The sequence below is a fragment of the Manis javanica genome, chromosome 2 (genome assembly GCF_040802235.1).
Source record: "Manis javanica isolate MJ-LG chromosome 2, MJ_LKY, whole genome shotgun sequence".
NCBI classification, from domain to species: domain Eukaryota; kingdom Metazoa; phylum Chordata; class Mammalia; order Pholidota; family Manidae; genus Manis; species Manis javanica.
Genome location: NC_133157.1, coordinates 77,044,890 through 77,116,978, shown reverse-complemented (window position 1 = coordinate 77,116,978; position 72,089 = coordinate 77,044,890).

Below are 72,089 nucleotides of genomic sequence, written 5' to 3'. Positions count from 1 at the left end.
ATTAGACGAGCCATTAGAAAATGTTGTTTTGAAGAAGTGGTATCAATTTTGGAAGTAAATAGAATTTCTTTTTAGGGTTTGGAACTGAATTACCTTTGGAAATACTTATCTAAATAATTTTTAATTATTTAAAATACTATGTTTGTTACTGTTTAAAATATTGTTGCTCATTTTTATTTCACTGCTCGTTTTTATTTCACTGTTTAAATTAGATAACGTAGTCTATACATAGTCTGTAAAACTTTATACTATGAAGTTTTTATTATGATATTTGGTTTTTTTTGCTGCATTTGACAGCTGCTTCAAAAAAGTTTACTCTGTGATGTATTATTCAAATCTTTATTATTTTTACTTTTCCATAATCTATATACTCTTCTTAGTTTATTGTTCTGTAAGAACTATGGTTCTATTAGTATTTTCTTATATCTCTTAATTTTTGGATCATTTCTTAAAATACTATAAGCACATAAATGTTACTAAGTTTTATACCTTCAAGGGGGTTTTTACCTATTAATATCCATTGTAATATCTATTAATTTACCATAAATATCAAATGGCCTTATTTCACTCTATAACTTTTTTCCTTAAATTTCTCTTTGCCTTTAATTAATTTCCTTACTTTTATTGGCCTATTGACCTTTGCTCAATCTTTTTCTGTCTTTTCAGCTTATTTGTAGTTTTTCAAAGTGTTGAGAGGGTTCAGGGCAAATCATTCCAAAATGTGCAGCTTTGGCATGTGGACTATTTTGATCTGAAAACACTTGAGACCCTGTGCATCAAGAGAAACGTTTCTCTCTCCCTTAATTACCTGGAAGAATCTAAATTGTGGGTCTTTCCCATAATAAGAGTCATTACAATAGATTATCTGAATAATGACCCAGCTGCAGGGCAGGGCAGACATTTAATTACTAAACATCTGGTCTTTTACTTCTTGCTGTAAGCATTGCCCTCAGCATTGCCTTCTCCTCCTTTGAAGCCCCAGGCTCCTATCCCATTTCTTAGCTCAAGATGGCATATACACTTCATTTTATCTTTCTATCTTTGAACCTTTCATGTATGTGGGGTTCCTCTGCTACTATGAATTTAAATTTGATTCTCTCCTCCGTTAAGCAGCCTGTCAATTTAATTCTTAGACTAGCTGGAAGAACTTTTGAAGGGTAGAGGAAAATTTTTCCTCTTCTACAATAGTTCATAGCTTTTTAATATTTTTTTGGTAACAGCTGTATTTGAGATATAATTCATAAAACTTGCAATTCACTCATCCAAAGTATAAAATTTAATAGTTTTTAGTATATTCACAGAGTTGTGCAATCATCACCATAATTTTAGAATCATTTTATTTCCTCAAAAAAAAAATTCTGTGCCTAGTAATCATCATCTCCCAACTAACCCCATTCCTTGCCAATCCTAGGCAATTACTAATCTACTTTCTGTCTCTATAGACTTGCCTATTCTGGACATTTCTTATGAATGAGTCATGAAATATGTAACCTTCAGAGTCTGGCTTATTTTCATTTAACATAATGTTCTCAAGGTTCATACACACTGTAACATCTATTAGTGTTTCATTCTTTTTTATGATTGAATAATATTCCATTGTATGTACATATCATTTTTTTAATCCATTCACATTTGGTGGACAACTGTATGATTTCCACTTTTGAGCTTTTATGAATATTGCTGTTGTGAATATTCACATACAAGTTTTTGTGAGGACATTTGTCTTGTGTGTATGTCTTGGAGTGGGATTATTGGGTCAAATGGTAAATCTGTGTTCAGGTGTTTGAGGAACAGACTGTTTTCCAAAGTGGATGTACCATTTTACATCCCATCAGCAGTATGCAAGAGTTCTCATTTCTCTACACTCTTGTTGACACTTGTTATTGCCTATGTTTTTTGTTATAGACATCCTAGTGGGTGTGAAGTGGTATCTCACTGTGGTTTTGATTTGCATTTCCCTGAAGATGAAGGATGTTGGGCACTTTTCATATGCTTCTTGGCTCATGCATGTATATCACCGGTAATGTGATTTGGGTTTTTCTTTTAATACAATATGAGGCTCATTACCTGCTAAGATAGAAGATAGAGCTATTTACATTCACTGACTAAACCAATACTTGTTTAGTCATTTTATGTTTTATGTTATTTTATCATTTTATGCTTTCTATTTTTCGATATTTTACTGTGCCAACTTTATTTCTTTTAATTTTCCCAAGTGATTTGATGGTTATGAATACTATTTTTTACCATTCTGATGGTTCTATTTAAAATTTGTGAAATCTTTTCTTTGCACATCTCTGGTTATTAAAACACAATGAAAATTCAAAAATATCTTGAGTTCTACTCAGGTAAAATGAGGCATTTACTAAACTTTTCACTTCCATTTTCATTCCTTTCTTAGATTGTGTGTATAGAAGATTGAATATGTCAGCCAGATTATTGTTACTAGATTATCAAATAATCATGTTAAAAAATCTTATTTTTAGGATTGTTTTACATTCAGTTCACATTTATTAAGACTCAGTTTTATTTTTAGTTGGTTTCATTATGTATTTGAATTAAAAAATTTTTTTTTCTCCTTTATTATGCTATCATTTTTGATTTATCACTTGACCAATTATTGTGTATTGCATAATTTTCTCAAGAAAGACATAAATTGGTATATATGTATACTGGGATAGCTGGAAAAAATTTGTTGCTTTCATACATAAATGAGATAGCAGTAAAGGTTTGGATTTATAATCTTTTATTAAAAAACACAGTATTAACATACTGTATATTGGTATTTGAGTCTATAAAATAAGATTGAAAATAAAATAATTTTTTTCATTTTTGATTTCTTTTTTCTTCCCATATGTTTAAGGATATTTTTATTATTTATATATCCAATATTTTCCAGAGCATGTTTAAATATACATATCTTATTTTGTTGTTTTGACTCTTCTTTTCATGACGTTTCTCTGTTCTCTATTTTTACAGTTCCTAAAAATATTTTTAATTGAATCGGTTTGTTTTTATGTCAGAATTGCTTTTTCCCTTAAAGTAATTATTATGCTTTAAACTAGCTTTTTGTCATCTTTGAATTCAATCTCATTCAGTTTTATTAAATTATATTCTGCCAATATCTGCTGATCATCAATGTCATATTCTGAGCTGTGCTGAGGATAGATTATGGACACAAATCTTCATTCGTGGAACTTAGAGGGTAGTTGACAAAATCTTCAGAGCTGATACAGGCACTGGAAGGGGAAGTACGTGCTTCTAAATAGGCATGAAATGAGGAATCTTATTTTAACAATGAGGTAAGGGAAGGCCTCCCAAAGATAGTAAAAAGTAAGGTGAAACTTTAGAATGGGTGTTGTTAAATGAGTTCAGGTCCTGGTTGTATTTGTAGCACTGGTGGCTGGGGAGTGCTGAGGGACAGAGTTTACTCAGGCCACCTGAAAAGCACAGTGAACAAGATCCAGATTTGCCATTGAGCAGGAGCCAGCAAACTATAAGCTGTCAGCTGAGTTTGTAAATACAGTTTTATTGGATTATGGTCTTGCCCATTTTTTAAATATATTATCCATGGCTACTTCCATGTGATGATGGCAGAGTTGATTGGTTGCAGAAGAGCTTTACGGCCCATGAAACCTAAAATTTTATTATCTGTCTCTAGATAGAAACATTTGTCAGCTCCTGCTACAAAGGGACAAAAATCCAGTTTTTAATCTGTCTGTATGTCTGTCTGTCTGTCTGTCTATTTATAACAGTACAAACACACCCCAGAAAGAAGGCAAATTCATATTGTTACTATCTTTGAGCCACATGTGCAAAACATAGGTAAAACTCCTATTTTCCTCCTAACCAATATTATCCATGGATTTATAGTTTATTGAAATCCTCAGATCTTATCAAAAACTAGTCTATGAGCTTTTGTTTTTTTTTATATATATTGGTATTTTGGAGAGAGATTATGAGACCACAGGAAAATCTACACAGATGTAATTGTAAAATTGAATTATGTGTGTCATTTGAGATCTTAATAATAGACTTAATCTGTTTTTGTTGGGTTAGGAATTGATGACATGGCTTAACTTTTACCTTTTGGGCTGCTCTAATCTAGTTACTAATACCATTATTCCTTCAATTTACTGGTCTTAAAATTCTCCAGTTAATCTTGACATGCTTCTCATTCTATCCATATCTCCTTTCTTTCTACTTGGAATAAAATAGTCCAAGCCCATATGCCGCACATGGGTGTGTTCCTTGTTTTCCTTTTCTCCAGCTGCCCTTCTGCAAATATCTATCTGTGCACTTTGGCAGGTCAAAGCACAGAACACTTTACACTGGTACTTCACTCTGTACTCTATTCAGAAAACTCCCAGGTTGTCCGTTCCATATAGTAGGATTTGGCAAACCATGACCTGTGTGCTAAATCTGACCCTTTGTCTGCTTTTGTATTGCCTGTGAGCCAAGAATGATTTTCATATTTTTAATAATTGCAAAAAAAATCAAAATAATAATATATATTTATATGAAATTCAATTTTTACTATCCATAATTGCAATTTGATTAGGACACAGACATGTTCATTCATTGATATGTCACCTATGGCCACTTTCACCTACAATGACAGAGTTGAGTAGTTACAACAGAGATGATGTGACTCACAAAATCTAGAACATTTACTGTCATGTCCTTTACAGTAAAAGTTTGTCCATCTCTGGCCTACAGTATTAGTTCTAACTTCTATCACATGTTTTATATAATCTGATGCTAGCTATTTTCTAGCCCCATCTCTCCCCATGCAAATCTTCAATTAAGGTGATTTTTTTATCCTTAGAAAAATGTGACTATTTCCATTTTAACTTTGCTCATATCATGGCTCCTGCCTGTAATTTCTGGTTCCTTGTTTCTACTTAAGTACTGCTTTTCCTTGGTGACTGATTAGCATTTAACCTCACTGATAAAGTCCTTCCTGATTTGTTCCCCTTTCAGTGTTTGACACATAATAGCTGATTCTTTAGTCAAGATAATTAGTTCTCTAATATGAGTGGTTTAATTCCATAGTGATATATTTGTCAATTATGTCATAGTTTGGGTGTTTGGTAGGCAGCCATCCATGTTAATGTCTCTTTCATCTCATAGCACTATTAGTTTTTATACCTTCAGTGAAGTATTTTGCTGGAACCCGTGCATTCAAAAACAAAAAAATAAGAATGATTGGAAAGGCTAATTTATGGCTGGCCTAGGAGCATACCTGATTTCCACTTACATTGCTTTGAGCAGCATCTAACTACATGACATCTAACTAATTGCAAGGAAAGCTGGGAAATGTAGCCTTTCTGGGTACCCTGGAAGAGGAAATGGAAGTGGTGGGCATTTAGCTGGGTTCTACCACATTACCAAATAGATGTTAACTGATCTGTGACTCTTTGAGGAAAGGAATTATGCTCCTATTTTTATTCCCAGTTATATAACACAGTGTCTTGTGCATTGTAGGAGTTAAGTAACTATACCATAATTATATTTATACTGACTCCCTATAAATTTTGAGTATGCAAAGTTCTCTTTTAAAAAAATTATTGGCTCATTTGAGATGTCAGACTAATTTCAGCCACCTTTCCATACACCGAATACACAGTGTATCCAGTTGCATACACTGAAGCAATTTTAGTGACTTGAAAAACTATCATTTTAGGTTATACCTACTAACAGAAATACCTTAGGATGGTTCTTGCCCCAGAGCTTCAATCTTCACTGTAGGATCACATAATTATCCAGTGGCTAGATTTGTACTCTTTTTCAGCCAAGTGTCTCATAGATCCTAAGATGTGATTAACATTGTAATGGAGAGAATTATGGAAGATGGCAGAATAAGAAGTACCAGGGATCTGTCTTCCTACCTAGACAACAAATGCATTGGCAGAATCTGTCTGATGTAATTATTTTGGAAACCTGGAGTCTATTGAGGGCTTGCAACTATTAGGGGGAGTCTTGGACAGTAAACTGTGGATCAATTTCTGTTAATTTTAGCTCATAGCTTAGTAGGAGCTACTCATAATCTACATTTCTGAACCATGGCAAGCAGCAGCAGTTGTATCCCTGGAGCAGCATGCACGCAGTTTGTGGGAACTCAAGTTGGCAGTAAGGATCCTGTCCTCCAAATAGCACAGATCTATGCTCTGATTGCTGAGTGCTGCTTCTGATCACAGAGATGCAGACATTGAAGCCTCGCCTGATTGTTGCAAGCACCTCCCCCTCCAGCTGAAGTGAATTACAGGAGATTTAAAGGGTTACCCAACATCCCCCCACCCTTATTTTTCCCTTTTTACCTATTGTGGAGCCAGACATTAAAGACTAAAATATTCTAAAGGAACTGCACATATGGCAAAAATTAGACAGTGACAATACATGCCCATGGAAAGATGAAGACTTAGAAAAGAACTGAGAAGACCTGAGCTTACACCTCAGGCTGATCCACAACACAAAGACAGCATATAATAATCATAAAACCCAAACCTATAGGCAAAATAACAAAAAACAACAAGATTAGGGAAGAGAAAACATTATAATTTCCAAAATCACCACATTATTAAATTTAAAGGTCCAGCTTTTAACAACAACAACAAAAAATTACAAAGAGTACAGAGAAACAGGAAAGTTCTAAGCCATTCAAGGAAAGAAAATAAATAAACAGAAACTTCTCTTGAAAAAGATCTGATTGCAGATCAATTAGACGAGGATTTTAAAAGCAATTGTCTTAAAGATGCTCAAATAACTAAAGGAAGATGTGGAGAAAGTCAAGAAAATTATGTATGGAAAAAATGGAAATATCAACAAATAGATATGAAACCTTAGAAAAAAACCAAAAAGAAATTCTGAAGCCTAAAATTTTAAAAACTGAAAAAATAATTCATAACAGGTGATAACAGGTAGATTTGAGCAGGCTGAAGAAAGACTCAGCAGATGTGAAGATAAGACAATTGAAATTATGTAGTCAAAAGAAGAGAAATAAGAAAGATTGAAGAAAAGTGAACAGAGCCTAAGGGACCTGTAGGACACTATCAAGCAGACCAGTATATATATATATTGTGGGGTCCTAGTAGAAGGAAAAATAGAGAAAAGAGCAGAGAATATTTGAAGAAATAGTGGTTGAAACCTTCCCACTCAAATTTGGTAAAAGACATGAGTATAAATATCCAAGAAATTCAAAGAACCCCAAGTAAGATTAACTCACAGAGCCCTGATGAGACACATTATAATCAAACTTTTAAAGGCCAGACAACAGAGAATATTGAAAGTAGCAAGAGGGAAGTGACCTGTCACATAAAACGCATCTTCAATAAGATTAATAATAGATTTTTCCTTAGGAATTTGGATGCTAGAAGGTAGTGAACTTATATATTCAAAGCACTAAAAGAAGAAAACTGTCAACCCAAAATCCTATATCCAGCAAAACTGTCTTTCAAAAAGTGAGGAATAAGAAGACATTCCCATATGAACAAGTTCTGAGGGAGTTCATTATGAAAGTAAAAGGGTGGAGAAAGAAATTCCATGCAAATTGTAACTAAAGTAGAGAAGATGTGGTTGTATGAATATCTAACAAAATGGATTTTTAAACAAAATGTTTACATAGTACAAAGATAGACAGTATATATGAATAAAAGTTCCACGATGGCAAGAAGACATAACATTATAAACATTTACACATCTACTGACCATTACAATATATGAAGAAAAACTGACAGAATTGAAGGGAGAAATGGACACTTTGACAATAATATTTGGGGACATCAATACACCACTTTCAATAATGCATAGAATAACCAAACAGAAGAGAAGTAAGGAAGTAGAGAACTTAAGCAATATAATAAACAAAGTAGATATAACATATAAAACACCCTACCCAGCAACAATGTATACATTCTTCTCAAGTGCACGTGCAGCATTTTCCAGGATAGACCATATATTGAGCTACAAATGAAGTCTCAATAGATTAAAAGATGAATACCATACAAAGTATTTTGTCCAACCACAGTGTGCTGAAAGCAAGAATAGAATTAAAATGATAAAATTCAATTTGTGGAAATCAACACACTTTAAATGATCAATGAATTAAAGAAGAAATCATGGGAAATTGGAAAATGCTTATAGATTAATGAAAATAACAATATAAACCTATAAAATTCTTGAAGAAAATAATAGGGCCAAAGCTTCACAATACTGGATTGGCAATGATTTCCTGCATATGACACTAAAGGTACAGGCAACAAAAGAAAAAAATGGACAAATTAGACTTCATGAAAAATTTTGAAAATTATGCATCAAAAGACAATAAAGAGCAATGTACAGAATGGGAGAAAATATTTTCAAATTACATATCTTATAAGGCATTAATACCTAGAATATATATAAGACTTCAAAAAACTCAACAACAAATAAAAAGAAATAACCAGGTTCAAAAACAACAAAGGACTTGAGTAGACACTTCTGCAAGGAAGATATACAAAAGGTCAATAAGCACATGAAAAGATGTTCAACATCCCTCATTACTAGAGAAATGCAAGTCAAAACAATAATGAGATACTATTTTGATGGTTACATCAAAAATTAGAAAAGAATAAATATTGGTGAAGATCTAAAGAACTTGAAACCCTTATGCACTGCTGGTGGGAATGTAATGTACAGCTGTTGTAGGTTATCATAAGTGCGTCTCCAAAAAATTAAAAATGGAATTACCATATGATCCAGCAATTCCATTTCCAGGCATGCATCCAAAAAACTTGAAATCAGAGTCTTGAAGAGATATTTGTACACCCATGTTCATAGCAGCATTACTCACAGTAACTAAAATATGGGAACAACTTAAGTGTCCATCAGTGGGATAAATGGATATGCAAACATGGTATATACATATCACAGAATATTATTCTGCCTTAAAAAGCATGGAAATTCTGTCATATGTTACAACATGGTTGAACTTGGAGGATATTGTGCTAAGTGAAATAAGCCAGTCACAAAGAGACAAATTAAAAATTGTATAAGTATGAATCCACTTATATGAGGTACTCAGAGAATTTAAACTCACAGAGAGAAAAGAATATGGGCCAGGGATTGGGGGAGGGGTAAATGCAGAGTTATTATTTAATGGTACAGAGTTTCAGTTTTATAAGATGAAAAGAGTTATGGAAATGATGGTGCAATGTTTGCTGCACATTACGAGTGTATTTAATATCACTGAAGTGACACTTAAAAATGGGTAGGGTGGTAAATTTTGTTATGTGTATTTTACCACAATAAAAAAATTGGGTAGTGAGGAAAGAGTTTTCAGAAGGCATCTATTCATTCCACACTGTTGAGGAACATGGCACAGATAACAGAAGAAGTTTACACCTGCCGGCTGTTTCTGTTTTATTTCACAAATGTTTAAGTATCACTGGATCTTAAAATTTCTTAAAAAATGCAATTGCCTAAAAGTTATAAAGATATAGAAATGAACTGACAATAATCAAATGGTAGATACATGAGTTCAAAAGGATAAAATATTATTTTTATATTTATATTTTTATATTTATAAAGTTGTGAAACTTGATAAAAACCAAAATATTTATTATGTAACTCTAAGAGAAAATAGAATTATCATGCACATTGTGATAATAATGATGTAAAAATATATATAACATGCAAAAATAAAATTGTAGTTAGATTAAATCATGTATCATTAATAAGAGTTTCTCATTTATTCTTGTTACGTTTTCTCTTATGTTTCAAATAAGGAAAATACAATCCCTGTAAGAAGCCAAACTGTCTACAGTCTCAGGAAGACTCTGCTTACCAAATTGTTAACTCACCCTGTTGAAAGTTTATCCTTATAATTTAGTACTCCCCTAATGCTCTTACATACATAATTTAATTTGAACTGCCTATTTGTTCCTTCTGTCAAACCTTTGTCTTTGAACAAAGTCAGTTGCTGGGTTCTTCATTTAGAGACACATGAGACTCTAGTTAGTTCTTTGTGTCAAATTGTCCACCTCACCCTGTTCATTACTCACCTACTGGGTATTGCAATAAAGAGGGCAGAAGCCATTAAAAAAGATTGTATTAGCAAGTCTTCAAGTTAGGCAACAAATCCAGTGATAAGAACAAATTCTAAATTTGCTTTGGATGTAAGATTTTTCCAGCAATGACAAGTCTGAACTGTAATAACAAATGTCTATCTTACTCAGATGAACCCTGTGTGGCATTTTCCTTGCACCTCAGAGCAACTGCATTCTCCCTGCGCTCAAGATTGACTCATCATTATTGTTCAGCTCCTAATGAACACTAATAAAATATTCAGGGTGCCTGAAATTTTTATCTTAAAGGAGTTTTGAAATGATGCTCCTGAGTGTATGACTAAAGGTATCTGATAATAAAAGTACATAAAAACGGGTCAACAAAATGAAAGTGTCCATAAAAATAGTCTCCATGCATGATGATTTCTAGAGGATTCTTGCTGCTGACCTGGCTGTTATTTCTTCTTTAAATATTAATTGTTGATTTGCTGTTTGGAAAGCTTAGCTTTAAGTACAGATAGGTCTAAAGCTACAAATTTCTGGGGTTTTTTTCTTTGAAAGATAAAACTGGATGCTACTGCTCCCATGAGGAGTATTGGAGTTTGTGTGCTAGGTCCACCTGTATGTAATATGTTGTTACCATGCTTGCTCAATCTCTGTGTCTCGTTTTAGTACGTCGTCGTGTTAGGGTGCTGGTGAGGAAATTTGCCCATGAAAAATAGCAGAGCCATAAAAAGGCAAAAATGAAGAGCAAAGGTAGCACTTTCTATTTTAAAATGTGTTTCTTCCTAATCCTATCACAACTCCTCACACATCCCAAGGAGGTAGGTAGTTCGATATAATAGAAATGATAAACTTTGGTCTATAATCAATTTTGGCTCTGCAATTTAAAAATGACATGCTTTTCAGGAATATTCTTTATCTATAAAATTGAGGATAATATCTATTTTGCAAGGAGTTTGTGCGAAATAAGTTCAATAACGTGTGCAAAACAGGTACCAGCTATTACAGCATGTATTTTGTGTATTAATAAGACCTCTGGCTTCACCTTAGTTTTCTTCCCTTATGTATTTCTGATGATTCACCTATGTATTTGTTTGTTTGTTTTATATTGCTGAAGGATAGGCTCTTTTGAAAGCTGCCTTAAATACTTTTGGGAAAAGTTGGACTGTGCCAGTTATTTATTACTTATCAGCACCAAACCCACCCTGTGTCCTACTTTGTGCTACTGGAGCTGGACTCCACAAACAGCATTTATTCTCTGCCAGTGGTTCAGTGTTAACCTCTGCGAATGGCAGGCATAGAGGGAGGTTGCAAGGCTGGAGGAAGAAGAAGGGATTTGTTCCTTCCTGGGTTTTGCTTCTCACATGGTGTTGAGTGGCTCAGTTTGTGGCGGACTCTGCAGGTTTCACTATAGAGGTGGGCGAGCAGTCCTTACACTGCCATGACATCTCTTTAGAGGTCTGAATCTAACTCTCATAGCTTTGCTGCTTCTTACTTTTCTTTCAGTTTAAGGTCTGGGGAGGGGAAAAGGGGGACTTAGCAACTCCCTGCAACTGCCACTTCTGCTCACCTTAGAATTCTCTTCTCTACTGTCAGTTGTTAACCACATTTTGCTACTATGAACCACCATAGCTAAGAGTTCTTTATTCTCTGTGCAAATTACTTGTGTGGCTATCCATCCTGACCAGACCCTGATGGATATATGGAAGGTTAGTATGGTTGGCAATTGATTAAATTCAGAATGACTTTTATTCAATAAAATTGAGCTAGTTATTCCCCTGGGAACATAAACATGAGTAAGACAAAGTCCAGTCTCTCAAATAACTTTACAGGATAGTTGGTTGTGGAAAGAATGTTTAAGATCAGTTTTTTAGTTTTCCAACTTATTTCCAAATTGCTTCTATAACAACTATGCTAAGTCACCTTTCAGCCTGCGTTCTAACACTTTCATGAAAGACAACTGCCTTTTTGCCTGCAAAAACTATTATTCTGCTCTCCCTCATATTGAAATAAAACCTGCTGCCTTGTAATTTCCTTTATTGAACAACTTCTACCTTCTTGCGTCATTAATTAATCCAATAAATATTTACTGGGCACCTTCTACTTGCCAAACACTGTTCTAGATCTTATGGTTGCACTTGTGAATAAAAATAGAGATTCTTTGCAGTCATTGAATATGCATTTTAGTGCAGATGCAAACAAGAAATGAGTCAGTAAAGAAATGAGATGATGCTGAGAGGGAAGGAAATAAACCAGGCAGTGCATAGAAAGTTTCTGAGGGAGATCAAATACTCCTTTAGAGAAAGTGTTGATCAAAGTCCTCTTTAAAAAGAATGTCATAAGAAATGGTTTGGCATGTCAGAGATCCAATGGAAGCCAATGTATCCTTAAAACAGAAGATGGGAAGGCAGGTGGGGCAAGGTGAGGCTACAGTGGTTGTTGGGCTGGGAGATCTTAGGGATGGTATACAATGGGAAACCAATGAAGACTGTAATCAGGGAGGACCATCATTTGCTTAAAAAAAAAAGAGTCGTTTTTCTCATGAATATTTTGTTTCTAGTTATCTACCCTGTACCGTATCCCCTATCCTCCCCTATTCTCCCAACCCAGTGTTATCCATCCCCATATTAAACATTCTCAGCTCTTCCAATAGTCATAGCTCTCTTATATGCCATGGCTCCCAGACCCCAATTATCTTGACTATTTTCTAGAATTGTTCTATTTATTTGTCCAGATTCAAGAATTAAACTTTATTTTGCATTCTAAATGTGCTCTAACGAATACAGATAAATAGAGTCTGACAGCTGATTTTTTGGGTACTATGTGAATACCAGATGATTTAATATTTTTTTTAGAAGAAAACTCTATGATGTTCTGGACTTTGGCTAAGTTGGTTAATTTGTAATGTAGTGAAGCCAGATTGCTTTTACCTTATATTTGCTCTTATGGAATTAAGTTTTTGAATGAATATAGGAGCCTGCATCTTTTTTCATTTTAAATCTTGTCTTGTTGGTGTCATCAAACGTTTTTACCCTGATTTTATCTTTCTTTGAGAGTGTCTAGGTATATACGAATTGCCTTTCAAACGTTGCCACAATTAAAAATCAGATGTGAATGATTATGAAATCTCTAACTTTAGAACTCAACACTGAATTCTGGCACTGTTGAAGTGGCCCCTGTAATTTTAGTTTCTAAGAATTCCTCAAAATTCTTTCATGCTTTTCCATATCAGATACTCTAGAAGGAGGAAGGGAAAGAGGCAAAAAGGAAGGAAAGAATTGCCTTGATTTTGTGGTAAACTGCATAAGCAATCCCTTTGTCACCTTGTGTTAACAGCAACAACATGTAGAGCGTAGAGCTGAGAAATAAGTTTGGAATCAAGAGAAAGTCTACAAGAAATATTTTCTATCTATACTGAGAAAAATAATTATATTTGCATTAGAAGGTATCTAAAATAGGATAAATGAGTGTAGCTGAAAAACATTTCTCAAAAATTATAATACACATGAGAGCTAGCTTCTGAATAAATTAGTTAAAGGCTACCCACTCTAAATAAAAAGTGAAAAAGTCTAGGATGTCACACTGATCACGACTGTGTGGAACCCAGACTTTTTACAAGTCTTTGAAATGCAGCAGTATTATCAGAGACAATGAACACATTTGTGCCATGTAGAATATTACATTGTGCTCTATTAGACTTTGTTTTCTACTGTATTATATACAACCATAGAAGGACTTGATTGCTCTAGAGAACTGTTTCCTATCTGAAAGAATAGTTCTTTGTTTTTGCCAAAGTACCCAGACAAGAAAACAACTATTCCTGAAGTGTCATTGTCTTCAAAACGGTGAAGATGCCAGGAATACTGTAAGAAAGTGAAAATGAGAATAAAGAGGCTAGTGGGGTTTTAAGTGGAAAGAGTGGTGTAAATCTGGCTCAGTACTACCCAACAAACATTCTTCCCTAGATATTATTATGACTAACTTTGCTAGGGTAAGCAGTGCGCGTATTAGATAAAGCTAAGTTTGCGTTGCCTTGCAGCTGTGAGTAGTCATGTGACGCCTGACCTCAGTCAGCACAAAGGTAATTGGATCGGGAATCTGGAGATGCTACTGCTGTCCTGTTTAAAAAGTTTTAAAGGGACAGCTTAAGCTGGCATGTCTTTTTATGTGCCTTTGTCTTTTTTTTCTTAGAATGTGAATTTGAGACTGAAACACCTTTTTGTAACCACAAGTCAACAAGTAGGAAGAGGAAAGCCACATAATATGGAGGGTGGAGCAGACAGAGGTTATGTGGGTGTGCCTGGTGTAATGAAACTCCCCGACAACTTGGGGCCACTACCTGTGGACTTCTTGTTCTGTGAGCAAAATTAAACTGTGTTATCATAGGGTTTTCTTTACATGTAGATGAATGTAGTCCTCACTGGTTATGAAATCTGACCACAAAAATGAATACATTTGACTTGATGTTTTACAGGCAATTTCTTCTATGAAGTCAGTAATGTTGGATTAAACTGAGACAAGTAAATGTCTAAGCTGGTTTATTTGATCATTTGAACAAAACTTTCAAATAAATGTCATCAAGGAAAATGTATCATATTTCTTTTTCTATGGATTCCTCATAGTAGGCCAAAAACACTGGGTGAATTTAAATCTCTTCTTACTGATATCACATACTTCATACTGAGTGAAAAGTAGGGGCATATATAGACTTTAACTATGGCTTTCTTTTAACTTTGCATGTATGCAAAAACGTACATACACACACACACACACACACACACACACACACACACACGCACACACACAGAAAAAATACATTAAACATTTCCTACAAACCAATACCCTAAAACAAAATGTCTCTTCTTTCTTTCTTCCAAGTCCTTCAAATGCAAGTAACATTAAGGGAGTTTGGCTGTTTGCCTACCTTTAAGTGCAAATTACCTTTAAGATGAGGGCTCTTAATCTTAATGGATTTAGCCTGCCTTACTATACAATGTTGACAACCTATGTCTTATTAATGAATATTTCAAGCATCTATTTCTATATATCTTATCTTATATGACAGGAAAACATACCAATAAATCTTTTCTCCTCTGTTCATCACAGGTTTTGACAACAGGAGTGTGAGCGAAGACAAAGAGACAAGGAGCTTAAGCAGACATTGCTGCCTCCCCACATCTTGCATTACAGGTCTACATTAAAATCACTGGTAAATCTGTCCTGAAATTAGTGTCAGTCTTACCATTGCTAAATGGCAATGCTGATTTTTAACAATTGCCAATGTAGTCAACATTGATTAACTCTACTGTACTCAGCATGAGTAGGACACGTCCAAGTCCATGTTTCCTAAGAACTGACTACAAAGGCAAATGGCTTCGACACTGTTCTGTATTAGGACTTCCATCATCAAGGATAGAATATTAAGTCTCTAGCCTTTGAAATTCCATAGAAAACTTTAAAATACATCCTATTACTTTTAGTGAGATTACTAACAATGTTTAATGATTCTTAGCAAGATGAACATCTGTAATACCCATGGAGATTGCTTCCTAGCACAGTAGTGGTGTGTTGATGGTTGCTGAAGATTCGTTTGGGTGAACAGTATCTTGGGGAATCAACTTGCATCCTTTTATCTGCCTTTCCACCCACCCTTGCTCTCCTTCCCTCTTTCTGTTCCCCTTCTCACAGTATTTTGCATTTTCCAATTTCACTCCAATCTCATCACTCTTTATTCCAAATCACCATTGTTATTCTCGTAGCAGTTTTCTAATTGATCTCCTTGCCTTTATTCTTGATGGCTGTCCAACATTTTCTCCCCACTCATCACAAGCTAACCTTGTCTTCTTTATTAATAGACTATTTTTAGTACAGTTTTAAATTTACAGAACAAGCAAGCAAATGCAGAATTCCCATGTAGCTTCCCCAAAATTCTTTCCATCAATTATGTGTATTGGCTTTAATGAGCATACTACAGTTTTACAATTAATGCAACAATATGGGAACATTCTTATTAATTGAAGTCAGTAGTTTACATTAAGGCTCACTTTTTGTGTTGTATGGTTCTATGGGTTTTCACAAATGCCTGATGTTATGTGTTCACCATTACAGTATCGGAAAGGAGGGTTTTACCACCCCAGGTGCTCCCAAGTGCTTTCTTACTCATCCACCAGCAACCACAATCTTTTTATTGTCTCTATTTTATCATTTGCCTGTTGTAGAATGTCATATAGTTGGAATCAGATAGTATATTGCCTTTTCAGACTGTTTGCCTCCATTTAGTAATATGCATATAAGGTAGCTCTATGTCATTTAGTGGTATGAAAACTCATTTCCTTTTATCACTGAATAATATTCCATTGTATGCATGTTTGACAGTTTGTTTATCCATTCACCTACTGAAGGACATCTTGACCACTTTTAGTTTATTTTTTAAGTTTGAAATATTTAAAAATTTCTCTTAAGACTTCCTTTTTTGACCCATGTGTTATTTAGAGCAATGCTGAACACTACCCAAATATTCTGGGATTTTTCTGTCTATCTTTCTGTTACTGGTTTCTAGTTTAATTCCACTGTGGTCTGAGAGCATGCTTTATATGATTTCTTGCCTTTTAAATTTGTTAAGGTATATTTCATAGTCCAGAATGTGGTCTATTTTAGTGAATGTTCCATACGAGCTTAAGAAGAATACCTATTCTTTTGTTGCTGGATTCTATATTCTGTAAATATTGAATAGATTGATTTGATTGATGGTGCTGTTCAGATCAACTCTATCTATACATTTTCTAACTGCTAGATCTATCAATTACTGACAGAGGGCTATTGAAGTCTCCAATTATCATAGTGGATTTGTCTATTTCTCCTTGAGGTTCTATCAGTTTTTGCCCCATGTATTTTGATGCTTTGTTGTTAAGAGCATGCACAATAAGGAATGTTATGTCTTAAAGAATTGATCCCTCAACATCATATAATGCCTTTTTGATTCCTGTTGATTTTCCTTGCTCTGAAGTCTGCTTTGTCTGAATTGGCATAATTTTTCTTTTTAATTAGTGTTAGCCTGGTATATCTTTTTCTATCCCCTTTATTTTTAATTTGTGTCTTCATATTTAAAATGAGTTTCTTCTAGACAATGTATGCTTGAGGTTTTTTTAATACACTCTGACAGTATCTATCTTTTAATTGGTCTGTTCAGATCATGAAGCTATGAAGTTCTTATTGATATAGTTGGTAATATCTGCCATGCTTGATACTGTTTTTGTGCTTTGCATTTGTTCCTTTCTTTTTTAAAATCTTCTCCCCTGTCCTGTCTTCTCTGATTTTAATATTGGATAGTTGCATTTAATCTTGTCTTTTAGCATATTACTTCTACTTCTTTAAAGAATATGTTTGAGTAAACTGCACAAGAATTTGCAATATCCATTTACAACAAATACAAGCCTACATGCAAATAACACTGTTCTACTTCACGGGCAGTGCAGTTCTTATAATAAAAGTATTCCAAATTCCTCCCTCCCAGTCCTTATAAATTTGATTATACTTCTCCACAGCCTAAGATCACCCAATATATTGTTGCTGATTTTGCTTTGAACAAACTTATTAGACTGATTAACAATAAGAAAAAAACATACTTTATTTTACTTTCACTTTTCCCTTTCCTTACACTTTACCTTTCCTTATGTGGATCCAAGATTCAGGCCTGTACCGTGTTCCTTCTCTCAGTGTTTTCTGCGTTTCCTGGACCTGTGGTTTGCTGTATGCTGTTAGTTTTAGAAAATACTCAGCCATCACTACCTCAAATATTTCCTCTGCTCCTTCTGTCTTCTTCCCTTGTTGCCATCACGTGTATGTCACACCTTTTGTACTTGTCCTTCAGTTCTTGGATATTCATTCCCTTGTCCAAAATCCTTTTCTCACTTTGAATTTCAGTTTGGAAAGTTACTGTTATATCTCAATACCACAGCTGCTTTATTGGTTGTGTCCAGCATATTGAAACAGGAATTCTTCCTTTCTGTGACAGAGCTTTTAATTTCTTGATTGTGATTGCCTTTGGTTCTTCTTTACAGTTTCAAATTTTCTACCTAGGGTACTTACCTGTTCTTCCAAGTTTTCTACTTCTTCCATTAGGGTCCTTAAAATATTTATCATAATTTGTAAATATTCCCTGCGATAATTCCCCAATCTGTGTCAGAGCTGAGTCTGGCTCTTATGCTTGCTTTGTCTCCTCAGACTGTTTTCCTCGCCTTTTCACACACATGATTTTTCGCTGAAATCTGGTAATATATCAGGTAATAGGAACTGGGGTAAACAGGCCTTTACTGTGAAGTTTTAAGTCAATTGGGCAGGAGGTAGGCAGTGTTTAGTATTTCTGTAGATGAATGTGACAGAGGATTCAGTTCCCTCTGGTTTCCTTGTTTGCTTCCTTTATTGTGTATATTTGTCTAATAACTTAAATAGGGTCTGTGTCTTGCAGGTCTCTTGATCTTAATCCACTGCCATTATTGATTACATCTCAGGGGTTAGAGGGCCCCAGTTCCTGGGCTGTGACCTTAAGAAGCAATTTTTAGTCTTTGTTTTCCACCTGTCTGGACAGGAAAGCTAGTGTGAGCTGGAGTTGGATAATTGTGCTTCCCTAGGTCAATAAAGCTCTGGCATAGTAGTTTTTCCTGGAGGACAGACTTTGTTACAGAGAACCTCTGCATGTATTCTAAAATGGTCACTTGTGCCTGCCTCTTCCCTCTGCCTAAGACAGGAGAGGGTTTTACTCAGATCTTCACTTTGAGGATCTGTAAGTGTTTCTGGAGGTAAGATCCACAAAAACATGGAGATCCCTACAAAGACTGAGACTCCAGAATTTTTTATCTTTAATTTTAGAAGCATTTGATAAGTTAGAAACATATTTGTAATACATACACTGTAGGAATTATTATAAAGAACACTAACAATTTCAATGAAAATTAAACATGAGTAGGATATTCACCAAAAACATATATCTCTAAATGTATTTTAAAAATTCATTTTTGCCAATTAATTTTATTGTGGTAAGAACACTTAGCACGCAATCTCTCCTCTTGACAGTTTCAATTGTGCAATACAGTATTTTTAACTCTAGACACATGTTGTACAGCAAACCATCAGACTACTCATCTTACAAAAATGAAACTCTCCACCCATTGATTAGCAACTCCTCATTTCCCCCTTTACCTAGTGGCAGTAATTGATAAGTAACACTTAAATGGTAATTTTTGATGAAGTGCTAAAGGCTGAGGGTCAGCTTGAGAGTTAAAAATGTCACAAGATATTCCTAGAAGTTCTAACTCTCTAGTCCATATTCAGCCTTCAGCAATTTGTCGAAATTACCATTTAAGTGTTCCCATCAGTTACTGTCTCGAAGGGTTTCTGTTCCTGATTGGTTGATCTTGTCTGTGATTCTCTATAATCTGCTGTCTCGCAGATTTTGGGTTAATGGTTTGTCCTGTGAGATCAATTCTCTGAAGGATAAGAGAAAAGTTGATTTTCTGCTTCTTCAGCACTTTTTGTTGTAAGATGGGAATGACGCCTTTCCAGTTCTTTCTATGTTGAAGCTGAATGTAGAAGTCCTAACATTTTTTAGTCTAATAATTTCTTCATAATAGCTTTATTGAGATATAATTCACATTCATAAAATTCACCCATTCCATTCCTAGTAGCAATCTTTGAAGATTCTAATTTCTCTATATTCTTACCAACTTTTTTTTTATTATAGGCATACTAGTGGTTGTGAAGTATCTCATTGTGGTTTTCATTTGTGTTCCCTTTTTGTTAATCATATTGAACATCTTTTCATGTATGCATTGGCCATTTACATATTTTCTTTAGAGAAACATTTAATAAGATTATTTTCCCATTTTTAATTAGGTTATTTGTCTTCTCATTAGGTTGTAAAAGTTTCTATGCAATTTCAATAAAATTTCCTCATAAGATTAATGATTTATAAATATTTCTACCCATTCTGTGGGTTGTCTTTTAATTTTTGACAATGTCTTTTACAATTCCATTTGCAATAGTATTGAGGAATAGTAAATATTAAGGAATAAATTTAGTAAAAGAACTACAGAATGCATACTCTGAAACTATAAAACAGTGTTGGAAAATTAAATCTAAAAGCATTGGATATTTCTGTATTAGAGTTCTTAATATTGTTAAGATGGTAACACTCCCCAAACTGCCTTACAGATTCTTTACAACCCCTATCAGATTTCAGCTGAATTTTTGTTGGAATTGACAAGCTGATTCTAAAATTCATGAAGAATTCTGAGAGACATAATAGTAATCTTGAAAGGAAGAACAAAATTGAAGGACTCATACTTCATGATTCAAAACTTACTGTAATGGAACAGTAGTTAAGGCAAGGTGGTACTGGCATAAGGGTACACATATAGATCAACAAAGTAGAATTAATAGTAAAACAAATGAACACACCCATGTATCTGTGGTCAACTGATTATTGGCAAGGATTCCAAGTGGTCAACTGATTATTGGCAAGGATTCCAAGACCATTCAATGGAGGAAAACATTATCTTTTCAGTAAATGGTGGTGGGATCACTGGATAATTAAAAAATAAAATTGGACCCTTATTTCATACCATATACAAAAATTAAATCAGGATGAATCAGAGATAAAACTATAGAACTCTTAAAAGAAAACTCTTAGTTAAATCTTTGTGACCTTGGATATCACAGTGGATTCTTAGATACGACAGCAAAATCATAAGCAATAACAACAACAGCAGCAACAATGAAACAGATAAATTGGACTTCATCAAAAGTCCTAATCTTTTTAAGAAGAAAAATCTTTTAAGGTCACTCTCTAGCTTAATATTTTTCAATATACTATTGAAATTAGAGCCTAAACTCCTGAGTGTATCATATATGCTTTTTCATTTAAAAATGTCATGTAAAAATTCAATACATTTAATGTGAAAGAATATCTGCCTATCCACATATCTGTTTACATATTGATATCTGTATGCTATTTATATAGCATGTATATATAGGGATGTTTAATATTGTCGTTTACTTATATTCTTACTTATGAAAATATTTATTCCTTACAAAGTATACTTACATATTCAGCCACCAAAGTTTATGTTATCTCCAAATTAGGTAAATAAATATAATAATAGCTGTATAACCATTTTTCTTTCTCACAGGCTTACCTTATCCTTCTTGCTCCATTGATCAGACATGAGTCTTGCAGACTAGATTCTTAGGAGAGGTATTTCATACTTTGCATTTCACTTTTAGAAAGTCTTTGACTTAGGAAATATTTAGTATTTGCCATAGAACTCAAACACAGAGAAAGCTGTGAACACACTCCTGGAATTATCACTGAAATATGTACTCTGAATCTGTTAATCTACCTCCGTCTAGGCTAACGCTTGCTAGATCAAAGCAATAACAACATGAGAGAGAGAGAGAGAGAGAGAGAGACAGGCAAGGAGGAGATGGTTATCTGTGGTTTGACAATGGGTTAGCCACACTACTATGCCTTTATAAAATGCTTGATTATTTCCTGATTTATATGTTTTAAAGATTGCTATGTGTTCCGCATTGTAATTACCAGTGTGCTTAAAAAAACACATTGTCTTCTCTTTTAGAGTTTATGGTCTAGTGAAAGGACAGAAAGACAAGGAAATAAGTGGGTCTGATAGATTTTGATAAATACCATATTAAAACAAGAAACATATGCTTTGAGACCATGTGGGAAGGTATCTACTTGGCTTATAATGGGAGTAAGGAAAGACGTGATGATGGAACGTACACCAAAGATAGCATCTGAATTGGTTAAAAATTGACAGGCAAAGAAGAGGGAAGGTTGGTGTGGAGGGTATGGGAAACTACCCAAATGGTCCTTTTGGGACTTATTCTCCAGCTGCTGGAGACTGCTGACTGATAGACTTACCCCGTCAGGCCTCTCTGGACTTTTCATTGGTAATTTGCACTTGCCTAAGATCATGCCCTATTCTTAAGGGCATCCTGCCCGCACTGACTGACGTCTGCAAGAACATGAAGTCCCAGGTCCACTCTCCATGATAAGTGATAACTCTGAAGAAACTTCCACCTTCAGAGCTCCCTATGGGGCCAGCTGAGGCCTTTTTTGAGACCACATCACCACCCAACTTTTTCATCAGCTCAATTCTGTTACCTTTTCATCTTTTCTTTTTCTTACAGCCCTTGATCCTAAGAGAAATCCCTAAGAATTTCTCTGTATTCTAGTCTGTGTTTCACAAATCTGTTTCCTGGGGAAGCCAAACTTTGTCATTTGGTAGCAGGAGTGGTATGAGAAAGCAAATGCTAAGTGAGCTGTATGCTGTATCACCTAGCAGCTGGATAGCAATGATGACTCTATCATTGAATAAGATATGAATGTATTCCATTCATATATGAGTATGAAGAATCCAGGGCATAATTTAGATTTATAATAGTTAAAATTTTCTATCAGTGGTGAATTGGGAAGACTATACCAGTTGTTTCAGTTCCTTACTGCTATGTAGAAAACCAACTCCAAAATTTTATGCATTAAAACAGAGTTTTGTGGGTTTCCTAGGCTTCACTGGGGAGTTGTCATTTAAGGGCTCGTATGCTGTTCTTTTCTGCTGTTGACCAGAGCTGCAATCACCTGAAAGCTCAATTGGGCTAGATAAGATGGCTCACTCACCTCACTGGCAGTTGGTGCTCTCTGAATGGGAGCTCAGCTTGGGCTATGGAGAAGTACACCTGTATGTGGTCTGTGCATATGGTTTGGGTTTCTCATGACATGTAGCCTAGGATCAGAGAGGATGCAGCCAAAGAGCAAGCGTTCCAAGGACCTTGGCAGAATGTGAAAAGCCTCTTACAGTCTAAATTCTGAAGTTATGCAGCCTCTTTTCCACTGTGTTGTATTGATCAAAAGCAAGTCAGGGGGCCAATCAGATTCAAGGGGAGAGGAATACACAAGGGTGTGAGAACTGGGGCATGTGTTTTGCTGGGGAAGGGGGATATCTTTGCTGTTCTTGTTTGATTTAAAATATTTTATTATCTTCTCTAGATAGGAAGACTACAAAGTTAGAAATGTTACTGAAGTCTAATACCAATCTTTGATTCTTCTAAATTGGCACAGACTTTTCAACTGTGGACAGTCCTCAGCTTGCACAATAGTCTTGAGACTGATTCAACCAGAACTGTTACACTTCTTTAAGAAAACACAGGGTCAATCTCTTTTAAGAGGCCTTGTGTTCTAACTCCACAGTTGAGAATCTCCTGTTACAGGAGAGACTGAACTGAGCCTAAGGGAAGCTCTGGCTGCAATCAACCTAATTACTGGGAAGGGGCATCTTTGGTGTCCAGCTACTAAGTGATGGGAAATCTATCAAGTATCTGAGAAATCTGTGTATGTGTATTGGTAGATATGTGTGTGTGTGTGTGTAGAGGGAGGGATAATCATAACTATAAGAACACTTTAATTTGGTGACTGTTGCTAAGCATGATTGATATTTTAGAAAAAGTTATAAAAAGCAGGAAGCATTTAATTAGCAATTAAACACTGAATATAAAAGTCACAGTGCCTGTTAGTAGCATGTAAAGAGGCTCTCATCCCAGCTAGAGGAATGGAAAATCATACAATATTTTATCCCAAGGACATAAAGATATAAAGACTAAAGGATACAGAGATAGTGAGCCTCCTCCTATATCCATTTATTTTTCTAGTCTGGCCCATTAAAAAATCCAGATGAGCCATGGAAACTTACAGTGGACTACTGTAAACTCAACAATGGACTACTACAAACTCAACACTACCCAGATATAGTATCTTTACTAGGGCAGGTTAAAATGGCCTCAGGAACATGATCTGTGGCCTTTGATCAGACTAATGCTTCTTTTTGCCTCTTATCAAGAAGATGATCAGGAAGAGTTGACATTCACTTGGAAGAGTGGAATATCCATTTATGGTCCTGCCTCAGGGCCATATTAACTCTCTTACCCACTATCACAATGTGGTCTATGACCTGGACGGCCTGGGAAACTCAGAACACATGACATTAGTGCTTATTTGAAGACATAATGCTGATTGGATCAGATGACCAAGAAGCAGCCAGTATGCTGGAGGCATTGTTAAGTCACATATACTCTAGAAGGTGAGAGATGAAGTTTAAGTGGCTCACCACATTAGTAAACTATTTAAGGGTTCATTAGTCTTAGACATTTCATGATATCCTCTCCAAAGGAAAAAAGATAAATCATTGCATCTCACATCTCCTTCCATGAAGAAGGAAGCACTATGCCCAGTGGGCTTCTGTGGCTTACAGAAGCAGATGATACACCTCATGGGTTTACATGATCTCCCATTTATTGAGTGACATGAAAAGATGCCCCCTTTGAGTGGGGACAAGAGCAAGAAATTATTCTGCAGCATTCCAGGTTTAGTTCAAGAAGCCCTGCTATTTGGGCCACATGATTGAGAAAAATGTAACATTGGTGCTGTTTGTGGTAAGAAAAGATGCTATGTGTAGTTATGGCAAGCCATAAGAGGAGAATCATCATGCACACCATTAGGATTTTGGTGCAAGACTGTGCCATTGTTAGTGAAGAATCACACATGTTTTGAAAAGTAGTTCCCACAATGGTAATGGGTCCTGATGAAGACAGAGGACCTGGCTATGGGTCATCAAGTGATCATGAACTGCAACTTCCCATCATAAGCTGGGATCTGTCATGACTCATCAAGTCATAGGTCTGGCAAACCCAGCAACCATCTGTAGTAAAATGGAAATGGTGCATTCCGGATTAGGCATGAAAAAGGTTGGAGAGCACAAATAAGCTGCATAATTGGCAGCTCAGACTCTCCTATCATCCACCCCTCTCATACCTATGCCTCTTCCTTAGATCACACCATGTGTGACCCGGTATGTGGTGTCTTATAATCAGCTGACTGAGAAAGATAAAATCCAAACATGGTTCATGGATGAACTAGTTTGGTAAGCAGATAAACCAAAAAATGTCAGCTGTTCAAGAACATGCCCAATCAGCAATGGCTTTGGAAGATAGAAATTTGGATAAATCATTGCAATGGATGGAGTTTTAGACAAAGCAAAAATAGAAGTGGTTCATAGTTATACTATATACAAACATGTGGCAAATGGCTTGACTGACTGGCCCGGAAGGACAAAACCGAGAAGGGTGAAGACAAGGAGAGCTAGAGTAAAGACTTGTGGGTGGACTTAGAGGAACAAGCCTACTTTGGTATGAAGATATTTGGATCACATTTTAATGCTCGGCAAAGAGCATCTACCATAGAAAAAGTACTAAATAACTGATCTGGCAGTATAGCTCAACCAGTTGGCATCAGTCAGCCTTGGTCATCAAGCATTATGTGCACTCAGTAGTCATGGTGGTAGCTATGGAGGATATGCTTGGAACAAATGGCAAACACCCTTATCACTGGTGCTTATAGAGCTATTGTCGGTCTCAAGGATCTAACCTTTCAGCACTGAGATCAATGAGTTTTCAGCGTGCCACCATCCCTTGAGGAGACTAATCAGCCACTTCGTGCCAAGTTGACTACATAAACTCCTTTTGCCTGAACTAAAGAATTGACATTGAGGAAGGAGAGCAGTTGATGGATCTGAGTTATTTAAGAGATAGATTTGGGTGTTCTGTTTTGTGGCTTGAATGGGCAGAAGGAGTGGGAAGGGCAGCAATGACTGGCGCTATTTGCTTAAGCAAGTTAAGTAACTGAAAAGTGGCACTGAGCTTAGCAACAAATAGAGGGACTGGTGCTTACATATTAATATTCTGAGGAAATTTGGCATTATTTTGACAGTGGTTGCACTCAATGACTTCTAAGTTCCCTTCCAACCTTTAAAATGTATGTAGTTTGAGTTGTGTGCTGTCATCTCAGCAAAGAGCTCAACCTAGGAAATCAATAAATTGGACTTAAACAAATATTGCTCTGGATAGAACAAGGGTAATCCCCAAGACTGTCGATAGCCAGAGCAACTTGTAGACCTGGGAAGCTGATAAATGAGGCTAAATATTTTATCGATAGGCACACATAATTTTTTTTGCTTATCACATTCAATGCCAGTTCCAAAAATAAAGCTTAAGTCTAAAATCCATAACATTATTATTATTATGAGAACACTTGGAATGCTGCTAAATTATTTATTTTCAAAGTAATTAATGTTTGCTGACCTATGAGAAAAGTTGATAAAAACATTCTATTAGCCAAACTATAACTAAATTTGCTAAATAAGATTGTATTCAAATCAAAACACTATGGGCAATGGAAAAAAGATGGAAGTGGAAAGTATTCACAACTAAAAAATTTAGCACTGAGGGTTAATTTGGAAGAAGCTTATTTTGTGTTATTACTTGAGCTGATTTGTTACTTAACTTACTAGAGTGTCTACTTAATTACCTTGTATGCTTTTACTAAGTCTGCAGTTAAAATGTTCTGTCTGCAGAATGTTCTAATAGTACATACCCAAGCCCTCAGCTGTGGTATAATATTAAGAAGTAAATCTGTTATATTTTTGAAATTTCTTGTTTTTAAAAAATCAGATCTATTTTTCAGTTTCATATCATATATTGAGTTGAATTGGTTCTATGACTTGAACTGAGAATTATCTCCTCTTTTTCACGTGTGACACAGTGGGAAAACAAACTTAAAATACAGAAAAGATTCTATTGACATGAGATACAGGTTTAACACAAAGAGTATAGAAGTCTGTCTGTGATATCAATAAAAGAACTGAAAAATTAGACTCGGATACATATTTCTATCAATAGTGCTATACCAACTTGCCAGCTTTAAAATAACCAATCTCCTTACTATGGCTAGAGAAACTTTTTATGTTAAAGAGAATTGAGAGACATTATTTTGTATTTCTCTAGTGCTTTGAAGATTTCAAATACTATACAAACCTTGTACATGAATTAGAAATTTCAGAACACTCCTTGAAGTATTAAAATGTATTAAGAGGAAAACTAAAGAAATGTAGTAATATCTCAGTTATCTAGAACACTTATCAATGTAGCTCTTTTCTGACATCTTTTCCTTTTGGACACCAACATTTTAATTTCAGTAGTGTTGGTTGAAATTTTTTTCTAATATGAAATACAAATCTCCTAGGGTTTTAAATAATTAGGTTTTGTTTTTACAAAAATAATGCAGGTATGTAGGTTATAAATTCAAATAACATCTCAAAATTTACAAAATAAGAAAGCAGCCTCCTGTCTCCTCCCAAATCCAGAGGTAACTACCTGCCAATATTTTTTCTGGTATTTATTTCCATCTAATAGTATGGTTATTTTGTTATTTCTGATTTATTAAGTTTAGGCTTTTTGGACAAGAGTATAATTTATCTTATATATGCCACTATCTACATAAGCTCTTCATTTCCCCATTCTCTCAAAATTGTTTATGATTTGATAAATATTTATTTTAAAATTATTATGACTACAAAATATTATTTAAAACAGAACCATGTAACATATACCAGAATTACATTTCCTTTCTTGATCAAGTATTTTTATTGCAATTAGCCATTAATTCATGTTCTCCTTACTTAGTCTATCAATTCAGTCCCAAGTTTTCAAAACTTCTCCATATGACCAAATCTATCGTCATAATTTATTATTTTTTGGTTTTGTTTTTATTTTTTGAACAACCTCATGGAGGTATAACTTAAATACAATAAGCTATGTAATTTAAAGCATACAATTTGATGAATTTTGACACATGTATACACTTGTGAAATAATCACCAAAATCAAGATCATAAACATCTTCATTCTCCTCCCTTGCAAACCCTCCTCCCTATTGTTACCTAAATGTACATCCCTTCCCAAGACAAACACTGATTTAGAAGAAATTATGAATTAAAAAATCTAGATAAGTAGAATCATATGATATGTATACATGTTTTGCATGACTTATGTTACTCAGTAAAACTATTTTGATATTTATGTATACTATAACATGTGACAGTAGTTCATTCCTTTTTATTACTGGATAGAATTCCATAGAGTGGACATACATAGTTTGTTTATCCATCCATTCACCTGTTGGGGGGCACCAGATCATTTCCTGTTTTTGTCTATAGGTAGAGAGACTATGACCATTTATATATAATTCTTTGTGTGGACATGTATTGTCATTTCTCTTAGGTAAACACCTAGGAGTAGAATGATTGGATCCTGTGGGAAGTAGATGATTAATTTTTAAAGTAACTAGCTTTCCCAAGTGGTTGTGCCATTTTAAATTTATGCTAACAGTTGTATGAAAGTTCGAGTTCTTCATTTCCTTAGTAAGACTTCCTACAGTATGGTCATTCCTTAATTTTGTCTATTCTGATAGATGTGTAGTGGTGTCTCATTTTAGTTATAATCTGAATTTCCCGAATGACTAGTGATATACAGCACTTTGTCATGTGCTTATTTGGCATCTACGCCTCGTTGGTAAAGTGCTCATTCAAACATTTTGCCCATTTTTATTAGGTTGCATTTTCTTTGACAGGTCTTTATATATTCTGAATACATTAGATATGATTTGCAAATATTTTCTTTCCATCTGTGGCTTATCTGTTCATTATCCTCAAAATGTCTTTAAAAGGATAGAAGTTCATAAATTTTATATAGTTCAATTTATAATTTCTTCTTACATTTATTTTTTTTGTTTGTTTCTGAGAAATCATTGCAGAACCTGAGAAAGTATGGTCTTTGATTGAAGTTAGGTTGATATAACTTTACAATAGACTTTTTAAACTATGAGATGTTTTATGTATACCTTATGGTTACCTCGAAGAAGAAACCTCTAGTAGTTACACAAAAGATAAAGGAAAAGGAAGCTAAGCCTACTGCTTCAAATGATGTCCTTCAATAAGTGAATGGATAAGTAAATTGGTACATTTAGATGATGGAATGCTATTCAGCTAAAAAAAAAAAAGAGCTTTCAAGCCATGAAAGGACATGGAGGAAACCTAAAGGCATACTAAGGGAAAGAAGCCAGTTTGAGGAGGCTAGATAATATATGATTTCAGCTATCTGACATTCTGGAAAAGCCAAAATTATGGAGACAGTAAAAGATGAGTGGTTGCTAGAGATTAGGGGATAAAGAAGGATGAATAGGTGGAGCACAGAGGATTTATATCATAGTGAAACTATTCTGTATAATACTGTAATGGTGGGTACAAATCATTACACATCTGTCACAATTCACAGACTGTACAGCCTGAAGTGTGAACTCTATTGTAAACTATGTCCTCGGGTTATAATGATGTGTCAATGTAAATTTACTAATTATAACAAATGCACCCCTCTAGCATTTTGATAGTGGAGGAGGTTGCGTATTTGTCAGAAGTGGGGGAAATATGCAAACTCTACTTTTTTGCTGAATTTTGTTGTGGATCTAAAACTGCCCTGAAAAATAAAGTCTATTAAAAAGAAATAAATTACATATGCTAGAAAGTAATCTTTGATTTTATTTGGGAAGTTAAATAAGATGTGTTTTTTGGGTTTGGTAAAGATATTTCATGAAGCTTTTGGTTTAGATCATGATTTATTATACTTGGAGTCATACCACATATAAAACTAGCAGGAACAGAATTCAGTTGGATATCTAGAACCAGAGATAAAAACTGGAAGAACTGACATTTATTGATATGTTGGGGGTGAGTAAGCGAGAGCATGTGAAATGTAGGGAAGTGTGATGGAGGCTGTATTTTTGATAATGACATAGCTACCTTATAAAGTAAATGTGTGATTCAATTAAAATTTAAATCGGATTCTTCAAAACGTCTTCTGTCATATCAAGAAATAGAAAAGAAAAGGTGATGACAGTCTGATAACTCTGGGAATGATCTTAATACTTGACTTAGTTTCAGCCATTAGGAGCAGGACATCATGAAGAATTTTTCTCTTTTTAAACATCCTATGAATGTCTGCTGGATGGCTGAATAGTATCTTTGACATCTCTGCTTTGGGTCATTAAATATTCTGATATTGGCAACTGAGTGGTAATATGCAAACAGACCTCAGATTGGTAAATGATTGAAAGAAGTGAAAATCTTGAATGTGTATTTATGTGAGAGAGAGAGAGAGAGAGAGAGAGAGAGAAAGAGAGAGAGAGAGATTTGAAGAGGACACATCTGTGTTGCAGCCACAGAGTTTTAGTTTCTATTGGTTGGTGTATTGATTTGAAGAAGATTGTACTTACCAGATATCCACATGGGTAAATCAATATGGTCTGAAGATATTAATAACCCCATTACGTGGGACATGGGATGGTATGAAGGAGGAATGAGCTATCAAAAGTTTGGACAAGTAACTAAAAAATATTCACTCACTGACAATTCAGTCTATGGAGTACCTGAAGACCTTTTGATGAGGATAAGATCTGCACAGGATTTTAGGAATAAGATTAGTGCTGCACACTGCTGTGAAGATTAGAGGACAGAGGGATTTGAAGTTGAATGTGATAAATAACTTTAAGACAGAGAATTGATGCTAGACACTGCCAGGGAACAAAACCTTAATCATATGTCAGTAGGCTTTTTTTTTAGGAATTGGTAAGATTCCTAAAAGTTAATATGATTCTAAAGTTAATACAGATCCTAGAATATCAAAGGTAATTTGGAAAAAGAAAAATGAAGTTGAACTCACCCTGTCTGACTTTAAGACTTACTATAAATCTATAGTAATCAAAACTGTATAAATTAAATAAAGATTAACAAATACATCAATGGAACAGAATGGAGAGTTCAGAAATAGATGTTTGGTTTTAAATCAAGGATTTAATGAAATTAAATGCAGAAAGGAATGTTTTTTAAATAAATGGTTTTGCAACGGGAAGATGGTGACATGAGTAGTTCAGAGGCAATCTCCTCCCCAAAACATATATATTTATGAAAATACAATAAATACAACTATTCCTAAAACAGACACCAGTGGATGTAGTACAACAGCCAGGATACATCTACGTCTGTGAGAACTCAACATTCCACGAAGGGAGTAGGATACAAGCTGCGGCCAGGTGGAACCCGAACGCTCCCTCACCCCAAAACCTGGTGGGAAGAAAGGAATCAGAATGGGGAGGGAGTGAAAGCCCAGGACTGCTAAACAACCAGCTCTGGAAATCTGCACCTGGAATGCAGACACAAGGTGCATGGGGCGCTAATATTAGAGAAACGGAAAAGCAAAACCTGTGGGCAGGTCCCTGCAACCGGCGCCCCTGAGACAAAAGAAAAGTGAGTGCTTTATGCAAGTCTTAAAGAGACAGGGACCCCATAGCTGGACGAAGTTGTCCCGGTACACTCAGCCAGCAGCTGGGAATCCCAGGGAAACTTAGGTGCCCTAAACCATGGGGAGGCAGTGCAGCTCTGAAGCCCCTCATGGCACTAAGCAGCCTGACAGTCACTCCTCCAACTGGCGTGGACCCTGACACACCGGCCCAGTAGTGGGAGAGTGGCAGCGCGCGCCGGGGGCGGAGGCACCGGAAGAGACCAGGAGCAGAGCTGTGTGCCAACGGTGCCAAAGGGGACCAGGACAGGCTTGTGCAAGCCGGCAGTAGCGTGACCAAACAGCCCGGGTGCAGCTTGTGTGCACCAGCGGCATTGGAACCAGAGGAGCCCAGTAGAGGCCTGTGCGCACCTGCAGCAGAGCCAGAGGGAGCAGGCACACTCCCAGAAGCCGACCGAAATCCCAGCCCAACACAAAGCCGCCCGGGCCAGACCCAAAGGTTGCTGCTGCTATACAGCTGCCCGGCAGGGGTGCTGCTAGCACAGAGGAGCGCACCTGGCGTGCCTGCCACTCCCCATAGGGCTCCGTGCTTCTCTGACGGAGACTCTGGCCACAGCAGCTTAGGGGAGTAACCCAGTGGCTGCTCCAGGAATGCGGGTAACCGTCACAGACGGCAGAGAAGGGCAAGGCATCCAGCAAGCAGGAAAGGACTTTCTTCTCCCAGCTGACACACCACAACCTGCCTACAGCCACCGCTATCACCATGAAAAGGCAAAAAAATTTAGTCCAGTCCAAGATAGTTACACCTGAGAATGGATCTGCAGAGGCAGACCTAACCAGTCTCCCTGAAAAAGAATTCAAAATAAAAATCATAAACATGCTGACAGAGCTGCAGAGAAATATGCAAGAGCTAAGGGATGAAGTCTGGAGAGAAATTACAGGCGTCCAGAGGGAGATTACAGAAGTGAAACAAACCCTGGAAGGATTTATGAGCAGAATGGAGAAGATAAGATAAAAGAGGCCATTGATGGAATAGAAACCAGAGAACAGGAATGCATAGAAGCTGACGCAGAGAGAGATAAAAGGATCTCCAGGAATGAAACAATATTAAGAGAACTGTGTGACCAACCCAAAAGGAACAATATCCACATTATAGGGGTACCAGAGGAAGAAGAGAGAGAAAATGGGATAGAAAGTGTTTTTGAAGAAATAATTGCTGAGAACTTCCCGAAACTGGGGGAGGAAATAGTTGCTCAGACTACAGAGGCACACAGAACTCCCGAGAGATGCGATTCAAAGAGGGCAACATTAAGACACATAATAATTAAAATGGCAAAGATCAAGGACAAGGACAGAGTATTAAAGGCAGCCAGAGAGAGAAAAAAGGTCACCTACAAAGGAAATCCCATCAGGCTATCATCAGACTTTTCAACAGAAACCTTACAGGCCAGAAGAGAATGGCATGATATATTTAATGCAATGAAACAGAAGGATCTTGAACCAAGGATACTGTAACCAGCATGATTATCATTTAAATGTGAAGGAGGGATTAAACAATTCCCAGACAAGCAAAAGTTGAGGGAATGTGCCTCCCACAAACCACCTCTACAGGGTATCTTAGAGGGACTGCTCTAGATGGGAACACTCCTAAAAAGAGCACAGAACAAAACACCCAACATATGAAGAATGACAGAGGAGGATAAAGAAGGGAAAGAAATTATCATCAGACTGTGTTTATAACAGCTCAATAAGTGAGTTAAGTCAGACAGTAAGGTAGTAAACAAGCTAACCTTGAACCTTTGGTAACCAAGAATCTAAAGCCTGCAATGGCAATAAATACATATCTTTCAATAGTCACCCTAAATGTAAATGGACTGAATGCACCAATCAAAAGACACAAAGTAATAGAATAGATAAAAAAGCAAGACCCATCTGTATGCTGCTTACAAGAGACTCACCTCAAACCCAAAGATAGGCACAGATTAAAAGTCAGGGGATGGAGAAAGATATTTCATGCAAACAACAGAGAGAAAAAAGCAGGTGTTGCAATACTAGTATCAGACAAAATAGACGTCAAAATAAAGAAAGTAACAAGAGATAGAGAAGGACATTACATAATGATAAAAGGCTCAGTCCAACAAGAGGATATAACCATTATAAACATATATGCACCCAATACAGGAGCACCAATATATATGAAACAAATACTAACAGAATTAAAGGAGGAAATAGAATGCAATGTTTTCATTTTGGGAGACTTTAACACACCACTCACTCCAAAGGACAGATCCACCAGGCAGAAAATAAGTAAGGACACCACAGAGGAACTGAACAACACACTAGAACAGATGGACCTAATAGACATCTCTAGAACTCTACATCCAAAAGCAACAGGATACACATTCTTCTCAAGTGCACATGGAACATTCTCCAGAATAGACCACATACTAGGCCACAAAAAGAGCCTCAGTAAATTCCAAAAGACTGAAATCTAACCAACCAACTTTTCAGACCACAAAGGTATGAAACTAGAAATAAATTGTACAAAGAAAGCAAAAAGGCTCACAAACACATGGAGGCTTAACAACATGCTCCTAAATAATCAATGGTTGAATGACCAAATTAAAATGGAGATCCAGCAATATATGGAAACAAATGACAACAACAACACAAAGCCCCAACTTCTGTGGGATGCAGCAAAAGTAGTCTTAAGAGGAAAGTATATAGCAATCCAGGCATATTTAAAGAAGGAAGAACAATCCCAAATGAATAGTCTAATGTCACAATTATTGAAATTGGAAAAAGAAGAACAAATGAGGCCTAAGGTCAGCAGATGGAGGGACATAATAAAGATCAGAGAAGAAATAAATAAAATTGAGAAGAATAAAACAATAGAAAAAATCAATGAAACCAAGATCTGGTTCTTTGAGAAAATAAAAAAAGTAGATAATCCTCTAGCCAGACTTATTAAGAGAAAAAGAGAGTCAACACACATCAACAGAATCAGAAACAAGAAAGGAAAAATCACGATGGACCCCACAGAAATACAAAGAATTATTAGAGAATACTATGAAAACCTATATACTAACAAGCTGGAAAACCTAGGAGAAATGGACAACTTCTTAGAAAAAAAAAACCTTCCAAGACTGACCCAGAAAGAAACAGAAAATCTAAACAGACCAATAACCAGCAACAAAATTGAATCGGTAATCAAAAAACTACCCAAGAACAAAACCCCCGGCCTAGATGGATTTACCTCGGAATTTTATCAGACATACAGAGAAGACATAACACTCATTCTCCTTAAAGTTTTCCAAAAAATAGAAGAGGAGGGAATACTCCCAAACTCATTCTATGAAGCCAACATCACCCTAATACCAAAACCAGGCAAAGACCCCACCAAAAAAGAACACTACAGACCAATATCCCTAATGAACGTAGATGCAAAAATACACAACAAAATGTTAGCAAACTGAATTCAAAACTACATCAAGAGGATCATACACCATGACCAAGTGGGATTCATCCCAGGGATACAAGGATGGTACAACATTTGAAAATCCATCAAACATCATCCACCACATCAACAAAAAGAAGGACAAAAGCCAAATGATCATCTCCATAGATGCTGAAAAAGCATTTGACAAAATTCAGCATCCATTCATGATTAAAAACTCTCCACAAAGTGGGCATAGAGGGCAAGTACCTCAACATAATAAAGCCATATATGATAAACCCACAGCTAACATCATACTGAACAGCGAGAGGCTGAAAGCTTTTCCTCTGAGATTGGGAACAAGACAGGGATGCCCACTCTCCCCACTGTTATTCAACATAGTACTGGAAGTCCTAGCCATGGCAATTAGACAAAACAAAGAAATACAAGGAATCCAGATTGGTAAAGAAGAAGTCAAACTGTCACTATTTGCAGATGACATGATATTGTACATAAAAAACCCTAAAGACTCCACTCCAAAGCTACTAGAACTAATGGAATTCAGCAAAGTTGCAGGATACAAAATTAACACACAGAAATCTGTAGCTTTCCTATACACTAACAATGAACTAATAGAAAGAGAAATCAGGAAAACAATTCCATTCACAATAGTATCAAAAAGAATAAAATACCTTGGAATAAACCTAACCAAGGAGGTGAAAGACCTATACCCTGAAAACTACAAGACACTCTTAAGAGAAATTAAAGAGGTCACTAACAAATGGAAACTCATCCCATGCTCCTGGCTGGGTAGAATTAATGTCATCAAAATGGCCATCATGCCCAAAGCAATATACAGATTCGATGCAATCCCTATCAAACTACCAACAGCATTCTTCAATGAACTGAAACAACTAGTTCAAAAATTCATATGGAACTGCCAAAGACCCCGGATAGCCAAAGCAATCCTGAGAAGGAAGAATAAAGTGGGGGGATCTCACTCCCCAACTTCAAGCTCTACTAGAAAGCCACAGTAATCAAGACAATTTGGTACTGGCACAAGAACAGAGCCACAGACCAATGGAACAGAATAGAGACTCCAGACATTAACCCAAACATATATGGCCAATTAATATACGATGAAAGAGCCATGGACATACAGTGGGAAAAGGACAATCTCTTCAACAGATGGTGCTGGCAAAACTGGACAGCTACATGTAGGAGAATGAAACTGGATCACTGTCTAACCCCGTACACAAATGTAAATTCGAAATGGATCAAAGACCTGAATGTAAGTCATGAAACCATAAAACTCTTAGAAAAAAACAGAGGCAAAAATCTCATGGACATAAACATGAGTGACTTCTTCATGAACATATCTCCCTGGGCAAGGGAAACAAAGGCAAAAATGAACAAGTGGGACTATATCAAGCTGAAAAGCTTCTGTACAGCAAAGGACACCATCAATAGAACAAAAAGGTATCCTACAGTATGGGAGAATGTATTCATAAATGACAGGTCTGATAATGGATTGACATCCAAAATATATAAAGAGCTCACACACCTCAACAAACAAAAAGCAAATAATCCAATTAAAAAATGGGCAGAGGAGCTGAATAGACAGTTCTCTAAAGAAGAAATCCAGATGGCCAACAGGCACATGAAAAGATGCTCCACATTGCTAATCATCAGAGAAATGCAAATTAAAACCACAATGAGATATCACCTCACACCAGTAAGGATGGCTACCATCCAAAAGACAAACAATAACAAATGTTGGCGAGGTTGTGGAGAAAGGGGAACCCTCCTACACTGCTGGTGGGAATGTAAATTAGTTCAACCATTGTGGAAAGCAGTATGGAGGTTCCTCAAAATGCTCAAAATAGAAATACCATTTGACCTAGGAATTCCACTCCTAGGAATTTACTCTAAGAATGCAGCACTCTAGTTTGAAAAAGACAGATGCACCCCCATGTTTATCGCTGCACTATTTACAATAACCAAGATATGGAAGCAACCTAAATGTCCATCAGTAGATGAATGGATGAAGAAGATGTGGTACATATACACAATGGAATATTACTCAGCTGTAAGAAAAAAACAGATCCTACCATTTGCAACAAGAGGGATGGAGCTAGAGGGTATAATGCTCAGTGAAATAAGCCAGGTGGAAAAAGACAAGTACCAAATTATTTCACTCATATGTGGAGTATAAGAACACAAGAAAACTGAAGGAACAAAACAGCAGCATAATCACAGAATCCAAGAATGGACAAATAGTTACCAAAGGGAAAGGGACTGGGGAGGATGGGTGAGAAGGGAGGGATAAGGGCGGGGTAAAAGAAAGAGGGCATTATAATTAGCATGTATAGTGTGTGGGGGGCATGGGGAGGGCTGTGCAACAGAGAGAAGGCAAGTAGTGATTTTACAGCATCTTACTATGCAGATGGACAGTGACTGTGAAGGGGTATGTGTGGGGGACTTGGTGAAAGGGGGAGCCTAGTAAACATAATGTTCTTCATGTAATTGTAGATTAATGATACCAAAATTAAAAATAAAAAAAAAACAGGAGAATAACAAACAAATAAATAAATGATTTTGCAACAATTGGATATCTGTATTAAAAAAAAGGATCTCAAATAGTACCTTATATCATATAAAAATTCATTCGAGATGCCTCATAGAGCTAAATGTAAAAGATTAAAATAGAAAACTTCTAATAGAAAAACACAGGTGAATCTCTTCAAGAATTGGAGATACAAAGTTTTCTTGGACAGGATAGTGAAAGCAATAATTATAAAAGAAAAATGATAATTCAGATTTCATCAGAATTTAAAGTTCTTCTTGCAGAAAGATACCATTAAGAGAATGAGTTAGAAGTTCAGAATGGGAAAAAATATTTCCAACATGGATATCTGACAGAGGACTGACATCCAGGATATCAAAAGAACTTCTGCAAGTCAATAATGAATAGGTAAATAATCCAATAAACTGTGCAAAATATTGACCAGATACTATATAGAAGAGGATATACAAATTAGCACATGAAAAAATGCTCAACATTGCAATGAGGATTAACAAATACATCAATGGAACAGAATGGAGAGTTCAGAAATAGATGTTTGGTTTTCAATCAAGGATTTAATGAAATTAAATGCAGAAAGGAATGTCTTTTTAAATAAATGGTTTTGCAACAATTGGATATCCGTATGAAAAAAAATTAACCACTAGATACACAGCAAAACTCATTGAATGATATTCTTAAGATTTGTACATTTCTTTGCAGGTACATTTTACCTCAAAATAAATAACTGTGAATAAATATTAAACTATAGTTATTGGTGTGTATCCTGAGATATTTAGCACTCCAATTTGAAAAAGACAGATGCACCCCCATGTTTATCGCTGCACTATTTACAATAACCAAGATATGGAAGCAACCTAAATGTCCATCAGTAGATGAATGGATGAAGAAGATGTGGTACATATACACAATGGAATATTACTCAGCTGTAAGAAAAAAACTAGGGCTGCAACTTAGATGTATGTCCAGTAATAAAATGCTCCAGCAGTTAGTGGGGTGGAAAGTTAGATAAATATACGGTGAAACACTTTTAGTAAAATGTTAATATAGAATCTAGGTAGTAGGTATATGGTTGTGCACTGCAAAATTCTTTCACTTTGCTAGATATATGAATATTTTCATAAAAATATGTTGGGGTGTTTTCTCAGATTGAGTTGATATAATGCAGGGATGGCTGAAAAGCACCAAAGAGGATACAATTATGGATCCGTCTACTAAATAAGTATGAATTTAAAACAGTAATAATGTGGATTTTAAAATGTACATAGAATTAAATGATGACAAAGAGTACAGAAGGAGGAATGGAGATGAATGGACTTTCATTCATAAGTTAAAGTTTATTCTGAAGTGGGAAAAGTTTAAGATAGACACTAATACATCTGGAATTAAAGTTCTAATCACCAAGGTTGTTGATACAATGTGAATTAAAAAACTAATAGATGGGAAAATGAAATAAAAAGATTGATTATTCAAGCAAAAGGCAAGTATGGGTAAAATTACAATATTTCCAGAATCTCTCACCTGGCCTTAGTGCATCTCCATATCAATAGGTCTTTCCAGGGGTGGAGAGAAATAGCCCATCTCCTTATCAATAGGTAATTACAAGGGGAGGTGAGGGCATATCTGGAGAAATTGGGTGGAGTCCCATTTTGCAGCTGGGTCAGGAGAGAAATGGGAGAGCAGAAGTGGACGGCTGCTTGTGAGCAATAAACAGGTTTCTCTCATTTTATTTCTCCCTTTGATTTTGGTTTCAAAGGTATTTTGCCCCAGGCTGGGAGTTACAGCAAGAAAGGAGAAACAGAGAAACAAAAACAAGTAAGGGAAAAATAGATGCAGATGGGGGAACAAGTAAATACTACCATTGTAGATATAAATACATAAATATTAGTAATTATGTTAAGTAGATTAAATACTAAAGTTAAAACATATTGTTAGATTGGATTAAACAATGAAATCCAACTGTGTGCTGCTGATAGGAGACTCACCTTTAGTATAAGGATGCATAAAATTTGAAAACAAAAGGATATTAAAAAGATACATCAGCCATACACTAGCCTGAAAGAGTCAGTGAAGTTGTGCTAATATTTGTCAAAGTAAACTTTAAGGGAAGAGATAATGGTAAAGACAAAACATATATTTCATAATATTGGGTGACTTTGTTGGATTCCCCTGAGGAAGGCGCCGCCCCAAATCACTCACCAAAGACGTTTCTTGATGCAACAAGCAAGAGGAATTTATTCGGAAGCCAACTAGTTGGGGTCCAAGTCAGCCCGTCGCAGCGGGTCTTAACGAGGACCCAGAGCACACAAAGCCAGAAGGTTTTATAGCATTTTCAAAAGGGGTAAAATTTTCCATAATCACAATACAGGGTTTTTTCTATAGGCTCATAAATCTTTTGCTGGCGCCACATCCTGGGGTCTGATTAGATGAGATCACCTTCGGAATGTCTAGGGTGGTTCTAGTAAGATAAGCTAGGCGTGTATGATTAACTGATTTACGGTTGGCTAACTAAAGGTCACTACAATTGACACAGGCTAACTAACTTGTTTTTCAAGATTCTAATGATTTTCCTTCTTCTGGGTTAGGGGGTGGCATTTAGGCCTTAAGATGGCTGTACTTATGCTAACTTTTGATTCTTCAGATCCTACATTTCCCCATTTCTCTTTTTGGGGCATTCCAATCATGGAATGTTTGTATCTTCTTGTGAGTTGAGTGAGTGGTATTGTTGCTTCAACATTAGTACATGAACGGCACTCACTTTTTCTCTAACAAAAGTTATTAACTGGTTTAATATGCAGGGTCCCAAAGTTAGGAGCAACACAAGGATGAGTAGGGGCCCAGCCAGAGTGGATATCAGGGTTGTAAACCACGGGGACCTGGTGAACCAAGATTCAAACAGTCCTTGGCCTGCTTCTCGCTCTCTCTTCCTCTGATCTAGCCTCTCTCTAAGTTTTGACATTGAATCTCTTACTATCCCAGAATGATCTGCATAAAAGCAGCATTCTTCTCTTAAAGCTGCACACAGTCCTCCTTCTTTTAGGAACAGTAGATCCAGCCCTCGTCTATTCTGTAAGACTACCTCAGAGAGGGAAGTCAGAGATTCTTCAAGTTTTGTAATGGATTGCTCTATTGTTTTTAGGTCTTCATCAGTAGCAGTCCTTAGTCCTTCATAATGCTGGTTCCCTTGAACAATAGCGGCTGCCCCCGTTCCCACTCCGGCTGCGACTCCTATCCCTAACAACACAGCTAAGGTCAGCGAGACCGGCTCCCTTTTATATCTATGCCTAGGTTCAAATTCAGTTACGAATGAGAGATCATCATGATACATTAACCTGGGTACTAGCTGAACCATAATACAGAAATCGCGAGAGGAGTTGAAGGCAGAAGTAGAGACACATGGGGTCACTCCAGTATTACAAGCCCACCATCCCTCGGGGGGAGGGACTAGATACTCATTTTTACCTGAGGGGGTTATAGCTACGGTTTCATTACACAAGACTTTATGGGTGGGGGGGACTGTACCTAAACATCTTCCTTTTCCAGTTACTTCAGTTAGAGTTAGTTTCCGGTGGCTTCCCCAGCTACAGATCTTGTGACGGGTTGTCTTATTAAAATTGCCTAACAATCCTAATCCTTCATAATAAGGCGGCCCAGAAGAGAAACACAACCAACAGGATTCAGTAGTTTTAGGATTGGTGGTGTTTAAGGCCTGAAAAGCTCCTTCAAGGAGGTTAAGGAGGCGTCGTCCTGTGCTAGGGAAAGGGGCAACTTGACCAGGAGTGGAAACAGAGGGGGTGGCGGTAGAGTCCACAGGAGGGGCTGGGGTCTGCTTGGGGGCCGGGGCTGGGAGACGCGGCCGGTCCTGCAGGACAGTGTTGGGTCCCACTGGGATAGCCGGGAGAGTTTCTACCTTTAGCCTGAGCATAAATAAGACTCCATTGTCATACCCACTCTGGTACAGTCTTAGTCCCCAAGTAAGCCCCTTTTCCCAGTTTGCTGCCCTTTTTCCTGCATCTGTGAAGGAGATATCAATGAGATTGCAGGTGGGATGAGTCTTGCACTGGGCGTGAGTGGCACCTCGTTGGATCTTTATGAGGCCTGGAGGGGGTCTCCCTGCGCTTCCTGTCAGCCAATGGCATGTCCCTGTCTGTTCACAACCCCAATTCTTACAGAAAAAATCTGTCTGCCCTCCACATTGTGAGACTTCGGCATCAGTTGAGGGGGCCGGGCATACATAAAAGCAGGCACTTTGAATTTCTTTCATAGTCCCAGAGCCCCAATGCACCATATAATCCCGAGTGCCACATCCGGGTACTCCAACTGTGTCTTCGTACCTAGGGTCTTGCTTGAAAAGAGTGCATACGTCTACAGTGAGGGTAGGCCACCAGGTTCCCTTAGGGTGTTGTCCTGCTATCTGGACTACTATTTGGCGGGAAGCTGGGGTAATGATTTGCCATGTCAGTAACCTGGGCTCATGAGGGTTAAGGTTCTGGTGGGTTAGAGGTAGCAGAAACATCAGAATTACTAACAGCATAATTCTTTTTACACAAGTGAAGCTTAAGGGGGTTATCAGTCCGAGTTACTCGCCAGTCCGGGTCCGGGGGTGCCTTCTTTAGATGTGAAGCGTGTATCCAGGAAGAGATGCCGTCCACTTTTACAGCTGTGGGAGTAGTCAGGAGGACGACGAAAGGCCCCTTCCACCGTGGCTCGAGGTTTCCTGTCCGGTGCCTTCTCACATAGACAGGGTCTCCCACCTGGAACTGGTGAGGCACTGAGAGGTCCTCTGGCCGATAGGCTTCCTTGATGGAGGCCCACACCTCTTTCTGCACAGCCTCCAAGGCTCGTAACCTTTCAAGCAAAAACTTATTAGTTGCACACTCAGGGAATACATGAAGATGTGCTGACTGAAGCGGAGCTGGGGCCCCAAACATTATTTCAAAAGGCGTTAGTCCAAAGCGGCCGGGAGTGTTCCTGACTCTAAATAGGGCGAAGGGAAGGAGGACTAACCAATCACATAAGCCAGTCTCTATGGACAATTTAGTCAAGGTCTCTTTTAGAGTTCTGTTCATCCTTTCTACCTGTCCTGAGCTCTGGGGCCTGTATGCACAATGCAATTTCCAGTCCGTCCCCAGGATCTTGGCCAATCCCTGACTTACCTGGGCAACAAAAGCAGGGCCGTTGTCGGAGCCGATTACCTTTGGGATCCCAAACCTGGGAAATATTTCTTCAAGGATCTTTTTAGACACCGTCTGAGCTGTCTCAGTTTTGGTGGGGAACGCCTCTGTCCATCCTGAAAATGTGTCTAGAAAAACTAGAAGGTACTTATATCTATACTTGGCAGGCTTAATTTCAGTGAAGTCAACTTCCCAATAAGCTCCTGGGCGATCTCCTCGAAGTCTTTTCCCGGATATTGCTTGATTTTTGCTCACATTTACTAATTGACAGGGAACACAATTTTTTACAATCTCGTCAGCTAATTTTCCTAATTTAATAACATGATAAGGGGAGTCTCGAACTAAGGTCTTTAGGTTTTTTGCTCCCAAATGTGTCAGTTGATGTAATTGCCTTAAGTATTCTGCTGCCTCTCTCTGGGGCAGGACAACTTTCCCTTTTTCAGACTTGTATATCTCTTGGGGCGAAGAATTTTTGAACCCTAATTTGTCTATACAAACAAGATCTTCAGGTGTGTACTGGAAGCTCTTGATGTGAGTGGCTTCCGGACACACTTGGAGGGGCAAAATGTTCATTCCCTGAGCTGCTTGCTTTGCGGCTTGGTCTGCTCTCCGGTTTCCTCGAGCTATTGGAGAGTCATCTTTCTGGTGTCCAGGGCAATGTATTATTGCTACTTCTTTAGGCCTATGGATGGCTTCTAGCAAATCTAAAATTTCTTGTTTGTTTTTAACATCTCTCCCAGCAGAAGTTAATAGCCCTCTCTGTCTATAAATAGTCCCGTGTATATGAGCAGTGGCAAAGGCGTATCTGCTGTCAGTGTAGACGTTAAGTCTCTTACCTTCTGCCATCCTTAGGGCCTGAGTCAGGGCGATGAGTTCTGCTCGCTGTGCAGAGGTGCCCATTGGGAGTCCACTGGCCCATACAACCCGGTCATCATCTACTGCAGCTCCAGCCATTCTTTTACTATCCATGATGTAACTGCTCCCGTCCGTATACCAAGTCAGGAGTCCCGTTCCTCTTAAGGGCTGGTCTTGCAAGTCCTGGCGGGTTCCTGTCTCTTCAGCCAGGATTTCCTGGCAGGTATGAAGCACTTCTTTCCCCAACTCGGGGAGCAGAGTGGCCGGGTTTAGGATGGCAGGGGGGGCAAACTCTACTCGATCACGATTCAGGAGTAAGGTTTGGTAGTGAGTCATTCTGGCATTCGACATCCATCTCTCGGGTGGCTGCCGAATTACACTCTCCAACGCATGTGGAGCAACCACAGTAAGTTTCTGTCCCAGTGTCAGTTTGTCAGAATCTTTAACTAGGAGGGCCACAGCTGCCACTACTCTCAAACAGGCAGGCCATCCACTACTTACTGGGTCTAATTTTTTTGACAAATAGGCGACAGGTCTCTTCCAAGGTCCCCATTGTTGAGTCAACACTCCCCGAGCTACTCCACTCCGTTCATCCACAAAAAGGACGAACGGCTTAGATACGTCTGGCAGGGCCAGAGCAGGTGCCGACAGGAGGGCCTTCTTGATCTCATCAAAGGCCTGTTGCTGTTGAGGTCCCCAAACAAACGGGGCTGCCCCTTTGGTTAGGGGGTACAGGGGGGCGGCTAAGGTGGCATATCCGGGTATCCATAATCTGCAGAACCCTGCCGTTCCTAGAAATTCGCGGACTTGGCGCGAAGTAGTAGGGACCGGGATCTGCGTCACTGTCTGCTTCCGGGCTTCTGTAAGCCACCTTTTCCCTTCTCTCAGGGAATACCCTAAATAAGTCACTTGTTGTTGGCAGATCTGTGCCTTTTTGGCAGATGCTCTATACCCCAGCCTAGCAAGTTCAGTCAAAAGGGCTTCAGTAGCCGCTTGGCAGACTTCCTGTGTAGGAGCGGCTATCAGTAAGTCATCAACATATTGTAACAAGGTTACCTGCGGGTTGGAGGCTCGGTAAAAGGCCAAGTCCTGGTGTAAAGCCTCGTCGAAGAGGGTAGGTGAGTTCTTGAATCCTTGTGGCAAGCAAGTCCAGGTCAATTGTCCAGTAGTTCCTGTGGAGGGGTCTTTCCACTCAAAAGCAAACAGCGGTTGGCTACTCTGATGCAGGCGCAAACAAAAGAAGGCGTCTTTTAAATCTAAGACTGTATACCAAGTGTTTTCTGGGGCCAGAGAGCTTAGCAGGTTGTAAGGATTCGGCACAGTGGGATGAATGTCCTGTGTTCTCTTATTAACTTCCCTTAAATCTTGCACTGGTCGATAATCTCCTGTTCCCGCCTTCTTTACAGGCAGCAAGGGAGTGTTCCATGGGGATTTACATTTTACTAATATTCCCTGCTCTATGAGCCTCTGGATATGGGGCTTAATCCCATCTCTGGCTTCTTTACTCATTGGATATTGTCTCACAGTTACTGGTGAGGCTGAGGCTTTCAATTCTATGACTACCGGGGGCTGGTTTACAGCAAGTCCCATACCTGCCGTTTCTGCCCAGGCCCCTGGAAACTGGTTGAGCCACCTCTGATTAACTCGGGAGGGTTCTGGTTCCTTAAAAAGGCGGTACTCATCTTCTAACTTTATGGACAGGATGCTTAGGCCCAAGGGTCTCTTTTTTCTGTCAGTCACTTGGGTATCTTCAGTCTGAAAGGATATTTGGGCCCCGACTTTGGTCAAGATGTCTCTTCCTAACAAGGGTGTAGGGCATTCCGGTATAACAAGGAATGAGTGGTTTACTTGTCCCACTCCTAAGTCTACTGTTCTTTGGGTAGTCCATGCATATTGTTTCTGACCCGTGGCCCCGAACACCCAAGACTTTTTACTAGAAAGGGGGCCTCTAGCTTGGGTCAGTACTGAATGTTGAGCACCGGTATCTACCAGAAACTCAACGGGTTGCCCCTCCACTTTCAGAGTTACCCTAGGCTCGGGGAGGGGCTCCGAGCCCCGTCTTCCCTAATCTTCATCTTCTAGCAGGGACAACACTTTCTTCGGAGGTCCCCGTGGTGGTTTCTTAGGGCATTCTTTCACCCAATGCCCCTTTTCCTTCCAGTACGCACACTGATCTTTATCCAAAGGAGGTCGGTTGCCCAGGGACCCTGCCTTACTAGTTTTTCCACTAGAGGGCGGTCGTCCCTTACTTTCTACTATTGCGGCCAAGATCTTTGTTAAATTTCTCTCATGCTTTCTATCTCTCTTTTCTTCTTTACTTTCCCTCTCTTTCTCTTTCCTTAACTCCTTCTCTTCCTCAGTCTCTCTCTTATGATAAACTTTCTCTGCTTCTTTCACTAAATCCCTCAGCGACAAATCCTGTAAGCCCTCTAATCTCTGAAGGTTTTTCCTAATGTCGGGTGCCGATTGCCCGATAAAAGCAAGGGCCACTGAAGCACTATGCCCCTCAGAAGTGGGATCAAAGGGAGTATACCGCCTGAAGGCTTCTATCAGGCGCTCTAAGAATACTGCAGGTGCTTCAGTGGCTCCCTGGCTGACCTCTCTTACCTTGGCCAAATTGGTGGGGCGTCTTGCGGCCCCACGGAGACCTGCCACCAGAGCCTGACGATAGATGGTTAGTCGCTCCCTACCTTCTGGAGAATTAAAGTCCCAGTTGGGTCTAGTCAACGGGAACCCCCTCTCTATGTCATGAGGGAGTTGCGAAGGCCGTCCGTCGGTTCCAGGCACATTCTTCCGTGCCTCCAGGAGAATCCTCTCTCTCTCTTCCGTGGTGAAGAGCACCTGTAAAAGCTGCTGACAGTCATCCCAGGTGGGCTGGTGGGAAAACATCAGAGACTCTACTAAACCAGTTAGTTTCTGCGGCTTCTCTGAAAAGGGCGGGTGGTTAGCTTTCCAATTATACAAATCAGCAGAGGAGAAGGGCCAATATTGCAGAGGTTGGAAAGGCGGTTCCCCTTCTTCCCCAAGGATGGGAACTCCATAAGACCGGAGAGGAAAGATACCCGGTGGGTCCAAGATGGCCCCTCGGCGGCGCCTGGTGCCCTGGGCAGGTCCCGGAGCCGGCCCTACTGCCTCAGCATCAGGGACTGAGGGTGCCGGAGCTGGGGGTGCTGGGGGTGCTGGGGCCTGGGGCACCGGGGGTGCTGTGGGGGCAGGAGGGTAAGGAGGGGGAGGGGGATCATCAATTATAAGCGAATCTTGAGTTTCAGGGTAAACTTTGGTAGTTTCTTTTTCTTTTTTCTGAGGCTGAGTCTGGGCAGCTAAAACTCGAGGGCCCATTTTCTTTTGCACCCAGGGCTTTACCCAGGGTGGTGGGTTCTCCACCAACTCTTGCCAGACTACAATGTAGGGTTGCTGATCCAGGTGTCCTTGAGACGAATCCTGAAAAACAATAGCTTTTACTGCTAGTAAAGTGGGGAGATCAAAGGTCCCCTCCGAGGGCCACCCAACATTGAAGGTGGGCCATTCGGAGGAACAGAGAGTCTGCCATGGTCCTTTTTTTACTTCTACTGACAAGTTATGTGCCCTCGCTCTAACTTCCGTCCAATGATCTAGTGTCAGGCTAAGGGGGGTCGTCACTGTCTGTCCCATCATCAGTATAACAATAATTAGACACGTAAAGGACACAAAAAACAAAGACACACACAGATTAGACACACAGCGGCCACTTTTGGTTCTTTTCAGAGCCTCGAACAGAAACCGAAAGGAATCAGAGGGTTGATATTCTCGGCGCCCAAAAATCAACCCTATCTCATCAGGTTCAGTTTGCCGGAAAAACAGACGGGAGGCTACCAGGCGTCCCTGACCCCCCAACCTCCCTGAGGCGTCCCCCAGGGTTGCAGCCTGCGGTGCTCTAGTACGTCTACCGACCGCAGTCACAGCCCCTGTACAGGATTGAGACGGCTGCCAGACAACGGGTACCCTTCAGAACTCTGACCGGTCTTACTGAAACAGAAAACAGAACATAAACAACAACTCAAGGCGCCACCAATCTTACCTCTTCCTCCAAGAGCGACTTCGGGAGTGAAGCGGGGTGGACGACCGATCCCGGACGAGCCCCCAAATGTTGGATTCCCCTGAGGAAGGAGCCGCCCCAAATCACTCACCAAAGACGTTTCTTGATGCAACAAGCAAGAGGAATTTATTCGGAAGCCAACTAGTTGGGGTCCAAGTCAGCCCATCGCAGCGGGTCTTAACGAGGATCCAGAGCACACAAAGCCAGAAGGTTTTATAGCATTTTCAAAAGGGGTAAAATTTTCCATAATCACAATACAGGGTTTTTTCTATAGGCTCATAAATCTTTTGCTGGTGCCACATCCTGGGGTCTGATTAGATGAGATCACCTTCGGAATGTCTAGGGTGGTTCTAGTAAGATAAGCTAGGCGTGTATGATTAACTGATTTACGGTTGGCTAACTAAAGGTCACTACAATTGACACAGGCTAACTAACTTGTTTTTCAAGATTCTAATGATTTTCCTTCTTCTGGGTTAGGTGGTGGCATTTAGGCCTTAAGATGGCTGTACTTATGCTAACTTTTGATTCTTCAGATCCTACAACTTCATCAGGAGGAAATAGTAAGCCTAAATTTATGTCCATCCGTATCATAGCCTTTAGGTATATAAAGCAAAATCTGACAGAAATAAAAGAGAGAATAGATAAATCCACAATTATAGTAGGAGATTTTTAACATGTCTCTCTGAAAAACTGATAGAAAAAGCAGACAAAAAAAAATCATTAAAGACGGAAGTTTGGAACCTAAGGGATTGCTAGCAAACCTTAAGTCCTGTATAGGGACATAAGTCAAGAATATTTAATAATATATGTACAAATAAAGCTGAGATGTGCTACTGAAAATCAGAAATTTCCTTAATCGTTCATGAGATTCTCTTGCTTATGGAATTTCTACATCAAAGACCCTAGATTTATGAATGATGATGTTAATATGCTTTGAAAAAGATCTGTTGAATATTGCATGGCAGACTTCTGCAAAGGACAGTATTAAGCCATTTTTTAAAATCCATAGTCAAGTACCTTGATCTTAATTTTCCATCAATACAATTTTACTGCAATAAATTGTGCAGATATTATGGCAACTTACTTATATAACATAAGTTCCTTTTTCATGCTGTGAGTCAAGGATGACTTGGGTACAAAGCCTTTTATAATCTGCCCAACATTTCCCAAAGTAACTTCATTACTTCTAAAAATAATAAGAATTAAAAATATATCTACACCTCTATGTGGCAGATACCAGGCCAGTAGGCACCAGATGGATAATCTCTAATAGCATTTCAGAACTTTAAAGCAGCTTTTAGTAGAGTATCCATAACTAACACTCAGTAAAAGAATATTGATTGAATAATCTCCTGCTTATTAAAGGATACTTTATAAATGCTAGTTGAATAAAATTATAATGGATAAAAGCAAGAAACCAGGTGCTCTATTTATTGGTCACCAAGATAGGTGTGTGTGCCTTAGCAAAGATCTCACTTTGGCCCAGACATGAAAGTTCCTGAGCCCAAGGAAACAAATTACAACATTTAAGCCCCTTGTGCCTTTTTGATTGATTGTTCCTTTCTTAATTCAACAAATACATATTTTTGGGGTACTATATGTAAGAGACTAAGGCCAACAAAGTTCAAGATCCTAGCTTCCTTACGTTCACATTTTAGTTTGGGAGGCCAATATTATTAAAAAGTCCATTCAACTTAGAATGTAACTATTTAGATGTGATTCGAATAAAGAAGTAAAGGATTGTCTAAGATATTAAAACTAGGGCTCCTGACCTAGTCTTTGTAGTGGTGACAGGGAAGGTGGTATATGTGTCACAGAATGGAAGTGAAATTTGTAGGAAAAACTGTGGGTGTGGTGTCATCTAAGCATGTTTATTAAATGCTGTATGTTTGAGGCACTCTCTGATGATAGGTAAAATAGGCATGTATTCCAGACTGAAAAAGACTTACCCCTTCTTCCTTAGCAAGCAGAGTCCAAGTTATCAATTAAACCACATGTGGCTAGTGTGAAGTGGTGGTATAGAAAGAACTAAATCCTGATCATGCAAAGCTTTTAGGAAATGCTGAGGATTTCCTTCTTCATTCCCAGAGAACAGAAAACCTCCAAAAGAATTTAAACAATGGAGTGAAAGAATTTTTGAAAGATTATTCTGGACTGACTTAGGGCAAGAGTATGAATACAGGGGGCCCATAAGGAGACACTAACCACAGTCTAGGAAAAGCTCCCTATTGACCTGCACTGGCGTGATAGAGGTGGAAGTAGAGAAAAATGGTTTCATTCAAGGAGTATTAATATGTAGGACCAAAACAATAAACCAAAAAAATAAAAAATAAAAAAACTGTTCCTTGATTGGATATGAGTGAGGAGAGGGGGAAATCACCACTAAGCGTACAGTTCATCTAACTACCTGGGATGTTAGTTTTCTTTGGGATTCTAGACAATGGGGGGACAGCAGGCTGTGGAAGGAAGGTGGGAGTGTTCAGTGTGAGCTGTCTGTGAGACCCTGAAGCAGAGATGTAGGCAGTTACAGATGCCCATCTACAATTCAAAGGAAAGATGTGGCCCAGAAATAAGAAGCTGGCGATCAGATGGCGTTGCCTAGGAAGTAGATGTGGAAGTAAAGCACATTTAGTTCTACACTTTGAGGAACTCTTTTGCTTAAAGAGTGCATAGAAAGGATGAGCAGACAGGCAAGAATGGAAGTGATATTTGTGGGAAACACAGAATGGTATCACAGAATGGAAGTGAAATTTGTAGAAAAACCTGTGGGAGTGGTGTCATCTAAGGCCAGGGGAGAGTGTTTTGAGAATGAATGATAAGTGCTATTCCTCAGAATCTATTCTTACTGTATTTGGAAAAGGTTTGCTTAGTGTTTTCTTTGAAATGTTAATGTTATCTGACTCTGCTTAGAGTGATGGTCTAGTTACCTGCAGGTGATAGGAAATAAAATCCTTGGGAACTGACAACTTCATATTGCTGAAGAGTGCATGGTGCCAAATTTATTACAGCATAATGTTTCTCTTGAATGGTATAATTTAGGATTTCTTCATTTAATTCACTGTTAATGATGTATTAGAAGTTAGTATGACTTGTCAGGGCATTATTGTATTCAGGTTGAAAAGAATTTTTTTCTGACATTAAGGATAAGCATCTGAAAGTCTGAATGTGTTTGAAATCATGCATAAATACAAGTATTACATGATCAGTTAGTTTTAAGGAAATTCTCCTTCACTTTCCCATTCAGCAAATATTTTTTAATTGCCTAATATAAGCCAATGTTACTAAATGCTGGGGATGTAAAACAAATACCTTAAAACACACTATTGGGGAAAATATATGTGTGCCGGGGAGGAGGGATTGAACCTGACAAGTTAGGTCAGAGCTGGACTTTGAAATATTTTCAGTATGAAATTTATAACCTACAGTTTAGGGTAGCTAAATAATTCATGAGGAAAATATCTTCTTTATAGATAATTTCTAGCTAATAAATTAAGAAGCAATGATAAAATATCACAATTTTGTTTGTAATATTTCATGAATTAATAGATCTAGGCAAAGACTAATAACATAAAAAAGGACAAGCCTTCTTTTATATCTTAATGATACAAGCCTATGAGACAACCTTTCAAATTTCCTTGCCTAAAAAATACTGACTCTAAAATAGATCAAGCTGCTAGATCTGACCACCACTTAATAGGAAATACCTAATGAAGAAACAAAAATGTTAAATAATACCATGGAAATGCAATCAGAAAAACCCAGAGAGAACAAACACCCCATTTTCTTTAATGATTACTCTAATAGGATGAAGGAAGTTAAAGAGGAGTGGACATTCAGAGAGCAAAAGACACTTAAAAGATACAGAAAAAATTGCAATTCACGCTCCCTCTTTAGACCCTGATTCAAATACAAAATAAAAATGTTTAAGGCAATCAGGGAATTACGAACATTGCTGGATTTGTCACTACTGAGAAATTAGAGCTAACTTGTAAGTGTGATGCTGTTTTACAATAGGGTTTTTTAAAGCATTCTTTTCTTGAACTTTGATAGAGTTGAAATGATATGATGCTTGGGATTTGCTTCAGTATAATTAGGGGTGGAAAGTAGACGAAAACAAGTTGGTCATGAACTGTTGAAAATGGTTGATGGATACTTGAGTTTATTATCTTCATTACTTTTCTATAGGTTTGAAAATTTCCATAATAAAAAGTGAAATGAAAGTTCTTAATCATAGAGAAAGGAAGGAAGGAGAGGGGAGCAATTTCTGATGGCAGGAAGCTGAAACTATTTAAGGGGCTTTTGGAAAAACGTGGATTAGAGATGATGAGGAATTAAATCAATGTTCTGATGATGGAGATGAGATGAGAAAGAGTTTGGGATATTTCAGTTAGAATCACTTGGATGTAGGAAGTGAGAGGACTCTAAGGATATGAATCTTTGGCAATTTGATGATGAGCTTATACGACAGTTTGAAGAGAAGCAAATATCCTGGGACACATAACGAGTTCTTTTTATTCACGTAATAAATTTGAGCTTCTAGTAGAATGTCCAAGGAGAACTTTCCAACAAGAAGTTGGTATAAGACCAAACTGACAGGAGACATGGGAGCTAGACAGTCTTCAAAAGAGACAGTTCACCAGGTTGCTCTGAGGGGTTGAACTCGGCTCTTCTGTCAACCACCCCCACCCCCCCACCAACAACCTGTCACCAACCCCTTCCCTCAAACCTGTTCCCACGTGGAACAAAATGCTATCCATTGCATTGTTGCTGGTTGTTTTCTTTGCTTCCTTTCCTTTCTGAAAGCACTAGGTTTGTTTGTTTTATTATGTGAAGTGGTTCTATAAGATGGGAGGACTTAGGAGACAGTTTGGAAGGATTACAGTGAGAGAAGATAGAGAAAGAATCAATTTTATTAGAAGTAGCTATGAAGAGAAATGTTTTGAGGAAATGGGAAGATTGGGCAGTTGTTGGAAGAAGGGAAACTTGATAAGCTAGAGATGATTAAAGAGAATTAATTTCTTCTGCTGTCTCTTCAGCAAAACAATAAACAAGCAAAACTGGGTTACTCATCAATGCTTTGGGGTAAGATTTATGTCTGCTTTTCTTAAGACAGGCTTTAGAGGCAGAGCAGAGTAGCTTTAGGATTTTCTTTACGCTGGGCTTCTATCACGTGTTCCTTCAGGGGGAACTGTGCAGACAGACATGCATTTGACAGAGAGCAGTTTATGTCATTTTTTTTCCATTTTTTATCCCTGTTTTTATTTGCTCCTAAGAGAAGACAAAGACTCTGCCAAATTTTATACTTAAATTAAAAAAGCATGTGGAACAATGGTAAGATAATGAATATGGTTGTGGTATAACATTTCCAGTAGGAACATTGCAATGTCTTCTTAAGCTACCGCAGGGGGCATCAGCTAGGGAGCTAGTATGGGCAGACGGTTGATTTTGGAGACTGGAATCTAAAAAGAAAAAAAAGATCAGATATGTAATGGCCATGTTTGTGATAACAATTATGAAATATGTTATGCCCTTTTTGTCGATCAAAATAAAGATAAAGTGGTATTTATACAAGTATTTGATATCATCAGTGTGTGATAGGCCAGGCTATCATCATCATCCCTATCATTGTCTCCTTTGTCATAAATCATGAAAGTCAAGCTGAGAGAAAACAGACACAGGGAAGCAACCATATGGATAGGAGCAGCTTCAGTGGCCGAAGCTTGCTGTGCTGCGTTAGAATGTTCCAGCACATTGCGTAGGATGCACGGCTCTCTCAGTCACTTTCCCTAGGATCGGCAGCTGTAGTTTCTCCCTCCTGCGATGAGATGCTTTCAGTTCTCTCCAGTGGGGCTGAGAGAACTGGAAGACCCATGTAATGTTGACAGAAATTATCTCTAAACAGAGCAATTATTGCATAGGACAAATAATCTGGTGTACAAGGAGAAATGAAGCATCAGCCTACAAATATATTAAGCAGGGGCAGAGGAAGCCTCAAAGAATGGGAAGAGAATACTTGAGCCCGAATTGGGTATGATTGATTCAAAGAAGTACAGCCCTGTAGCTCATGGAGCATCATTATTTGAGAAAGACTCAGGTGATAGCCAGGAAGAAGCAAATTACTGAAACTGGCTTCCTAATTAAAATATGAGAAGATTGGCACATCTCTACAGGGAAAAAGAGGTCAGTGTTTCACATTAGCTTGTCATAAAACAGCTAATACAAAGCTTGTGAGGGCTTCTTTTTAGAATAACGTTTTCAGTAACAATGCAGCATATTTTAGCACAGATGATCTTGAGATTAAAAACCACATGGAGGTGGGATCTATGAGATTTCTTTTGTATCCTACCAGTGTTTCCAGTACAGGCAAGAATATAATGGATAGTCAATGATCAGAAAATTAAGCAGAAAGGTGACCTGAAAGATAATTAGATCGGAACCTCACTCTAGATACGGTCCTGTCACTAACCAAACTTTTGACAATGGGAAAGTTCTTTTATTAGTAAAATGATAATTTGGGTCCAGATCTTTTCTAAGTTCTCCTTATGAGTTTAAGAGGAATTAGGTTTGAATTAAATGTAAATAGGGAGCCTGATGTGTACACATAAAGACACACACACACACACACACACACACACATACTCCAAAACAGGACATCAAACCTAGAATACATTTTCCCTGTGACAATGAGTCACTACAGATAAAATGTCGAATTCTTACACTTCACACAAAAATATCTGCTCTATAAACAATGTATTTTTCTCAATGGACACCCCATGGCTTTGCTCAGGTCCTCTCTTCTGGCTGATGTACCCACCCCCTTAGTTGCTTGGAATGTCTGCTGCTAAAGCTCACAGCTGCTTCCTTCACTGGGCATTGCCCTTGGCTGTGAGAACGGACTCAACCAAGGTTATGTCCCCTCCTAGGGAGGTGCTCAAGGCCCCAGACTGGATGCTATGGGGTTAAAGGCCAGGACCCTAGCCTCCTTTGACCATTCCATCCTTGAGCACCCTACGATAGGGAGATGCCCCCACTGCAGCTATACTGTAGGTCAGCTCCTCCCACTGCCCAGGTCCAGCATCCTCCATGACAGTGATATCTCTCAAGGGTACTCTTTGGCTGACCTTCTGCATGCAATTTTCCACCTCAGTATCAGCTTCCAGAGAACACAGTCTAAGACGCAGTGTAATCAGATGTACATGTTCTCCACCTAAACAGTACACATCTGCAAATGGACTTCAGATTCTTTCTTGGATTCTCAAATGTCCATGTATATGTGTCATTCCCTGTTCAGCAGAAACCTTATAAGAGCCTTGAAACATCTCAGATGAGACAATACTGTATGCTGCCGCCTTCAGCCTGGGATTGGTGAAAATGAAGATATGTCCTTTTCTTTTGGATCAAGTATATAGTCTTGGACGTGGAATAAAGCTGGGCTTGAGAACTTCATAATGCTGCCCTGTGCAGCAATGTGTTAGGATAATTGTGAGAGGAATGCTTTTTACATATGTTCCTTAATTCCCTAAAGATGGAAAATTGTTCATATAAACCTGAGTGCCTAGAAGCCTTCATTCATAGAAGAGAGGAGAGACAGACAAAAACTTCTTAAAAATATATGACAAAAAGAGAACTTTCCAGAGTTTAAAAAAACAAGCAATCGATCTCAACTTTCTGTTAATAGAAGGAATCTCTTTCCCTCATAAATGGTCTGGAGACAAGTACAGTCGTAATGGGCTTCACTCATTTGTTTGCTGTGATTTAATTTTTACTTCTGTTGGAATGAAAACTTTTCTTAACCATAAGGCAAGAGAGACGAGGAGCAAACAAAAGCAAATTTTGGCCCTAAATAATGGAGCATGGGAGACACTTAAAAATATGTTTTAAATTGTTCGGACGTAATGTTTCCACATTTGGATATGTCGAAACAGAAGCAACGGTATCTATTGCTTGAGCTTTTAGGTTCTTCAAGTCATAAGAAACCAGAGAACATGGTGGAATGCGAGGAAACATTCCAAGAGCCACACTGAGTCACACTATGGCATAGTAAGAGCCCCTTAGCCCTGAGGAGTCAAATGAGAAAACAATCTCTGAATTTGGGCTGTTATCTTAACTCTAATATTAATTTTCTATTTTGGTGATTTAGGGCAAAAACAGATATACTTACTGTTTTTTAGCACTTTGTTTCTAAATGCTATTATGAACATGAAGATTTTTGATTATTCCAGTGACCCCTCTACAGTAATCATGAAGCTGTTTGAGTAGAGTGTCTAACCCCTGAGTGATCAAGAAACACCTCCAGGGGTGTGGAGAATGGGTCCAGGGAATCGCAGAGCTGCTGAGCAGGAACTCTCCTGGCATGTCTGCCAACGCCTTTCTATTTTCTTTATGACCCAGTTAGTCCATATTGACCCATCCTCTTTTCACCTTTAGCCCCATTACTTTTCCATAGTAGAGCTGTTTCTACTCCCCTGGGTGAGAAAAAGAAAAGATGTTACTATAACTACCATCTTTTGTGCAGGATTTTGTACAGCAAGGGGCCCCAGGGGCATCCAGGAAGAATAAGGTAGAGTCATCAGTATACAGCCAGAATTCATGTCCAATGCTACATTGCTTGGGAAACTGACTTATTAACTGCTCCATTTCTTTGTGTCCTTTGAGACAGTTAGTGGGGCTTTCCTTGATCTGAACAAGTGATTTTTTTTTCTACATCATATAGGAGATTTGCATTTTTTTTTACCCTCATTTCCAGTGGCTGGCTGATGAAGTTAGCAGAAAGTTAAGGGCAACTCATGACTATATTCAACTCATGTCATCAAGGAGACCCTTCCAGTACTCAGGTCCTCGTGCCATCTTGGCCTATTGAGGATGTAACAAGTTGTTAGTGAAATTCTATGTGTTGTTCTGAGTTTGTAGCTAAGGCACAAGGAGAAATTAAGCAAAACAAACCATGCTGTCCAAGCTTGACACCATGCAAATCTTGGTTTGGGCTTATTTGGTTATGAAACAAAATCATATATGAAAGCATATGAAAATAGACTTTTCATTAAAAAGTCTCAGATTGTTCTAATTATGAGGCAGTAATTTACTCATTCCACATAGGTTTGTCCTATATGTTTGTTGCAGTCAGGCAAGTTCATGGCTCAATTCTAAGCCATTCAGCAGGAGGTCGAAGGCAGGGGGTTAGTCAGCTATTTAAGCAGTGTCTCTGTAAACATTCTGTTTTGACCCAATGTTGCTTTAGGGATCTCTGTATTTGTGGTCTCCTAACCATACCTCCTGTTTCTGATGCACAGCATGATGCTAGGAGAGAGCAGCTTTTCACAACCTCACCTGATTACAAATAACCAAGGGTAGTCTGTGCACAAAAAGCTATTAAGGGTGACTACCTTATCTAGACAGCAGTAGGTCAGTGGGTGGGACCACTGCTAAAACACTTCCCAAATTCATTGGCTGGGCAGGGTGTGTTTGTAACCTTACTGATCAAATCCAAGGAGAAAAGTAACATTTTTCTGCAAAATACATCTTACTCTATTGTGATTCTAAATTATAGGAGCAGCAGCCACACCCCAGAGGAACCCAGCAAATTGCACTATTTGTGCACAAAAAGCTGCTTCAAATGAAGGGTTCATCTTTTCCGTCATAAAAACATTTTATGTGATTGGCAAATCAGAAAGTGGTCAATCAGCAGACAGTTATAGAGATGTTTTTCATCTCTGGTAACAGCAGGATGCTAATAGGAGAGTTAAGACAAAAAGGAAAAAAAAACAAACATTGATTTGTTGATAGAGGCCTAGCAGCTGTCACAGTAAAACATGGTTCTCTTGCACTTAATCAATGTCAGACTCCAACCCAATCGTTCTGTAGCCCAGATGAGAAGCAATCAAGAGGAACACCTTCATAAGCATGAAGCTTGCTAGATGGGGTTCAATGAAGTGTGTCTTTAAGCTTAGGCACTCAAAATGGGATGCATAACCCAAACCTAATCAGAAACAGTTAACCCTTTGAAAGGAGACAGCAATTACTTGCCTGCTTCTTTCTTTTTTAAGATAGAAAATACATTTCCCACTCCATCTACAATTTTTAAGATACATTGCGTCTGTTTTGACGTGCAGTTCTTTTCCTGGCTGGCTTAAGTGAAGCATCGTCATTAATCATGATTCCCATCTTAAGAGTATAGGGCATTATTTTAAATGTATCTCATTTTTCAGAAAGACAATACAATACAGGAATGGTGACTAATTTCACTACCGATTTTTCATGTTTTTTTTTCTGTGTGAATATTTACTTTATCAAATGGTGTGCCTTTATTATTAGTGCCTCTGGCTCAAGGATAGTAGTTTAGGGGTCTTGTATCTCTGCAAATCAAGAAGCTTAAGGACCTAAATCACATTTCCTGCAGAATGAGATTTAATTTCATGTGAGTCTCCATTTCTGCTGACCAGCAGGGAAGATATTCTGAGAAACAGAATGACAGTGACAGGCTCACTCGAATGGAGAGAATTGTGATAGAACAATGCTTTGGTCTCCAGTTTGGGGGAGGTGCCCACCTTCCTGGACCCCCACAAACCCCTTCACACCATTGTCTTGGCAGGGCCCAGAGTAGCCAAGTCATTGACCTTATATTTCTTTCTAGTTCTTGTAGAAATAGGACTCAGAAGCAGTTGTGAAAGGCTGTTGGGAGGGGGCTGTGAACTCTCTGGGGGGAAAAAAACAACAAAACCCTACTTCCTCACTTAATGTGAAGTACCATAGACAGAAAAATGTGTTATCTGTCTTTTGTGGCATTTTCACTTCAGTTGCTTTCAGAAACAATCTATGAATTAAGAGCAAGAGAAAGAGAGAGAGAGAGAGAGAGAGAGACCCAGAAACCAAAAGGCCTTCATAGCTAGTGTGGGATGAGAAAAATGTATTTGATAAAGATTAAGAAACAGAAGACTCCCACAAGGTAATTTATGCTTGAGATTGGCAGGAAAAAAAATTAAACAAAAGATAGACAAGAAATTAAAATGAGCTTTTATCTTTAAGACAATCTTCCATTCTTAGGCTTTTTACTCATAAAATTATTTTAATTTCACAATTCGGGGACAATTTAGTGGGTAAATTATTATGATATGATTATGGTGGAGAATCAGGAGGTTTGAGGGCAGATTTCCCACTGGTCAGGTGTACCACTAGGAATCAAGGCTTTCATGAATGAAAGTTCAGTTATTCCTCCTGTTAAAAGATCAGCTGAGACATAAACTTTTAAGAATTTATTTGAGCAAAAAAAAATTAATTCCAATTGGGGGCAGCACCAAATTGGAAGCGCTCCATTGACTGGGGCTCTGGGGAAGACTTGTAAAGAAGTTGTAGAAGAAAGGGAGACAATTATTTGATTGGCGGTAACTTTGTCAGTTGCCTTACTTGGAGAAGCCTATTTGGGTGTCTGGGATGAGCTGTCCTTCCGTTCCCATTTCCTGACCTTGAGGCATTACTGGCTTGCATTTTGGTTTGCCTGCCTCAGCTACAAGGGCACGAGCACCCCCTCAGTCTGGTGGCCTCTTTGTTTAATTCACTTAACATCCCCAAACTCAAATTGATACCAGTTCCACACTTGTGCGAGTTTGGCGTCTGACATACAGAAATCACAGTATACTTGGGCTAGTAAAACAAAACAAAATTCAAAAATAGGGTGGAGAATCAAACAGATTGTACGTCTTTGCTTATGGGTAGTACTGCTTCAAAACAGCACAAATACGTGACCATCCCAGTGTGAAGAGAATATTCTCCAAGTTTTTTTGTGAACTAGAGATAGACCATGGAAATCGTATTGTGTAGTAATTACTGTGAACAAACTCAAGATATGTTAAAAACCATCGATATTTTCCTTGATTTGTGTGCCATCATTGTCTTTCCTTCCTGTTATTATTGTATACATAAACAGTGTTTTAAATACTTTTATAGATTTGCTTACGACCTCTGTCTCTCTAACCCATGTTTACATCATGTTTCTTAAATTGCTGGTAATAGCAAATTCATCTGTGGCAAACATGTTTAGGATCATAGCTGTAGAGATTGTGGTGATAGAACACACTGATAAACTCTTAATGCCCTTTTCCCTCACCATGCTTTTGACCAATTTTTCCTCCCCTAAATGTCCCAGTGGGGAGGGTTTATCAATTTACCAAGTTAGATGGAGATAGAGAGGGCAGGTGAAAAAGAAGGCCACCATCACTGTTTAGGCTGTCCTTACCTGCTGGATGTTTCTTCACCTAGTCCTACATTTGCATCTTAAGGAGGTGCCAGGGCTCTTATTTTGCATATCTGGTACTTCTTTAATGCTGGAGTTTTTGTCTCCAAAAGTCTTTGTGGAAAATCTTTCTTTGCCTTCACCAGCACTACTTCAATATTTATCAGATCAAAGGTGCTAAGACTCTATTATCAATTAGTCAGGGCCTAGTATCAACATACATTGATTGATGGCTACTGAAATGCCACTGCAGAGACAAGGAGTTCAGTGTGGATACAGAGGGGTTATTTAAATGGTCTGAACACAATCAGATAAGTGTCTTTAAGTGCTTTCTGCTAATGAGGAGGTGTGTTAGACACCTGAAGAAATGGCAAAGCCTGCTGAAAAAAATGAATGAAGCCAGAATTTCACATGTAGCTGACACTAAAGTAATGAGGGTCCTTAAAGAAATGGGAGCCCCTGGCCTTACATATTGGCATACATGTTTGATCATGAAAATTTTCAAACATATACAAAAGTAAAGAGAATAGTAAAATGAAGAACCAGAAACCCATCTTCTAGATTTCACAATAGTTACTATTTGGCCATATTTGCCTTATATATCACACACATGCATATACACACACATACACATGAATATATGTATATATATTTTTTGCCAAAATAATAGTAATATTATTATGGAACATATGTTTCAAAAATCATTATAGAATTATGACTATTTTGTTCAATTAGCTTATTTTCATTAGAGTTATGTGAAAAACACCTGAAGTATCTCAAAAAATATACCAAGTGAATGTCAAGAATCTTAAATACCATTTTACTTATGATATCCTTTGTTTTTCATCTGAGGAGACAGCTTCATACTTGCATTAGTTGTTAATGGAAAATATGGATGAAAATGCAAATGCTTATTCTATACAAATTGGAATATTTCTGGCAAGTCCTTGGGTAAGTTATAATTCCTGTTAAAATTATCTTTCCAAGTTCATGGAATAAAAAGATGTTAAGATAATATTTAGTGAAGGCAAACTAAGGCTTGCTACAAGGGAGTTTTCCAAAACTCCAGGAGGATGACTTAGCTATTTCTGGAAGGAGTACAGTACCTTCTTGCCTCCTGAGGGACACAGGCTCTAGAATTAGAATTTAGGCTTTAAGTTTTCCAAGACTTTTAAGAATAGAAATAGTATGGAGCAAGGTCTCATGGGGGTGCATCAGGCAGTAGTCTGTATTTGCTTCAAATACTGATTAAACTATTAATTCCTGTGGAGTTTATCAGATGTATTTGTGTCTGCCTTGACATCTATGCTATTTTTGTCTTAATCTTTCCTAAGTTGAAGATCATGCCCTACCTTCCTTTCAACTTGATTGGACATACCAATTTTATTCTTGTCTGCTTGGCCAAGACTGCAGGCCATAGTCCTATTATTTTCTGCAGTATTTATAGCCTTCATTCATCTTCATATCTGTGCTCAAGTCTGCTCTTGCCTAGAAATGTCCAGTAATGAATATATTTTTCTACATTTGCCCACTAATTTTTGATTTAGAAAGACTTTCCCATGTAGTTTGCCTACATGTTGCCTCTACTCAGAGATTTGCCCATTGACCAGTTGATCTCATTGAATCCCTTTGCTGGAGATACGATGGTGAGGGAGAAAGAGAATGGACATAGGCATTGGCTATCTGGCTGTGTATTCAGTCTACACCACTGAACAATGTGCTGGCATGAATGCTGAGCTCAGGTTTCTCCAAGGACAATGTTGTTACTATAGTTTTGTTAATAAAGGTAGAGCACCCTGCGCAAAGCTTACCTAGGGCATGGTAGGAGTTCTATACATGACAATTTTCCATTTTCTGCTGCCAGAGAAAGAAGGAGAAGGAAGGAGGAAAGGAGAGGGGACAGAGATAATCTAATGTGTGTCTTGAGAGATTTTTCAGATTCAATTCAGAGGAGCTCATATCCTTTCACAGCTGTCCATACTCTCTCATTGGATTCAACTCATGCCTTAAACTGTACTTACCTATGGAGGGAAATTGGGGGAGGAGGGCACAGCTGCCTTAAGAATTTGCTCAAAATGAAGTGTAGATGTGTGATTGCTGTGCCAGAGAGGTCCTACAGACTTTCAGTACGGCTAATACAGGGTGACTAAATCCTTAGTTTGCTAGCATCTCAAAATGGGACTTTGCAATCTGGAAGAGGACAATTCACATGTCCATTGCAATCAATAAATAATTTTTGAACACTTGCAATTGATACATCACTGACTCTGAGAGGGTTGCAAAAATGTCTCACATATAGACAATATTTTTTGTCCATTCAATCCATATCCCTGCAAGCAGCTGTATTCTGGAAGCATGGTAGTCTAAGTTTTGATTTACAGTTTGATCTGCTTACTTATAATATGGTGTATTCCTAGGACTTATTAGCCGAGCAACATACTAAAAAGTCTCCTTACATAACAGACACATTTATTTGCTCCTAGTTCTTTTTATTTTTTTTTTACTTAAGAGAAGGAAAGGCAAATGACATCCAAATGTTCCCAAATGACAGTAATCGTTATCCATTTGCACATGAAAAGCTTGTGAAATGGACAGACATGGAGGGAGAGTGGTATTCAGGCCCAAGGAGCTGGCAAAGTGCATGGTTCCCCATGCTAATGAGAGAAGTTATAAGAAATCAGGTTACCAAATATTTTCCCAAAAGTGTGATTAAAAGGAAGTCTCACAGATTTTTAGTTATTTGGTCACCTCTATATTCACAGCATTTGGAAGGTAATTCTAGATGTTATTTGATCAAAGAAAGTGATGAATTATCACATTTCAATAATACTGTGTGTACAGGAATGATAAATGAGCAAGTGGTTGGTGTCTGCGTGGTGAAAGGAAATGCAAGTGGTGCAGATGTTGCTTAGCTCTAGACGTGAAAATTAACCAAAAAGGTACATTCGTCAGAATATTCTCTCCCAGGTTTTTACTTATTTCCTACTCTCGGTAGCTCAGATCAAGAGTTCAGAAAACTGACAAAGCTTTTTCTCCTTATGCATTTTTTTCATTTTCATTTTTGTACAAGTGTTTTAACTCCTTTTTATGCCATCTTATGCATATTTCTTTTTAAAGTTTTCTTTCATTTGAATGTGAAAATTCTTTACATTTAGCAGTGAGTAAAGTTCAGTCTTGGTTTGTGATTTAATTTATGACAATTATTGTAGCTTCGTGTTGGGGGTGGGAGTTGGGATAGGAAGGGTGTTCCCAGCACAGGGCAAGTGCCCTATGAATCTGATGAAACCTAAGGAGGACAGAGGGAAGGACAGCTTGGGCTAAAGGGTTTTATGTCTCACAGCTTGCTTGGGCTCACTAGCCAGGCTCCCTTTCCTCTGTCCCCTCTGCCTTCAGTGCATGCCCTCGTCCCCCCACCTGCTCCTTCCAGGAGGAACTCCATGAGGGGGCCCCTGGTGACTGGCAAACACCAGACCCACTATGTACCAGAAATGGAGAAAAAGAGAGAATGGCCTTTTTCTCTCCACCCCTTGCCTTGGCTTGACTGGAGGCTCTGAAACATCCATTGGTATGTAAATGGACTAAGGCCAGGTAGGAAATTCTGGATACTTTTGTTGAAAATTTCCATTTACTCCACAACCGTGTAACAAAATTAGAGCTCTAATGATTTCAGTATAAATACTGGATTTCCAATCCACTCTTGCCAGGTGAAAATTCATTTAAGAGTTACTTATTTTATCAGTAGCTAATGAGAAGAGATAATGAGAGATGCCTTTGACCTGAAAAGAATACAGAACAAAGGTCCAATCAGTGTACATCTTGTGTAAAACATAATTAAAACATATTTCTGGAATTATTAGGAGAACAATTCTGTTGAAAATCAATCACATTGTGTTTGGAAACAGTCAGGAGTCATTTGCAATGTGTTTTTCCTTCTTAATTGGTATAGCTCATGAAGAGAAAATTTACCTTACCTCTCCTAGAGTAAGAGTTGTATGAACAGAATTATAATCTTGAATCCAGTTGGATTGCCCTTTACCTGTCCCTTACCCTAGAGCTAGTCCTTAAACTATATAAAGTAATTGGTCTGGAGTCCATTAAGGATCAACTAGGCACACCCTCTATTGCTATAAGGTAAGAAAACCTCACTGCAAATTAGAGTATATGGCTTTATTTGTTTCCTGTGGTTGCTGTAGCAAATTACACAGACTTGGTGGCTCAAGACACAGACATTTATTCTCTCATAGTTCTGGAGGCCAGAGCTGTCTGTGAAGGTGCGTCCGTGGAGTAAATGCTCTCTCTGAAGACTCTGGGAAAGGAATCCTTCCTCGCCTTCCCCAGCGCCTAGTGGCTCCAGGTGTTCCTTAGCTTGCAGATGCATCATTCCAATCTCTACATTTGCCTTCACACAGTCTGCTCTTCTCACTGTGCATCTCTCTGTGTCTTAAAAGGACACTTGTCATTGGATTTAGGTCCCACCCGGATAAACTAGGATGATCTCCTCTTGGTATCTTTATCTTAATTACATTTTCAACATCCTTTATCCAAATGAAGTAACATTCACAGATCATTAATATATCTTTTGGGGGACAACCTTTCAACCCTTTATGAGGGCTTGGGAGGAGGCTGATGAAAAATATTCAGAGTTGAGACTTGATGTAGTAGAACAGTTTTCCACTTTGTAGAACCTTCCCAAGATTTTAATTTGGCCATTTTGTTTCAATACTACTACTTTCCTGCTTGTTTTCAACCTCTTAACCATGCCAGTAAAACTTTGTCCTGTAGCTAGCATAGCTAGCATAGTGCCTGCTGCACAGAATGTCATATGTGACTAATAGTTGTTAACAAAATGAGTAAATGACTGTACTTTCAGTAGGTTTTATTATGGAAGCAATATGTGGCTTTGAAATTTTCCAAACATCATTTGGAATTACAATATTGAAACTGTTTTTTGGCACATACATCTCCCAAATAGTCACTTTTCCTGCTCCTACTGTGATATACCACACCAGATGAGGGTTACTTCTCTAGAAAATATGATATCAATGAATTGTTTTTGATCATCAGAGTGGCATGTTAAATACACACATAAAGATTGTATCATGAGAGAGCTAACACTCAGAGCATTCTAAATTTAGCTACACTGTGGGAGCACAAGAAAGGTCTGAGAAATGGGCATCGGTCTTCCATCTAGTCTGGTATTTGCTAAGCCAAATGCACTCATTTTGTAAGATATGGGAATAAAATGTTTCCATTTGGATTGTGTGTGTGTGTGTGTGTGTGTGTGCATGTGTGTGTATATTGGGGGAGGTGATGAAAGGCTGAAGGGATTTTGAGAAAATAGCAAACTGCTCAGTGGATTTAAACAGCACAGGGACTTTTGCCTGTAGAAAGCTGATGATTTGATTCCACAGAGCAGGATGATCAGGTGGATTATATTGTTTAGCTTCCTTTATATCGAAATGGAAGTTACTTAATTTTTCCCCCTCTTTCATTATAAAAATGTTATTAACATATACTTATGTACAGAAACATAAGGAAAAAAATATTCCAATAACTTGACAACCCTGAAATAATCTTGTACATACCAAAGTGGACAGTTTGATAAGGGCAGCTGAAGGTCTTTGGCCTGGAGGGGAAGATGGATTAAACTCAGTCTTTCTCAAACTGAAGAAACAGGGTTAACCATAAGTGGCAGTGAGTCAAGATGAATCCTGAAATCAAAAGCCAGGAGCTGTGTTTTGAAATAAAATAGAACAAATGGTTTAGGCTGTTTATCCTTGGATGGTACCAACAGGTTGCCATGATTACATACCTAATGGGTCTGGGGAATTAAAGTACCAGATAGCATGGATTCAGGAGGAATGACTAGTAGGGGAGTGGGAGGAAGATTCCCTCACTGGAAGAAAACACTGAAGCAATAATTTAATAATACTAAGGTTAACATGGTAATAAATAATCACAACAATAATTTCCATACCGTGATTATTTTTATTGCTATATTATTGATAGCATGATCATTATTTATGCCTTATTTAGAGCAGGGCAGAATGGTTGCTGATTGCTTAACAAGAATGGATGGATTTTTCAGTGAATTCAAGCTTATATCACCCTGTCACTCCCTAGGCCTAGAACCCTTGGCATTATCTTCAGCATGAATTACTCCAAACCCTACATTGAGTCTGATGTTTGCTAAACTGTACTCATTCATTTTAGAACATACGGGAATAAAATGTTTCCATTTGGATTGTGTGTGTGTGTGTGTGTGTGTGTGTGTGTGTTGGGGGAGGTGATGAAAGGGTGAAGGGCTTTTGAGAACATGGCAAACTATTCAGTGGATTTAAACAGCAAAACCCTGCCACCATCACCAGTTAAAATGCAAATAGGAGTTTGGTGGAACTGAGCTATTAAGAGATGATTTCATGTTGTTTAGAATTAAAGATAATATGGACTAAGGGTACATTCAAGCAATACTAAGATAAATTAACTAATTCAGAGTCAAGCATTTTTTTCCTTAGGTGAGAAATGCATAGTAAGGGAATTTGAAAATTGAGGACAGCCAATCTCTGTAGAGAACAGATTTTAAAGGGAAATAGCAGATTTCAAGTTCTGAAGAAGGAAGCCATGATTCAGTGTGGCTGAGGCCCTAAGAGGTGTTCATTACAGTGGTGAAAAGTAGCCAGTGAGAGGCCGTTAGCATTGCTGATGGGGGAGGCAGGTCCCTGGGACTCAGGCGGGCTGGGGCTCTGGCTTGGCTTTCAGTCCCCATCAGATGGTTGTGGTGTGACCGTCATCCTCAGCTCAGGGTAATAGCAGTGATGTCCACTTTATCCATTTCTGCCTCTTGGTTGAAGATTCTTTAGCGCATTGCTTAGTGACAGTGTTGGCCAGTTGCCACCAACTTTTGATGAAAAGAAGACTTTGGATTGAGCCTAGCATTTTAACTTCTTACCTGCCTTTGACTCAATCAATGATTTTCTGAGTTTTCTTTTCATGTGACTTTTCTTGGAATAGATGATTAAAAAAAAAAGTACCTTTTCTCTGCCAGGAAATTTTCCTACCATGTAATAGCATAATTAGGGGAAAAAAAATTATGACCTGTTGGGAAAATACCAGCTGCCCCTTCCTTTACGTGGTAGCGTTCTAAAGCTGAGGATAGACTTCCTGTGGAAAGTCTGAAGAGTTAAAGAGCACAGGGGCTCATGATGAGTACTGTCTCCATAAAACATTTCAGCCTTGCTGATCTCCATGGGTGAGTCTGGCCTTGGGGAAAGTCCTTTTATTTTTACTTTTTTTATTTTTTATTTTTTATTAAGGTATCATTGATGTACACTCTTATAAAGGTTTCACAAGAAAAACAATGTAGTCATTACATTCACCCTTATTATTGGGTTCCCCCCACACCCCATTGCAGTTACTGTCCATCAGTATAGTAAGATGCCACAGAGTCCCTACTTGTCTTCTCTGAGCTACACTGTCTTCTCCGTGACCCCACACACACCATGTGCACCAATCATGATATGGGGTGGGGGGAAGCCCTTTTAATTGATTCACAAATTTCTCCAAATTCCCCAGAATTTAGCAATAATAGACTCATACCTAAAACTTCCTAGAAACTGTGTCTCAAGGAGAACATATTAGAGAAGAGAATTTTCCAAATGATGAGTAATAGCAAAATAATGTGAAGATACCTTCCCTACAAACCCTTGGTTGGGTGCTTTCTTTCAGGTCCACCACCTTCTGGGTCACCGATCTTGGACACTGGGGTGTTAAACATGAGTTCTATCTGCCTCATGCAGCCATTCAGATGCTGTAATAGGGCCTCTGATGTGACTTTTTTGACTTGGACGCTCTGTTCTGTTCCTGCTGTCACTGTTCTAGTTATGCCCCTATCATCTGTGCAGAGAGAACGCCACACTTTGGCTCTTACCCTTGGCCGTCTCTGCTTTACGCTGTCACCATAGTTGACTCCCCCAAACTGCCCTTGCATCATTTCACTTTGTTCCTCCAACTGTGAATAACTCCCAGTACTCAAGTCAGGGATGAATTTAATTCACACAACATGGAATGTAAGATCCCCTCAGGATTGAGGTAACTTGAATTTTTAAAAGCAGATTTAGAGAGATAATTCAGGCTGCACATGCATATTTTAAGTTAATTGAAGAGCAAATATAATTAAAAATCCATACATATTTGATTCAACTTCATCTGGATATATACTAATAACTTTATCCAACAGATTAAATATATTTTAGCCATCCAAAGTAATTGTTACTTAGTCCCCAGAAGAAGTCTATGTTATTGTGATATTATATTTAAAATGATGGATTTTTTAAAAATCAGAAAACTTCCTCACATGGTCAAGGCTTCAGAATTCTATAAAATTTGAAAATTCACTTTAAAAAAAACTAGTAAATGAATATTAATGCACATACAGAACCACAGTGTAATGATCAAAATTAGGAAATTATCATTAATGAAGCATTGTTATTTTATATACCTAATATACTTTAAAATTTGATTTTGTCACTTGTCCCATAAATATCCCCTTTTGGGTCCAGGATCTAAACCAGGATTCCATGTTGCATTTAGTTAACATGTCTCTTTAGTATCCTTTACTCTATCCATCATTTACTTTGGGACCACAGCAAGTAAGACTCTGTCACAGTCCTTATGCCTCCAACCCCCACCAAAACAAAGCAAAATAAAACACAAAGCTCCCCAAACCCTCAAGTCTTAAGAGGCTAAATTCAGATTCTAGAAGCCAATAGGAAATAATCTTAACCTAAATCTTGGGCTTCTCAAAGCAACACCAAATTTCCCAGAGATTTTGCTTTTCTTTATGCAACTCATGAAAAATGGATTTCTGGTCTCCTGAGGCTGCCCAGGCATCTACCTGGAATATGAGTGGTAAATGAGTAGATTTGTTAGAGCATGGTGCTATCACCTGCCACCCTTTTCATTACAACTCTAGCTAGTGATCCTGCCAGACAAAGAGTCAGAATATAGCATTTTCCCCTCTGATGAATAGTCAGGCAGCATTTGAGGAAAATCATCTCTATTAATGTGCCAGGTCATATAGCTGAGAAAAGATAATGGACACAAAGAAATGGATGCAGAAGTAACTTAATCAAATCATCTGTAATGAGAAAACACTGGAATTAATTCCCAAGCTGTCGTATCTTAAGAAATAAAGACAAAAAAGTATGGGGACATCAGATGTTTCAATCTCCAAGCAACTTTTGCCTCTACAAATGAATACCTTGTTCTTAGCTCCAGCACATTAACAATGGCTGTTCAAATACACCTTCAGTTACATACGTTTATCAAATACCTTCATTTTCTATGTGATTGATACTTAAATACAGAAATAAGCAAAACATGATCCTTATTCTCATGCTGCTCATAGTGTAGGTGGTTCTGTCAAATAGAAATATAATACTAGCCAAATATGTAATTCTAAATTTTCATTAAAAATTAGAAAGAAATAGGTGAAATAAATTTTAATAATTTTTTAACCCAACATCCAGATACTATCACTGTTATATCAGTACAATATAAAACATTATTGATTAAATATTTTTATGCTGTTCTTATGCTCTAAATCTTCACAATTTTGTGTGTTTTACACTTAAAGCCCATCTCAATTTGGACTAGCCACATGTCAAGTGGTGAACATGTGGCTACCATACTGCCCACTGCAGGAGGACAGAAGTGAAGATAAAACTACATTAGAAATGAACAGTTCTATGATCCAAGTATATCCAAGAGTTCTGGGAAGAACAAAGTTAAGTTGCTCCTTTAAACAAGGACTGTATCTATATTACAGTGCATATTAAGATAGTTATGTACTCAATACATACCTATCTTTATTTTTCTTAGATTTGCAACTTCTTTTTGCTATTAAGGAGTAGTTGACTTGTAACATTAGATTCATTTCCTGTGTACATCTTTAATGATTTGATATTTGTATACACTGTGAAACAATTGTCACAAAAGTTCAGTTAACATTGGTTACCACACAGTTACTACAATTTTTTCCTTGTGATGAGAACTTTTAAGATCTATTCTCTTAGCAACTTTCAAATATGCAAAATAATATTATTAACTAGAGTCACCATGCTGTACATTACATCCCCATGACTTACTTAGTTTATAACTGGAAGTTTTTAATGCATTCACTTTCTTTAAAATGAAGGAGTAGAGGCAAAGTGAAAAAAATAATCACTGAGACATTTGAGCCAAGTCTTGAGGAGCATGTTGGGGTCTACCTGGTAGCAAAGGAGGTTAAGAGCAGGAGAAAGAAAAATATTGCCAGGCAGAAAAAAGAGGATACAGAAAACCCTGAGATCTGGGGTGTTTTTCAGAAGAATCTGTTTTATACTACAATCACAAGAGGTGGTTTCCCTTCAAAACTGAACTGATCTATTGAGCTTGATTTTGGATCACAAATAATTTTGGAGGACAATGCTGTAGAAATAAAGCATAGAATTATTAAGGTGGGTTGTGCCAGACAGCTAATCAATCTGGAGAATTCAGGTCAAAATTTTTTTTGGCAGCCTCATTTTTCCCCAAGTCCTTTCATGAAAAAAAAAGTGCATGTGTATCTATATATAAAATATGTGTGTGTGTCAATATATGCATAGTATACATATATACAAATATATGTGTATATATAAAACATATGTGTGCATATGTAAATATGTGTGTGTGTGTATTACTTATATTGCCCAAGATTAATGTAGAAAGGTTTCCAGTTCTGATTCAGTCTGGCATTACAAACATGAAGTTTGCGCTTATAAAAAATGTCAAATGAATACTAGTAGCATTCTTACGTTAGTGTTTGAAAGATGCTGCACAGCTTTGAATTAGTTGAGTAGAGAGTAACATTTCTAAGATTCACTTGACCAATGTCAGATCCCTGTGAGTAACACAGATTGTTCCCTCTCAGTGGAAAAAATCACATGGGGTGGGAAGGTGTGCCACCAACTCTTTCCCCTTTTAAGTTGGTTTCAAACTTCCCCAAAAACCATTACGAGGTCACTTCCTCCAGCTTAATTTTGTCCTTGTTCTGTAGATAAATGATGCACTTATGTATCTAATGCTCTAAGTCAGCAACCATTCACACAGCTCCTATGCTAAATAAATAAAGAAAAAAGTAAGGGAAGGAAAATCTACCTGAAAAGCTCAGAAGTTGAATATGACACACTTTTACCTATAAGCTTAAATATTCAGATCTTCCTTTTATACAGGGGGGTGGGAACTGAACAATTCTAGAATTGAAAGGCACATCAGCCTCATAGAATTGCTCATTTTCCTCAGGAAATAGCAGGAAAGGTGAAAAATGAATACCTCATCCAAATGCAAACCCACTCAAATGAAGTGTGAACACCAATCAATTCTAGCAGTCTGGCAGCCTTGATTCCGAACAGCAAGTTGAGACCGCAGGTACCAAGTGTTACATGCCAGCTCTGTTCTGTGTACTTGCCTAGCCTGGCGGTGGGGTGCAGTCAGCACACACTTGGAGCAAAAGGCCTGTCTTGTCTCCATAATGAGACGCAGATTCCGCACTAATTATTCTGGCAGCGAGCTTGTGCAGAAGTGACGCACAGCATTTTTGCTGTGGTCTGTTTGTTATTGGTATGTTCCTTCTCCAATTTGTAATCCATGTGTGAGGACCATGTGGAAAATATGAAAATTAATGGTTAAGTGAAAAATGCCTACGTGGAAAGCAACCTTTTTATTCACACTAGATTCATCTAACTTTTAATTTACAGGCCAATTTCTCTTACTATTTCTTCTGGAAAGGTGGACCTAAAGTATGCAATTTTGATTAAATGCCATGCATGACAGATTATAATTTTATTTTTCCAAATGAAACAGCAAACTTTCAAAAAGGAGTTACATTTATAATAGTACTGTAAACAAATCCAGTCAGACTTAACAAGTTTTGCCAATTCTTACTCAGGGCAAGACATTTTAGGAAAATCCCTGTAGTCAACCAAGATTACATCATCATGTAATACTATTTTATTAATAAAATGTTTCAAAGTTGAAAAGAAAATATATTAACGGGTATGCTTTTAAGTTTTCATGAAAAGCAGGAATTAAATCTATTGTGAAGGCAATGTCATTCTGAATGAAATTCAAAATTGGCAAAGCAGTTGAACTAAATTTGTAGGGGTGGCACCTTTCACTACTATTTGGCTAAGCTTCAAGGGATGAGAAAAATAGAGTGGAGGCCATGTCACAGTAAGGGTAACACAAAATAAAAGTGGAAACCACATTTCAAATAACCTCTGTCAAGTTTTAAGAGAATTAAATAATGCAAATCTTGAATATCCCAAAATTCTTTGGTAGAACATAAAACATGGAGGAACAACTGGAAGAAAACTGAAAAATGGGAACTTTTTACTTTAAAATAATGTGACCTTGCATTCGTAAG